General features: G+C 46.0%; 1 long non-coding RNA gene across 1 annotated transcript; it reads left to right on the top strand.

Moving 5' to 3' along the window:
- The first annotated feature begins 12,995 nt into the window (after positions 1-12,995).
- LOC141572362 (uncharacterized) lies at positions 12,996-32,312 on the top strand. Its single transcript, XR_012497720.1, has 3 exons — positions 12,996-13,037; positions 31,443-31,495; positions 32,191-32,312. It is a non-coding gene; the product is annotated as an uncharacterized LOC141572362 (long non-coding RNA).
- Positions 32,313-60,948: the final 28,636 nt, after the last annotated feature.

Below are 60,948 nucleotides of genomic sequence, written 5' to 3'. Positions count from 1 at the left end.
TGGACCATCTGAGTGGGGTCAGGCATTGAAGGTGCATTGTTCCCTCTCACAGTGGGTCTCCAGGCCATACCTTTCCCAACCTGGGCCCTGTAGATCAGGTCCGATGAGGGCAGGCCTGTAGAGTTAAGGAATGGTGGTGTGAACATCCACTGACCCTATAAGTCACCCTCCACCCCCAAAGGGGCCTGCCAGTAGGTGCAGGGAGCTGTGAGTAATTGGTATCCACCACATACCCGTGTTAAGATCACAATTCCATGACAGAGCCGCTCTCTAATGGAGCCTGTAGACTTGCCTTAGGCAACAATGGCTCAGACAAACCCCCAAGAGCCCTACAAATGTGGGATACCAGGCATGAACCATGCCTTGCGCACTGAGACCCATAAGGCGGCAGAATTTGATTTCGAAGGGGACTTAGACCTGGCACCTATCAGGCCCGTCATCAAATTACTCGGTAATTATTCCGCACAGTCCTGCAATCGGCCGGGGTTGCCTGCGAGCCGGCCAACAGACTGAGGGGGAAGGTGAGTGTCCCCGGAGGCCCCTCACCCCGCGCCAGTTCTGGGTAGAGAGGGCCTCTCTGAACCCGGTGGATAACGACCCCTTTGACCGCGTGCAAGGGCCTAGAGCAGCCTGCTGTCTTTATTGGCAGCCGGAGAGGCTGTTTGAGGAAATGGAAAAACTTGTGTCGGCGGCTTCAGTCTTGCAAAGGGGGTAGCCAAGCAGTTTGCAGCGCGTTCTGTTCCTCGCGCTGCCGCCACCGCCTCGGCTCCTCAGAGCTTGCTGGGGAGGGGAGAAAGGGAGGAGGTGACCGAGTTCACGTCCCCACCGCTGCCTCTCCTAGAGTGATGGATGGCTGTCTACTCAGGCGGGGGAGCGCCTGCAGGGAGCGGCGCTCAGCCTCCCACACCCGGCGCTGCGGCTTCGTCAAACTCCCTTTCCCTAAATGCTGGGAGACTGGGGACTCTGGGTCAGTTAACTTGGCCGGTTATTTTGCGTTAATGAGACCATCCTTTTCGGATTCATCCTGATCTGTGGCAATCTTGCACAAACGTCCATCTCCTCCTCTGGGCTCCACTGGCCCAACCTTTTACAGCAAACCCACGTGGGTCCTCCTTGCTCAGATGCCTGAGGCTCAGGAGGTGCCAGGACTCACCTGCGTTTTCTTTGGGTGGCCCTTTGCGCTTGGGTTAGGGAACAGCTTATTTTTAGGAAGACAGATCAGAGAGGTCGGGTATCGTCTGATCTCATCTTTAAAGGACAGTACATGAAAAAATTCCATTGATTGAGGGCCCTAGTTAATCAGTTAATTACAGGAATTAGATTCTATTTTGACTTTCTTCTCTCTCTACTCCAGAATGTCCTTAGTAAATCTTTTGTTGCTGGGAATTCTGAAATCAAACCGTGGGTCCTGAGGCATGGGGAGAGGAAGCTCCTCATATTGAAGTGGCTTTTAGTTTGCAGTTTGTCTTATGTCCTGGGATCCTTGGGTCTAGTTCATGATGGAAAACCAAATCCCAGCTTCGGCTTCAGGGCAGGACATGTGGTTGCTACTGCATCTGGGGGCCACAGTGCTTAAAAAACCTCTCCAACAATAACGATGATGAAAATAATAATGTGTGGCAGCTAACAGTTCTTGGCCACCTACTATGGGCCAAGTACTGTGCGCTTTATCTTCATTATCTCATTTAATCGTCAGACTGCACCTACATATAAAGTAGGTGCTATTGTTAGTCCCATTAATTGGGGGAGGAAATTGAAACTCAGAGAGGTCAATTAACTTGCTTAAGGTGACACAGCTGGAAAGAGACAAAGGCAGAACTCAGCCTGAGTCCTTCTGATTTCAAAGCCCTGGGCTTCCTCACTCTACTGTTACACAAACTTGCAGTTAACTTGCTGCAAAGCACACTTGTATGTTGGGAACTACCCTTCAAAATTATTTTATAGTTTTGCAATGAGTGGATGTTTGGTTTTGCTGCTTCTCTCTTTTTTCAAAATAGAGTGAAAAACAAACACAAAAAACCCAACTCTCATTTTCCAATGGGTCAGCCACATTAGAGGAAGAAGAAACTGCTGAATTTCATTGTTGGCTTGTATAAAAGAAAAGTTGCCTTAGAATTATTTGTCTTAAAAAAAATGACCCATTGATTTAACTAATATTTAATACACTTACTGTGAAGTCAGCTAGAGTGTCTTCCTTTTGCCACTTTTCCCAGTGTACTCCAGAGTCCAGCTAGGGCTGGACAAATCAGTCCCCCCTTGGTATCCCACCATATTTGCCTTTCACCTTCTGTGAGGATGGAGAGGGTCACCCAATGAGAAACCTCCACACAGGCTGCTCAGCTGAGTTGGCTGTGAGTTGGCCTAGAGCCATGGAGGGTGAGAAACTTTCAAATTTCAAAACTGCCCTGGGCCAATTTAATAAACTTCTGCCACCTCCATCCTCTTCACATTTTTGAATTCTTAAAAATTCACTCCCATCTAAGACGCATACAAGAGTGGAAGGATTTTGGAATGTTAATAATGCAGAATTTTACAGCATAGCAAGGTGAATTCTCAAGGGGTAACGGTTAACATCTGCTTTCTCTTTTCCCAAGATAACAATGGGGAAACCTGTGCTCTGCACACACACGCACCAAGCCAGGATTTGAGAGCTGAGTCTCTCTCTCTTTCAGCAAAGAGGTAAATTGTCCCCAGATCTGGCACTAGGAACAATAACCAGAAAACTTGGATGTAGCAAGAGTGACAGTGATAGAAAAGAAAAAAAAACAAAGCCAATCTCTCAGGGGGCACTTTCTGGGCTGTGAACAAGACCCTTTCTTCCAGGGGGTCTAGAAGATGGCAAGAAGCTCTCTGCATCCTCCCAGCGGGGCAATTCTTAGCAATCAGCATCAGAGCTACGGTCCTGACATGTCCCCTGGGAAGGAGCATGATGCTTTATATTAGAAGGAGGCAAACTGAGAGCTGAGTCTCTAGTTCTAGATACAGGCATGGGGTGGGGGTGTCTCATGGTTGTCCTCTATGAGGGTTTCTATGCTGCTGCCATCATATCTGCCCTCTATGGCAAAAGGTAGTGACTACAAGTGAGCTGTAGAAACAGAGGAACCTGGGTCACAGTCCATATCTGCCTGTGTGAACACGAATAAGTGAACTCTCTGAGCCTCAGTCTTCTCACTTGTAAAATGGAGATCATGATACTGGCCTCGTGGGGTGTGGGTTGTTTAGTAAAGAGTCGGGCTCAGTCCATGGTAACTATTTTAAAAAGCCACACAAAAATAGCTTTAGTCCACACTTGTTTTCTAAGACCCATTTCACAGCCCTTGAGTTGTTCATTTTAAGGAATTAAATATTCTGTGACTTGGAACCAGGTGACTGAATATAATTTTTGATCAGCCTTGCCTTATAGGTTCACTTGAATAGTTCTATGGAAACGCCAGATTCAAATCTAGGAGTAGTACAGACACTTTTTTTTTTTTTTTTTAAAGGGAATCTATTGGTTAGTTTTACTTGTAAAAAAATGACCCAGAAGTTATTTTTAAAAATGAAGGGTGCCAGCCTTGTGCTTACAGCTACCTGGGCATTTTTATCACGGGATTCTTTTTTTTTTTTTTCTGAAACAAATGCTTGTATATATTGCAGCAACATCTTGCAGAGAAATGTGAAGAAATGGCCAGGCCTTGTTGTACAGATGCCATTCTAGCCGAATATTGGAAGCCCTGAACTGGTGCGCCGGCTTCTCTCTTTCGCTTGCATAATGCAATTTAAATCCCTTGTTAATTTCCAGGTCGAGTTTCATTCATGAGGATAATCTTTAATTGATGTTAAATATAGGGATCAAGTTAAGTGCATTATTTCTTTTTTACAAAGTGCTAATTGTTCATGTTCTCATAAATTATTTTCTCTTCTCGTGTAGCAGGTTTTATGAAAGAACTTTTCAGCCAGTGCTTTTAACCTCATTGTATGAATATTATCCTGTAATCAGCAGGTCGTTCAGATCCTTCCTGCGCTGATTTCTATGTCACCCTTCAGAGCAGAAAGGAGAAGAAAAATGAGCTCGTTTTGAGTGTATGCATATATAGGTGGCTCACAGACATTAAAAAAATTATTTATACCCAAACATTTTAAACGTCAAGCACATCTTTTCAGTAGCTCTGTTCCTACTGAGACCCTTGAGGGATTCAGCCTAAATCTGCTATTTTAAAAAAGGGCCAAACGAGTCATTAGTTTAATTTCTTTAGTTTTAATTGTGATGGAATGTACGTGACACAAAATTTACCATCTTAACTATTTTTAAGTGTCCAGTTCAGTAGCATGAAGTACATTTACAGTGTTGTGCCACCAATCTCTGGAATATGCTTCATCTTGCAAAACTGAACCTCTTATCCATTAAACAACAACTCCCCATTCCTTGCTGACTCAGCCCCTGGAAACCACCATTCCACCTTCTGTTTCTATGAGCTTGACTGCTCTAGGTACCTCATATAAGTAGAATCATTATATATAAATCAATTATATATATAATTTTAATATAAGATCAGGTCTTATACTCTATAATATAATACTGGGTCTTATATTAATCTTTGCTCCAAAAGATGCATTAGAGCTGGTCTGGCTAGGTCTTATTTTCGAGGAAACACAGTATATACACACACATACACAGAGGGTGCCAAAAAATGTATACACAGTTTAAGAAAGGAAAGAACTGTATTAAAATTACGCTGACGGTAACCACTTTGAGCACCTCTTGTAATTGCAGAAGTCAAACGTGACTTGTATTCATCTTTTGTTGTTGGTATATTTTGAGTATTACAATTTTAATACAGCTTTTTCCTTTCTTAAAATGTGTATACATTTTTTGGCACCCTCTCTATTTTTTGTGTGTGACTGGCTTATTTCACTTAGCATAATGTCCTCAAGATTCATCCATCCATATGTTAGTATTTCCTTTTAAAGGCTGAATAATAGTCTATTTTATGTATGTACCACATTTTGTTTATCTGTTGATGGACACTTGGGTTGTTTCCACCTTTTGGCTGTTTTGAATAATGCAGCTATGAACATGGGTGTGCTTTTGATTGTTTCATTTATTCTGAAAATGTTTAACCATGTTCAGAAAGGACTCTGCGCTGAGGTTCTGTAAGGAGATGAGAAAGAGGCTATGTCTGCCCTCAAGGAACTTGTATAAAAAGAAAGACAAGACAATAGTAATTAATACCCAGTATTTATTGAGCTCTTATGTGCATCCTATTATTTAATCTTCACTATGACCCTCTGAGGGAGCTCCTGTGTTATGTCTATTTACACATGAGGAAAGTGAAGTTCAGAACTGTTAAGTCACTTGCCTGAGATCATTAGTCAGGAAAACTGGGGTTTGAACCTTGGTCTGTTTGACGCAAAGCCTGTGCCCTTGACCCAGACAATATTGTGCCTCTTGCAAGAGCACACAGCCCCATAAAAAGAAGGTAAGGGAGCTGTGTCCTTTGGGAGACCCACAGACATTGTGCTGGGAGAGTTTGAGGGGCTGACATGGCTTCCTCTTGGGATCAGAGAAGGCTTCTTGGAGGAAGTGATGTTTGGGCTGGAGCTGGGAGGACGAGGAGGATTTGGGTTGGCAGAGATGGGAGGGAAGAAGATTTTATGGGAAAGGCATCACGAGAGAAGATGATGAGGCAGGGGCTTCGGGTGGAGTACGAAGGGACTTCCCAGGCAGTTAGGCTACAGAGTTACCCATGGAGTCAAGCCACGTGGAGCTGGAAGGGCTGAGAGATGTGGACTCTCATGTCACAGACTAGGAAGCCAAGGTCCCAGGAGACAAACACAACTCAGGTCTCCAGGCCAGTGCTCATTCCACAACAAATTGGAAAAGACTGAGAGATCTGGTTGTGGGGGTGGTGGGAAGGCACTGGAGATGTTTGAGCAGAGGTATGGCGTGGTTTGGACCACGTGGACATTTTGTCCTTGTATTCCGAGCCCCAGAACCACTGGGCAGTCCTGGGCATGGCGCCAGGGGCAGTATAACACACACAAGGGCTGTTGTGACTCAGGGGTCCTATTGGTTTTGGCTGTGGGCCTGTGCTGAGTGGACAGGACAGACCACCCCTCTCCCGAGCTTCTGCTGGAAGCCGGTAATTGTCTCCCTGTACAGTTACTGAGTTCGCTTCTTCCACCTTGGGTACATTTCCAGACTTGAAAAACAAAACAAAAACGAAAACTGGAGACAGTATGTGCAAGGGTGTTTAGGAACACAGGCTCTGGAGTTAGACAGAGGTATAAGGGAAACTACCTCTCTGTGCAATAGTTTTCTCTGTGTAAAAAGAGAAATGCACTAGACTTTCTCCAAATTTAAATGAAAGACTGTATCAAAGAGAGGAGGGTATCTGACATTAGCAAGCTCAGCCTTAGGGCTACTGGGGGTATTTCCAAGAAGGATCAGCAACATGTTTTCTCCTAAGGAGCAGCCCAGTGGGGGCAGTTAGCTCCTGCCCTTGATCTAGAACAACAGAGAGACCAAAGAGGCCAATGTCAGGTGTTAAGTGTTAAGTGTCTGATTTTTGGATTTTGACAGCCCTGCTGAAGTCAGAAAAGCTTTCAGCTTGGGAAAGAAGTCAGACCTTTCTATTCTTTCATCCATTCCATAAATTATTATTTGTTAATGTCCTACTATGGCAGGCATTTGCCAAATGATGTCCGCACATGGAGGTAACTGAAGCGGTCCAGGCTGGGCTTGGCATTGTGTAACTCCCACCCAAGGCAGGGCCTTTCACAATGTATTAATGCTTTTTGGCATATGCTGTGGCAGGATCTATTTTTGACATATGAATGCAGTTTGCTTTTTTTTCCCTCTCTCTTCCCCAATCCCTATTTGCTCCAAGCCAATAGCCTGGCCCTCCGAATTCCTCTGCCTCAGGGATTCTTGTGCAGAGCAAAGCAGTTGATTGAAGAGAGGGCTCTTGTTCTGTAAAAGCCAGAGCTCCTTCAATAAGTGAAACTGGGTGTCTTAGAGTGGGGAGTGCCTTGGAAATCATTGAGAGAGAGAGAGAGAAGACAGAGCCTTCATGGACCTGGAATGGGAGAAGGTAGTGGGTCCCTCCAAGGGAACCTCAGGGACTCATTTCCAGAAGATATAGCATGACTTTAGAAGGCTGGCTTCCTGGCATGGAGGTAGCAGAGCTGTCTGGCCCAAGGGACTGTGAGGCTGGGCCTCCTGGGCATATCCTTGGGAACAAACAGGACAGATGATTGCTGGTGACCAGAGGGTCTCTCTGAGGCTTGGTGCTGCCCAAGACCCCAGGATCCCTGAGCAGCCCTGGGGCAAGGAAGAGCCCCAATAATAACTGATTAAATTTCCCATGCTTGTAGAGGGCTGGATCTTCAGAGCTGGACTTAACCTTATTTAAAGAAAATAAAAATGTTCCTTGGACATTTCAGTTTGAAGATTGCACTTCATACCTGCCACACTCCATTTTAGCCACACAGCCCTGGGGTGGGAAGTCAGGCAGGCACTGATGACCACTTGACAGGTGATTAAGCATGCTCAGAGGAGGGTGCAAGCTCACGCAGACAGGAAGAGCCAGGGTTCTTCCTACGGTGACTAGGCTGGTTCAGTGTGGGGGTTTGCTTGTGCCCAGAGATGTGTTCCAGGCAACCAGGGGGGTGTGCGTGGACCGTACAGCTGGGAGGACTAACAGATCAGGAGAGGCCAAAGCTGTGGCTAAAACACCCCTTGAGGAGTCATTCTTTCACCATTCAGTCACTCATTGAACACAGATGCAGAGCACTTACTAGCATGGGACAGTGCTGAGTTCTCAGCACTGGACATGATGACACAACCCCAAGAGGCTCACAGTTCACAATCCACCGTGAGAAACTCAAGGACAGAGAGCTGCTTCTGGGGAAGAGGGAGGAGGTGAAGTTCTCCTAAGTTGGAGGAGGTTGGGAGCAGGTAGTGGGAAGTGGGAGGGGTGGTCTCCAGAGACTGTGACATCTGAGCTGAATCTTGAAGGACAGGGCAGTATTAGCCAGGTGGGTGAAAGAATGATGGGAGTTCCAGGCAGAGGGAAAAACGTGGAAGAGAGGTTGGTGTGTTGAGAAAGACTAGGTTACGGGAGGCATTGTAGATTGGGACAAGATATGAGAGAGTGAGTCCGGATCAGTGCAAGTGTGTGTCAGTGAGAGGGATGACATGGCTGCCCACTGTATCTGGGAGAAAGCCTTCATTCCTTCCTGTGGCCCACTAGATGCTTCGTGGTCTGCCCCTTGTAATCTGCCCTCTGCCTATCACATGCCTCTGTTCCCCTCACACTCTATTCTCCAGCCCTTCTGACTTCCTCCAGTCTCCCCCATCATGACTTTTCTCTTGCTGTCAGATCTTTGATTCACACATGCTGTTCCCTTTGCCTGGAACTCACTTCCTCCTTGCCGCTCAACCTGCCTAACTTAAAATGATTTTTACTTGCACAAGTAATGCATGAATCCCTACTCTTTAAAAAAAGTTTTATTTAGATATAATACACATACCATAACATTCACTCTTTTAAGTGTACAATTCAGTGGTTTTTATACATTCACAAATTGTGCAACTATTACCACTATCTAATTCCAGAACATTTTTATCACCTCAGAAAGAAACTTTGTACCTGTTAGCAGTTACTCCCTGTTATCTGTTCTTGTCCCCATCTGAGCACCCGTTCCCCCACCCCATTCCCCAACTCCTGGTATTCACTAATCTTTCTGTCTATAAATTTGCCTATTCTGATCATTTCATACAAATGGAAGCATACAATACGTGGGCTTTTATGACTGGCTTCTTTCACTTAGCACAATGTTTTCAAGGTTCTTCCATGTTGTAGCATATGTCAGTACTTCATTTATTTTATGGCAGAATAATCCATTACATAGATATCCCACCTTTTATTTATCCATTCATCAGTTGATGGACATTTGGGTTTTTCTATATTTTGGCTATTGTGAATATGTTGCTATAAACATTCATATACAAGTTTTTGTGTGGACATATATTTTCAATTCTCTCAGGTATATACTTAGGAGTATAATTGCTGGGTCATATGATAATTCTATATTTAACTGTTTTCCAATGGCCGTACCATTTTGCATTCCCACCAGCAGTGTATGAAGGCTACAATTTCTCCACATCCTTTCTGTTTGGCCATTCTAGTGTGTGTGACGTGATAGCTCACTGTGGTTTTGATTTCCATTTTCCTGATGACTAATGATGTTGAGCATCTTTTCATGTGCTTGTTGCCCGTTTGCATATCTCTTTTAGAGAAATATCTATTCAAATTCTTTCCCCATTTAAAAAATTTAGGCATTTGCCCTTTTATTATTGAGTTGTAAGAGTTCTTTATATATTCTAGATCCATACCTTTTACTAGATATCTGATTTGCAAATATATTTTTCCTGTTTTGGGGATTTTTTCACTTTTCTTTTTAACACACAAGTTTAAAATTCTGATGTATTTAAACTTATCTGTGTGTGTGTGTACATGTGTGTACGCGCGCACACGCTTTTGGTGTCATATCTAAGAAACCATTGCCTAGCCCAATGCCACAAAGATTTACTCCTATGTTTTCTTCTAAGAGTTCTATTGTATTAGCTCTCACATTTAGGCCTATGATCCATTTTCAGTCAATTTTTTGTATATGATGATGTGGCTATCCAGTTGTACCAGCACCATTTGTTGGTAGAACTAGTCTTTCCCCACTGAATTATCTTGACATATTTGTCAAAAATCAATTGGCCTTAAATGTAAAGGTTTATTGCTGGCCTCTCAATTTTATTCCATTGATGTGTATGTCTATCCTTATGCCAGTGCCACACTGTCTTGATTATTGTAACTATGCAGTAAGTTTTGCCTCTGTTCCTCCCTTCCCCCATCCCAGGCAATTGCAGTTGCTCAGCGCATACCTACTAGGTGCATGAATGGTGGAAAGAGGAAGCCACTCCCTTTGACTGATGCTGGGACGGCAGGTGCATGCACACGTACACCTAAACCTCAGGGCTTCTTAGTTCCTTAAAAGGTGTCACCCCAAGCACAGGCTTTTTCTCCAGCTTCCTCATTTGAGTTCATTTATTCCTGAGATCCTTCCTGGGCTAGAAAACTTTAGTCGCATACAAAGTACACACCGCAGTCTACCATAGAGACAAATACGTCTGCTCACGGCTGCTATCCCCAGCAGTGCAGGAGTTTCCTAGCTGTCAAGACCTCTGCCACTTCACCCCTCTGAGCCCCATTTTCTTTGACAGTATTAATACCCACCTCTCAGGATTGTTAAAGAATAAATTAGATAATGTGTCAAGCACTAAGATAAGTGCTTTACAAGCATTTACTCCTAGGAGATAGGTACTCGGCTTCATTTATAAAGCCAGGGAAACTGAGGCACACATCGACGAGGTTGTAGACCAGGGCTTCACAGCATTCCGTGGTAGAGCCAGGACTTGAGCCTACGCCAGTCTGGCTTCAGAGCTTGTGCGCCATGGCCAGAGATGCAGGGACGGACGGCAGGGAATTCCCTGGGAGAAGACCCCACTCAGGGTCAATTCTGAGGCGAAGCCTGCCCCTTCTGCGTCCCCTGGCATGCGGTCCCAAAAGAGGTCTGGCTGGGCAGGGCGGGAGGCAGGGGTCTCCCAGAGGCAGCCCGCCCGGCTTCTAAAACCAAGGCGGCTGCGTTCTGCCTCGGTGGCCCCTCTGCTAAGTACAGCGGGGTGGGCTGTGCCGAGCATTCGGGCTGGAAAACAAGCAAGCACAAAAGAACAAATAGGAAGGACTCTAAAATGCTAATGCGGCGCCCGCGCGGCTGGCGGCGGCGCAGCCCGGGGCCGCGGTCACGGTGCTGTGCCTCATTATTGCTGCCGGGGCCGGCGGTCGGGAGCAGCGGGGCGCGGGGCCGCACGCCGCGCGGCTGATGGCGGCGCTGATGGTGCGGCGGCGCGGCGCGCAGGCTCAGCGGGCGCCCGGGCCTGCGGGGCTGCGCGCTCCGGGGCCCCGCGTCCCCGTGGCCGGAGCGAGAGGGCCGGTGTCCGTGCTGAGAGCCGGGAGTGGGCCTCGTGTCCCCACTGGCCGGGCCGCTGCGGAGGCCTGCACCTGATTCCTAATTCCCATTAATTGTCTAATTAAAAAGTATTTCTTTTAAAAAATCAAAAAAGTGATCAACTAGCCGTGAAAAGCTCAAACAATACAGCAGTGCATAAAGTAAGAAGCGAAAATGCCTCCCATTCTTCCTTCCCAAACCTCTCCAGAGATACTAACTACCGTTTACAGATAGGCATGTAGCCTTCCAGACGTTTTAATAGCATAGCCATTTGATTAAAAAAACACCAAACATCAAAGTCAAATCATAACACAGTTTTCTCCCCCCACCCCAGATGCAATCCTGTTATATACTCTCATCTCTCATTTGCTTTTTTTCATGTAAAAATGGGCCTGGAGATCTTGCCATGTTATCAGGCCTAGCCCTGTCTAATTCTTTCCGAAAGCCATATAATATTCTAGAGTACCAGGGTACAATAATTAATTTAACCTTTCTCCTGCTACTACTAATTAAATGCTTGCTATGCTAAGCCTTTAACTAAGCACCTTATCTGTATCGTGTCATTTAATCATCGTAACAGAGGTAAATGTAAGAAATCCCTTTTTAAGGAATGTAGAAACAGGCACAGAGAGGTGAAGAAACTTGACTGAAGTCACACAGCTAGTAAGTGGCAAACGAAGGATGCGAACCCAGGTGGACTTGACTGGGAAGTATTGCTCTTCTCTGAAAACTCAGTGCCCAGCCAAATGTATCATTCAGGTCATTTGGCTGGAGGCGCTTTCCCTACTCAGTTCCTTACCCCACAAAAGAGCTCTACATACAGCTGTGTTTCCCTGGAATTCTGCTGATTTCATCCTGATGATTCTAGCACAATGATTTTTATCTAGGGATTAAAAAATTGCAATTGTTTTATATTTACTTGTTAAAAAACAACTATTAGAGGATATAAAATGAAAAGCGATTTTTCCACTCCAGATTTCCAGTTTCCTCTTCAGAGGAAACCCCTGTTAGCAATTTCTTATGTATCTTTCTGTACATTTTCAATGCATATGCTTTTCTATATAAATGGTAGCATACTAGACAGGCTTCCGGGAATTTTCTGGGTATACTTACATGTTTTACATATAGACTTAAGATTTACTTGTCTTGTTCCAAGAAATATCCTATTTGTACTTTAATTGGGATTATATTTATAGCATAATTTAGGGAGAAGTGATATCTTTAGCGAGTCTTTTTAATCAAGATCCCAATCTGACTTTCATTTACTCTGGGGTAGAGGCAGTAAATGCTCACCAAGTATTTAATTTGTTCCCCTGAATTTTGCCGCTTCTTGCAGATGACAGGAGGCTACATAACTTGTTCCGGTCAGTGAAATATGAGCAAAAGTGACATGTGACACTTTGGGGCTGAGGCATTGACAAACCCAAGCGTGATTCTCTACTTTGTCTTCCCTTGTTTTGGTGATCATGGGAGCATGAGGCATTACAGGATCAAAGCAAGCTCGTTGCTGAGCTACACACGGAGGACAGCTGTCTTGAACATTTGCTGAGATATACACAACTGACTTCAGGTGAGAAAAATAAGCTGCTATTGTGTTAAGTCACTGAGATTTTGGTGCTGGTTTTTCCTGCAACATCATTTAGGCTCTACTGCCTGGTACACCCTCAGTTGAGTTTTAAAGTGTTCCTCTTGTAGATTCTGCACATTTCTTGTTAGGCTTATTTCAACAAGCCTAACAAATTTCTTTTTTGTTGCAATTATAAATAGGATTTGCTTTTCTTACTGTATACTTTCTAATGGCTTGTGATTTATATATAGAAAAGGTATCAATTTTTATAAGCATATTACATCTGTAGTCAGTCATCTTACTGAAATTCAGATTTTCTAATAGATTTTTCAGCTGATTATCTTGGGTTTACCTTTCCTTTTTTTTTTCTTACCTATTTGCTAGTATGGAAGCTGGATCACTTCCAGTTTGGGACTGAATAAAGGTATGAACATTTGCATACAAGTCTTTTTCGGGACATTTACTTTCATTTCTCTTGGTAATACATACAAATAGAATTTCTGGGTTGCAGGGTTGGTGTACATAAGTCATCACTTAACATTGACAACAAGTTCTTGGACTTTAAGGGAAACCACATATAACGAAACCAATTTTACATTAGGCTAATTGATTTATATCAAGAGTTTATAACAAGAGTTAGGCTTGTTTGTATCAAGTTCCTATGGCATTTCATCAATGTTATCATGAAACGATGATGAATGAAAATATCTTTTCGTTCATCATTGTTTTATGATAATATTGAGGACCTGCCATATACTTAATTTGATAAGAAAGTACCAAACCTTTTCTCAAAGTGTTTTGCATGTCCATCAACAATGTATGAGAGTTCTGGTTGCTGTACATTCTTGCCAAGACTCAGTGTTGTCTGGATTTTGTTTTGATGCTTAAGATGTGTAGACCATGTTAGTGTATGTCCATCTATTGTTATTTTATTAAGAATTTTTCTTTTTAAAATTTGGAGTGAATGTTGAAATTTGTAAATTCTTTTCCAGCATCTATAAGATGATCATATAGTCCCTATTTTTGATTTGTTGAATTAAGAAATAGTTTCTAAAATTGAACCAGCCTTGCATTCCTGGGATGAACTCCATTTAGTCCTGTATGTTAGTCCTCTAATATGTGGCAGGATTCTGTTTGTTAATAATCTATTTAGATCATTATTCAGTATTCATAAATAAGACATTTCATTTTGGGTTCTTCTTTTGTAAGGTTTTAATGTTATACTGGCTTTGAAAATGGATTTAGAAGCTTTTTAGTGTCCTCTGCTCTGACCCAGTGATTTTGGACTTGTGGTTTCTGTATGATGTTTACTCAGCTTGTTGGTTGGTTGATTTTGACCTCATAAAGGTCATGGACAGACCCATACTGCCTGTCGTTTTGTGAGACCATGCCTACAGTCACAATATACTGAGGCAGTGGTTAAGAGCACGGGCCCTGAAACCCAGTGGGGTCAAATTCCAGCTCTGCCACTTGCTATCAACAGAGGGCAACTGAGGCTCAGAGGGGTGACTGATTGGGTCAGAGTATAGAGAAAAGAAAGATTTTGGATCCTCATGTATAAAACAGGGACAATAATAGTATCTGCTTCTTGGGTAGTTAGGAGATACAGTGACAGGTTAAGATACTAAAATAAAGCCTGGTATTCCATAAGCATGTGGAACAGCAAAGCTGGTTCCAACCTCTCAGTTGAATTGAATTGAGCTGTTGCAGTTCTCTGCTAATCCACAAAAATTTGTGTCCTTTCCCTAGTGGCAACGTTTTTTGTTTTTTTTCCGATTGTTTGTTTTTTGCTTTTATTTTTTGACACAGTGTAAGGATGTAAGAAAAGCCAACCCAAGCTTCCTTGGAAGTTCAACTGGGTTGATGGTAGGAGCCATCTCCCAGATGGGTCCAGCCTGACCCACTCAGACCCCTGGAAATTGGGTACCAAGAGTGGTGTCTTCTCCATCATCCATTCCCTTCACCTGCTCCTATTTCCTTTAAAGAAGTGAAATTGACGAATGCTTTGGAGCAGGTTAGGTTCCTGGCTGTGGCTGCATTTTCTGTTTTTGTTTTTTTTCTCTCTCTTTTTTCTTCCCATTTTGAAAGATTCTCTCTAATTTAAATATTTTTAAAAGCTAGCTCTAAGGCTTCCTTCTTAATATCCTGTCTCTGAGGGTGGAAAGATTCCTGGCTTTCCCCAGTGTAATGGCAAGAAAGTAGGGGCAAGAAAGGGGGGACAGGGGCTGCTTCAGAAGGGTGTGAACCCCTTTCCATCCAGGTGTTTGAGCAAAAAGAGGATGGCCACTAGATATGGAGTCTGCAGTAGGGATTTCGACATTGGATGACAGGGGTGGGCATGGGGAGTGGGGTGGGGTACATTGGACTATGAATAACTATTGGGAAGAGCTATAAAGGTGAACAGACCTGAATACAAGTTCCTACCTCTGCAACTCCCTAGTAGTGTGATTTCTGGCAAGTAACTGCTTTTCAGAGCCTCAGTTTCCCCATCTGTGAAATGGACACAATAATACCTACCTAACAGGAGGAGGTTGTGAAGAGCAAATGGGATAATGGGAATCAAATGCTGTTTCCTTTCACCCAGAGATTCTGTGAAGCAGGGAGGACTCCTGATGCTCAGTAAGACGAGCATTGTCGTTTTTGGCATCTGCCCCTCTTTGCTGCTCACCCCCAACTTTCTGCAAAGCACAGGGTATGCTTGCATTTAGAGGTTTCACATGAGAGGGTTTAGACGGTGTGGAGGCTGTGGCTACAGGACCAGGCACAGATGTCACTATGAGTGGGTACTGTTGTGTATCTGAGTGGTTTCTGTTATATTTGGCCTCACTGGCTTCTTTCCCCAAAGTTTGAGAATTAGATATGTGGGCATCATTGGGATGTCCAGTTTGGCAAAATGACCTTCCTTGGACTAGAAATGCAGTTGCCTGTTCACTTTCTGTGGGCCTGAGGAGAGTTAGGTTTCAGTGTTCATTCCATTGTGCAACAAATGGATGCAGAAAACAACAAAGGATGCAGTTGAATACCAATGCAAACCATTACATTTTTGAGTTTTCAGCTAACAATTTATGATGTAGAAATTCTCAAGAGAGGAAAGATTTGGAGCTTAATATACAAGACTGCCTGTCTTGAGGTTTGATGGTTAAACATTACATTCTAGAACTACAAGATGCAATAATAAAAAATTTTGGGAAAATTTCCCTATAATGGCAGATGGAGATTAAAATGCATTTGGGGACATTTCCAACATACATGAACATAGTGGATGAATGCAAGTCCTAAATGAGCTAACCTGTGGGAGCCAAGCTCTGCCCTCACACCTCCAATTGAGGGGGGTGTTCAAAAGACCGAAGGGTCTTTAGCTAATTAGATTGTAAGGAGAGGGGTAAGAGTTAAATAGCTGCAGCAGCAGGTTGGTGAGATAAAGCGATTCTGGAACAAAGTAGATTGGGTTTGGAGTTTCAGATTATAAAAGATGCCAACACCAGCAAAGATCTAACCAGTGTGAGTATGGACAGACAATGATGCTCATTTTGCAGTGGGGGTAAACTGAGACTCGGAAACACAAAGATTTCTAGAGGCTACCCAAGGAGTCAGGTGTATTTGAGATAATAATGCACATGTCTTTGTCCCGGCCGTCCACACGGATCCTCTCCATCTGGGTCTAAACACCCTGCTGTTCAGGCTGGGCTGGCGTGAACACCACCAGGACTACAGATTCTCCTCTGTAGGTGCTAATTAGCAATGAGGAGAACAGAAACCAAATCCTAGCCAAGGCTGTATCCTGCGAGCCACATGTAGGGGAGATCTGGCTGCATCTCCCAACCCTTGCAATTGATCCTCCTGGGAGGCTGCAAGGGTGATGACTCTGGTGCTTTGTTCCCCCATTGCAGAAACAACTCAAAGTCATGGGTACTTGGTAGAGGAAATGTCTCTGGGGTGGTGGAATGCCCATTGCTACTCAGCTGTGGGATCCTCACTGAGCTGGAACCGGGACTGGGTGGTGGCATGCTTTGTACTGTCTGGTGAGGCCTCTGCTTCTCTCCTCTCCGCACTCCCCATACTAACCAAATCTTAATAAATTCTACTGGAGGTCACCAAATGCTCAGTGTGAATGGATTTCTAGGGGATACTGGTCAAGGGGTTGAGCTGGAGTGATATAGGGTGGAACGGAGACAGCAAGGGGGAGCAGAATCTAGACCAAAGGTGTGTGAGTCTGGGGACTCAACCTTCATCAGAGGAGGGCTTAAAAAGTCCTTCTGTAGGTCTCCCAGGCTGAGGTGACATCTGGGCGTCATTAGCAATACTGTCTACGAATGCGAGCCCTGAGAGGGTGTTCGATGGCTGGCCACGGGCTCAGTTCTTTCCCCATCTGGAGGTTTACATCCTGACAACAACACTCTAGCCTGACTCTGATATGAAATCCCTCATGCCTAGAGAGAGAATTGTTGTGGGCCAAGTAGCAACCCACTGAGTGATGAGCTCTGAAAGCAAGGAACGAGGCAGCCCAGGAAGGAGGACTTTGCTCTATGGGTCAAGGCCACTCAATTCACGATCTATGAAGATTTTGGAGGCTGCTTTCTGGAAGCCTGAAACACCCAAGGACCTCTTTGTTCCTGGCTGACCTAAGGCCAGCCCACTCCCTGCAGCGGCCCCTGGCTCCTCTTCATCACTTTGTATGTACCCTGGGCTCGGCCCGGAGGTCAGTTTCCCATCCCAGCATCCTCACCTGCCTTACATGCATATGTTTCAGCGCTAACAACAAAAGCACTAGAGAAAGGGGGACTCTTTTCTCTAGAGCATTTATTATTAGGGGCCCATGGTTACCCAGAGAAAAAACACACCGACTTCCAAATTCTGCTCTGGAAACCAAACCTAATTTAGGGAAGTACAATGTGCTGAAGAAAGATTGCCTCTTAATTTTAGATTCATGTGGAATGCAGGCAGGATGGCAGAATCCCTTAACATAACACAGGCTTTTTGGTGGTGTAACAGAATAATAAATCCTTGAGGAATTCCCCAAGCAAGGTAAAGTAGGATAATATACATTTCTTAATATTGCAGAAGTTTCCTTAATCTTATTGTTTAAACTTTTCAATAAACCATAATGTTTATTAGTAGTTTTTCATTTCCAACTGTCAGATAATTCCTTTTGCTAAGTTGGGGTAAACAGGGTCCCCCAGTGCCTCTGGTTTCAGTTTTGTGTGATATATATCTGACCAGACACTTGATGTAATAGAGAAGTATTGTGTTTTCCAGTGTTGAACTTAGAGGTTCAAATGTGTTAATGCAATTGAATTGATTGTAATATTTTATAAAAGTTTCTCCAACGGAAATATGGTTAGTGAATTGAGTTGTCAGAGGTTATGAGAGCACGTAGAGAGGCTGGCTTACAGTGCTGGAAGTTTCTGGCTAAGTATGAAGGGACGGGCAAGGAGGCTTGGTGTGAGGCGTTCATTCCGTTTTCTCAGAAGAGAGGCATCAGAAGGGAGGGCAGCCAGGTTTCCCCCAGGAAGATCTACAGGAGGGACAACATGCATTGGTATTTTGTAAAGGGAATGCATTTGTCCACAGCGAGCATGGCATGGCTGGTGCCACATAGGACCTCCTTCGCTGAACACCCCCAATTAGAGTCGATCGGGGAAGTTGAGGAGGCTACACCAACCTGGAGACTGCACTGGAGAATTCCAAACCCCTTTTGCAGGAAAGGGTGGGTGATGGCAATGTTAACCACCAGTGAGAGAGAACTTTTTTCTTTATCAAATGCCCTGTTATTCTTGCAGTTTCCCCGCAGAGGAAAATCCTATCTTAAATGATCAGCACAAATGATGAAGAAATTCATTTTACGCTCTCCCTTGACTCTTTTTTAATTGATTTTTTTCCCCTCCCGGAAATGGCAAATAATTTAACATTGTTACAAAATTCCTTTCGCTCAATAGCAGATGGGAAGAAAAACCCCACAATCACAGTAAGGAAAAGGGTAAAAATCCCATTCGGATAATGAGGTCTATAACAGAGCCATTAGTTCTGCTTGAAGCTCCTGCCAGCCCCAGATTAAGGTGATGGCCAGGCCTGTGTTTTCAGATTCCTTCCGCAGCACACTCTGCAAACCCTTTCACCACCTGCTGGGTAGTTCTGGCATTCTGGTCTCAGAATTAAAAGACAAAAAATTGGCCGGGGATGTTTTCTGCTTTCTGTGCAGGTGCCGGTGTGATGGAGAGGATGCTCAAGGCAGAAGCCTGTTGGTTTTCCCAGGCTGAATTCCAGTGCCCTGGCTTTCTGATACTTAGCAGTCTGAATGTACTTTTCAGAAAAGACTGGATTGAATGGAGCAATCAGTCGAGAAGGGTTCTGAACTCACCTTTCGCAATTTCTTCTTCGCGCTTTTTAAAATGATGCTCCAAGCTAGTTAGAACCCACGGGGACTGGAGGCATGGAGGTGAGCCTGCCTTCCATAGGGTTGCCTTTGAGCCTCGCATCTCTTTTCTGCCTTAGGATTTAGAGCCGCTCTGAGACCTGAGAACGCAATCTGTCCAATACGGTAGCAACCAGCCACGTGTGGCCATTTAAATTTCAAGTCAAGTTAAGTAAATAAAGCTAAAGTGAAAATTTAATTCCTCAGTTGCACTAGCCACATTTTAAGTTCTCAGTGGCCACATGTGGCTAACGGCTACTGAATTGGATAGTGTAGAACATTTCCAACATCATAGAAAATTCTACTGGGCAGTGTCTGTGTGAGGCTCTGGGCCTGGTTACCCAAGCTGGAGGCTTGACTATGCCGTCATGCACCGCTTAATGACAGGGAAACATTCTGAAAGATGCATCATTAGGTGATTTCGTTGTGCAATGGTGTGCAGTATATGGTATAACCTATTACACACCTACGTTGTGTGGTACGGCCTATTGCTCCTAGGCTACAAGCCCGAACAGCGTGTTACTGCACTGAATACTGTAGGGAGTGGTAACACAATGATAAGGATTTGTGTATCTAAATACAGAAAAGGTACAGTAAAAATATGACATAGAAGATTAAAAAACGGTCCACCTGTCTAGGGCCCTTACCATGAATGGAGCCTGCAGGACTAGAAGTTGCTCTGGGTGAGTCAGTGAGCGGTGAGTGAATGTGAAGGCCTGGGACATTACTGTATAATGCTGTAGACTTATAAACACTGTACACAATTTATAAAACAACACAAGATTAAATCAAGCACAAGAGAAAATGATGCAATCAAAAGATGTGGTAAACATGACATGTATGAGACTGCTGCCCTGCCAGCATAACACAGCGTTTTACAGCAAAATTATTTTTTAAAATTTTTTATTGGGAAATATTGGGAACAGTGTGTTTCTCCAGGGCCCATCAGCTCCAAGTTGTTGTCCTTCAATCTAGTTGTGGAGGGCGCACTCAGCTCCAAGTCCAGTCACCGTTTTCAATCTCACCATCCTATGGGGGAATTGAACCGGCAACCTTGTTGTTGAGAGCTCACTGCTCTAACCAACTGAGCCATCCGGCCGCTCCTCTGGAAGCTCAGCAGCAGCTCGTTGTCTTCAATCTAGTTGTGGACGGCTCAGCTCACTGGCCCATGTGGGAATTGAACTGGCAACCCTCTTGTTCAGAGCTCGCCCTCTAACCAACGGAGCTATCTGGGCGCCCCACAAATTTTTTTATAGATAGAAAGCGCACACTTTAAAATACTGATAAAAAGTATAGTATAGTAAATACATAAACCAGTAACATGGTTGTTTATTATCATTTTCAAGTATTATATACTGTATATAATTGTATGTGCTATCCTTTTATTCCACTGTCAGCGCAGTATGCTTGGTTACAACAGCATAACTAGAAACACGTGAGTAATGTGTTGTACTACGATGTTATGACGGCTATGACATCACTAGGTGGTAGGAATTTTTCAGTTCCAGTATAATCTTATGGGACCACCATGGTATATGTGCTCTGTCATTGACCAAAATGTCATTGTGGTACATGACTGTCCCTGAGACATACAACTGGAAAGCCCACAGAATTTGATGCTGTTTAGACAGTAAGGCTTACTGTTTAATGGCAGAGAGCAGAAAGGAGCCCATATATACAGCCTATGGAAGAAAGAACATATGAACTGGGCTCTCTTTGAATAAGGCTGCTGGCAGCCATAGGCTGGGGTGAAGTGGGGCCCTGCCCTGTAACTCTGCCTGGTGACCATGCTACGATGCTGTGATTCATTTTATCCCAGTTGGCCTTAAAGTTCCTAGCAGAGGAACTGGAATATGCCAAAACCCCAAAGGGGCAGGAGGAGAATAGCACATTCCAGGAATTGGAGGCCATCACTCATTCTAAGGAACTGGCAAGGTAAATGCTAGACACAGGCACTGGCTGTGATTAGACCCACCGTGTACTGAGGCTGAGCATGCTGTCAAGGTAGTAACATCAAGACCTCTTCCCACTCAAGATTTCAGAGGGTCTGTCCTATGTGTGACATTCAGCTGACGCCCCAGGTTTCTCACCTTCTTCCAGAGCTGGAGTCATGAGCCTTCCTTGGAGATGGTGTCAGTCAAGCTTCCTGCCTCCAGGAGAATGCTCATGGAAGGTGTGGCGGATTGTAATTTCCAAAGATGGCTGCACCAATATACATCCCACTCATGCTCTTCTTATAATGTGAGATTAACCTTCGTCTTCAACCTGGATGGATCTTGATAATTGCCTTGACCAAGAGAGCGTAGAGGAAATGAGACTGCGTGACTTTGGAGGTTAGGTCATAGAAGGTGATAGGCAGCTTCTCTTCCCCATTCCCTCCCCTGCCCCGGCCTTCCCTCTCCTTCCCTCCTCTTCCTCTCCATGCTCCTTGGGACTCCTGGGCTGCCATGTAAGCAACCTAATTACCTTGCATCTGACATGCTGGAGAGATCATGTGAAGCGGCTACTTGGAGAAAGAGAGAGATGCCTGAGGAGCCCCAGCTGGTCCAGCATCTAGCTGGGGCCCCAGAGATCATGGAGCACAGACAAGCCACCCCTGCTCTGCCCTGTTTGAATCCCTGACCCACAGAACCCAAGAGCATAATAAATGAATGTTTTATGCCACTTGGTCTTGGGATACTTTGTTACACAGCCATTATAACTGGAATAGTGGGTCTGGTGGGATCCTTGGAGGCAGGGAAAAGTACCAGCTTTTCATCTTGGTAACCTAGAGCATCCCTGGCAGGTGCTAGGAGCAGCAGGGTGCTTTTGCAAATGTAGTCAGACCATGTGAATTTAGAATTTGGAATGTGGTTTGGTTTCTAATCAGGGTTGGGCTGGAACTTCCCCGAGCATCTCCCATCAAGAAAGAGTTTGCAAAATCAAATAGGAATGGCAACTGAGTGAGGGGGAGTGCTTTAGTTATCTAAGAGGACAACTGCTTTTGGAGAGACTCAGCCGAGTGTGCATTACTATTTACACATAAACTATTGATATGCTTACCATAAGTCCTTGTCAACCGACCAAAGTGGGCCCCTAAGGACCTAGTTATGGGAATTACAACTAGGTTAGATTTAGAGCTTGGCTAACATCAATCTAGTCACTTGCACTTAAACAAATAATAATTGATGAGCATTTCCCAGTGGTTCTTAGAATCCAATTTTTACTTTTTGGGAGTAGACCAGCCCCTGCACTGGTCTGGTGTGAACTATCATTGCTATTATTTATTGAGAACTTCAAATGTGACAGGCAGGCACTGGGCTGGGTACTTTAACCTGAAATATTCTCGTTTAACTCTTGCAGCATGCCTTTGAGGAAGGTTCTAGAATTATCTTTGTTTTGAAGTGAGGAAATCATGGCTCAGAGAAGTAGAGCAACTTATCCAAGGTCTCCCCACAGTCTGACTTCAGAGTGCGGGTGGGTGACTACCACGCTGACTCAGCCTCTCCGAGGGGGCTTTGTCCATCCTCCCAAACGGTCTGGTGCTGGGCAGCTGGCACAGTACAAAGGAGCTCCTGAACTCTACATATGTGCTTGGGTGAGAGGTCTCCTTGTGGGTGCCAGTGCAGTAGCCTGTGTGACTTTGGACAAGTCATGTCCCAATTTGGGAACATTGGCCTTGAAGATCTAGAAGCTCTCTTCCCAGTCTTGTCAAAAGAGGCTCTGAATCCAGGGTAGCAAATATCCCCTTAGTTGCAGCTCCTGTTTGCAAAGCCTGCTACAGATGCCTTAATTAATTATTCAGGCTGACATCTTCAGCTCCAAAATCAGAGGGCTGAGAAAAGATCATAGGAATATAATCAATGTGCACTTGGCTGATAATCGCTGGTCCCAGGGTTGTGTGAAGGGAAGAAAACCCTCCAAATTGGTCTTCTCTTACACTTTGGCCCTAGTTCTGCCAGCGGCCAAGATAAAACCCTCCTTTCTCAATAATTAATGAGCAGGAGCGCCCCAGGCCTTGGCCCCCGGGAGGAGACCCCTCATGGTGGCTGCGCCTCCGGAAGCCTGCTTGCGAGCACACCCACGTGTACCAGCCAGTCAGGGAGCGAACACTGAGTCACTGCGACTGACCCAGCAAAGTGCTGAGAGTGTGACCAGAATGAAGGGTTGCTCTGTCTGTCTCCGAGGTGGCGTGGCAGATCAAATCACAGCGGATCAGGCGCCGAGATGTTGCCTTGCTCTGAGTGACAGAAGTTAATAATTAGTGACAATGATTGACAGATACACTCCATCTGCTGCTCCGACGCCTAGGAGCAGTTATTCCACAACTGTCTGCGGGCACAATGAACTCCCCCGGGAGCGCAGGCTGGCCCGTGATTGACAGCTGCCTCCAAGAGAGACAGGCCACTGACGGGAAAGTCGCTGTCAGCAGAAGCTCTCTGGTCCCCCCGTGTTCTTGAGGAGGCTCACTCGCTGTATACATTTATTCTGTTTCATTTATCATGTCAGCCGCGGTTTTAAATAGATTACTAGCTAACCTGTTTTTTAACTGGAGAGTTTTCTATGGGTAAATTAGAAATATCCGCCTATGTCGACTACTTCCCGGGACTCAGGTCTTCTAGTTTGTTCTCTGGGTAGACGGAGGAGAGGAGATAGGAGCTTACCTGGATTGTAGACTTATCGGATCTCTCCATTAAAATCAAAATGGAATCTTTAACCAGAAGCCCTGTAAAATGGTGCTGAGCATTACTTGGTAAACCTGGGCTCACAAGTCCAAACTAAAGCACGAAAGCACCCTCTTTTTTCCCTAAGAAATAAACATGTCTCTGAGAGTGCTTTTAGTTGACATAACTTGTAACAATTGCTCCTTATTTGCATTTTTAGACGATGAGAAGAATTCTTTGACAATTCAGAACCCTAGCTTTCTCAGGGTGAACAGTTTATTCCCTGGTGGTTTCATGGTTCAAATCTGGAACTAACTAGCTGGGTATTCTTAAGTGTAGGTTACAGTTCTATCTAGACCAAAGTCCCTGCCCTATTTCTTCCCTGAGTATTTTTATCCTAAATTAAAGCTCAGCTTCAAACCAGCCCACATGTAACTGGAGGACTCTGACAGTTTCTAGCCCTATTATAAATAGGAAAACAAAATTACTTATATTTTTTTACTAGAGGAATTGTCGTCACCCAATTGTTCCTACTTATAATTTGTTTGGCTTTCTGGAAAAAAATGCATTTTAATTTTGCTTCATTTAGGATCCCGCAGATAGGCTTTCTGGGCCATTACTGACTCCCCTCTCTTCTTTTGTCCCCCTGATGCTTCAGCATAATTTAAAGGACTGTCCATCGTGATTATGAATAAAAGCCTACTTAAATCCTGCTATTTAAAATACAGTGAACCCTGTTTATATTGATCTCATTCAGAATGTTTTCCCGCATATGATGTCCATCTTTTAAAGTATGGGTCATGTTTCCTCTTGAGACATTTTCTTATCTTATTCCCCTAAAATGATATAAACAGTTTCAGTATTCTTGATAATTAGGTATGCGGGTAAAGAAAAGACATCCTGTTCTTTTTCAAGTTTTTAAATGATCGGGATACCAGAAAATGAAGTCATGGGGAATACAAATGTTTGTTGCTTACCCAGGGATCTGTTTTCCTCCCTGTTTGTGTCTTTGGTGTCTCTCATATGTTTTCTAGAGAGACTTTGTAAAAGGTGCGTTGATGGAACAAGTTTATCTATTTAATTTTGGTTCATCAGTTAGAAGATCACCACCCTCTGTTTTCCTACTTTGAACCTGCCTCAGATAGAGCTACAATGGCCTTAAGTAGCCAGGCATTGTGCCAGTCCCAGGAATGTAGAGGCACCTTCAACAGCTCACTACCTATTGAAGGATTGGACCAGCAAACTAGAATTATATTATTTCATGAATAATGCTGTGATGGGGGAAGAGCAAGGGCTGAGGGTGCCTGGAAGAGAGGTGCTCACCTGGGTCTCCAGTGGTTAAGGAAGCATTAGGTTTCTAGGCAGAAACCTAAGGAAGGGGAAAGGGGTAAGAGTGAGGGTGTTTCAAGCCACAAGAATGGCCTGTGGGGAGGAGCTAAACAAAGATCATGGTGTTGCTGTGTGAGGAAGTGGAAGTCACATCACGCAGGCCTTATATGTCATATTGAGGAGTCTGGACTTTATGTTAAGGATTTGCACTTTAGGAAGATCACTCTGCAGTGAGAAGCAGAATGGCTTGGAGCGGGTGTGCGATGGGAGGCAGGGTGTGGTTAGGAGGCTGTTGCAGGAAGGACCTTGGCCAAGTTAGGGGAGCATCCGAGGGAAAGGAGAGGTGAAGATACATGGCAGAGGCCTCTGGGCAGTAGACTCAGTAGGCTTCGGTGGTGAGGATGGTGAAGGGCTGCACCCTGACTTGCGTCACTGGGTAGAAGGTGGGACTGTTCTTTAAGACGAGGGACTTAGGAGGAGGAGCATGTTGGGGTGGGAGAGAGATGATGAGTTAAATTTTGGACATACTGAGCTTGAAGTGTCTGCGGTCAAAGCCAGCTTTGTTGGGTATGTAACCTGGGAGGTTGCCCTGCGCCCAGAAGGGTCAGCACTTGGTTTAATGCTCTGCTGTCACTGTCTTAAAATTCTTAATAAATTTTGAACAAGGGACCCAAATTTTCACTCTGCACTGGTTCTGTGCCCAGTCCATCCAAGTGAAATAATCAGGTTAGCAGCTTGATATCTGGCTCTAGAAGTCAGGACGAGAGAAAAAGGTCTGGGATGTTTAGCAAAGAAAGAGGTATTTAAAACTGTGGGAGAAGATGGGCTCATGAGGGAGAACACGCAGAATGAGAAGAGTATCAAGGAGAGGACCTGAGAGACACAGAATTTTAGGGACAGGCTCTCAGGGGGGAGAACACTCAAATGCCAAGACCCTGTTACCTGTTCCGACATTTTGCCTTTGACATGAAGCACTGAATGTTTCCATTGTCTTAACTCTGAGGAGTGTCTGGCTCCATGTCAGGATATCAGCTAAATGGCAATTCCAGTCAGCAAATGAAAAAATAAATCTTAATCATCGTAGTTATTATTGTAGACATTTGCAGCATTCTCCAGATTTCAAAGCACCTTCATTTATTCATTGAATAGATATTTATTAAGTACCTACTATGTGCCAGGCACTGAGCTGGGTGCTAAGGATATATCAGTGAACAAACGACACAAAAACCCTACCCTCATAGAGCTTACATTCTAGTGAGAAGAGGTATAAACATAATAAATAATACGCATGAGAAATAAGTTATGTATTAAGTGATAACTGCCCTGGAAAAAATAAAATCTCACTTAGTTTTTCTTTTTCAAGAAAAAAATGACATTTTGCCTCATGTAACATGAAGTATCATGGATGGGCATTGGGACTCCAGTGTCATCTTCAGGTCTGGTTTCTTTCTCTGTTTCCTCTGTGCCAACTATGTTATCAGGTGGACCCTATCCTTAGGGGTAGTCAGAGATGGTGCGAGCAGACCCCAGGTGTAAATGCAGCAGAAGTGAGTGTCTAACCCCACTTTGTTGGCGAAAGCCCTGAGAGATTGACTTGGCATGGAATGGCCTGAATTTCTTTGCCCTCCTTTGAACCATTCCTTTGGCCTGTAATCTTTGCAGTGGTCCAGTGTGGAAGTTGTCTTTATTCTCATTTCACAGCTACATAGACTGAGGCTAAGAGAGGTGAGTGACCTTCCCAGGGTCTCACATTTAGCAAGTGGCAGACCTCCGTGCTGGGCCCAGGCTCTCTGACTCCAAAGCTTATGCCCTCTCTGCAAGAGATTCCAAGGCAGAGTATAAATAAATTTAAAGACATCATTTCTCTCCAAATCTACTCTAAGGCTTAAAGGTGACAAATTTAAAAAACTATGAAAGATTTAATTAGGGACATGATTAGGTAACCAGATGAATGTGTAAATGACAATTGCGTAGGAATTTAGCACAATCCTTAAATGATAGGGATTTAGAAATTTAAACACCTTCCAGTCCAATCCTTACCTCTAATAACTAAGGAAACTGACATCTATAGAAGGGAAGGAACTAGCCTGTTACCCAGCAAGTAGAAAAAGGGCAGGGCTGGGAGGGAGGCTAGGTCTCTGTTAACAAGGGCCAGCATGAATGGCTGGGTCAACGCTCTCTGTAGTGTGCCTGAGTATTCAGTAGCCACTTAGGTTGTCTGTGCTTGGCTAATGTCTACCAACTGGCTAAACACCCCCACTGATGTCTTACCTAATGAATATTCACAGCCTCTTAACTATTTTATCATTTGCTAATTTAACTCCCCACTAGTTTTTCTTGGTGATGATAACATCACACTCTTACTGAGGACTTAGGTGTTATGCTAAGAGCTTTACCTGTATCATCACATTTAATCCCTCCAGCAACCCCAAGAGATAGGTACTGTTTCTAACTTCTACACATGAGAAAGTCGAGTCTTAGAGGATGAAGTAACTTGACCTTGGATAGTGAGTGGTAGAGCCCAGATTTAAATCCAAGTTTGTCTGATTCTCCAGCCCAGGTTTTTAACAACTAGTAGAGCCCAAGTTTTTCTTTTTCCTTTTGAAAAAGAACATTAAAAAAACTAGTGATGGATACAAAGTACAGCTTGTCACTTCCCCAAACCCTACACATACTTTTTTTCTTTTTGGGGTGGAGTCAGTCCCTGCTGAAAAGAGAAGCTATCCGTTAAGTAGCCAAGTGTGCCTGGTGCCGAGTGAGACTGAGGCTCAGAGTCAATGACCTTGATAAGGTGCTTGACTGGTTGGGATTCTGAGGCTGAATGAAGCAGACAGCTCCAAAGCCCTGGGACCCGGCTCCTCACTGTCCTCTGGGCTGGGATATCCCTATTTGGAGGGAATTTATGCATCTCTGTCAGATGCACGCATGGTCTATGAGAGGTTTTCCCAGGTTTCACTGTCATCAAAAGTGCCAAGAGAATTACCAACTTGAAATAATCATAATAGCTACCACTTACTGAGTGCTTATGTGAGGGGACTGGCTAAGAGCTTTATGTAGTTGTCTGTCTTAATCCTCATAAGAGCTGGTAGGAAAACAGAGGTAGTAGGTCCTGTGAAGTTCGTGCAATTATAATCCCCAATTCACACAAGTTCCAGACTTGCTTAGAGGGTTGGATGACTTGCGGAGGGTTGTAGTTTCTAAGAGGTAGAGCTGGAATTTAAACTCAGTGAAGGCCGCCATCTTAGCCGTCAGGCTCTAAGACCTGCCACAGAACTCAGAGGCACTTTTGAGGTTGCCAAGAGACTAACTGAGGCCAGAGAGGGGCAAGGCGCTTGTTCAAGGTCCAGAAGCAGAACCAGGACAAGAAGCGAAGTGACTCGAATCCTTGGCTAGTACTCTTTCAACCTACTGTTGAGCTTTTGAGCAATGTATGCTGCAGGGATTCCTAAAACTGTCCTAGAGGAAAAATTAATGAAAGTTCTATTCCTAAAACACTTTCCCAACTCAATATGCAATTAGCCATTATTACTCAGAGAGCTTGGCTTCAACCCTGCCCACCGTCCTGCATTTTTCAGGCTGTCGATGACCTCATCTCCATCTTCATGAGTTCATCTTTGTTGAGGGACAGTAGTGTGCTCGGCCAGTGAACCTTCCACCCTTAGCTTATCATGCCACCCTCAATAGAAAGTCTCTTTGTGGCTCCAGAGACGAAGCCCAGAGTTCTGGTTATAAAACAGGTCACCACTTCTGCACTGCTTTGTCGCTATGAATGTGCAAACTGCTAAGAGGAACCAACATTTATTGGGGATTTACTATGTACCTGGTTCTGTATATAACTTGTCTTACTTCGTCTTTACAACTGCCCTTTGGAGGAAGTTCTGCTTTTATCCCCACTTTACAGATGAGGACAATAAAGCCCAGAGAGACGATGAGACTTGCCCCAAAACATGGTGAGGAAGCGGCAGTCAGGACTTGAGCCTCTGGTTCGGTTTGCGCGACTTATGATTCTGCGCTTTGCCTCATGACTCTAAACTACATTTATGGGAAAGTTATCCCAGATTGTGGCAGAAAACTTAAGGAGCCATCTTCGTGCCCATGGCTCACCTTGTTCATTGGACATGGGTCTAAGGCTTCCCGAATAAGGACAAGCTGATGTGCTTGAAAATTGTCTACCTGCAGGCCTGAAGATGATCTAACTGAATTGCCAAGCCCATGCCCCTATCCCTCAATTAAGTGACCTTTTGTCTTCTGCTTGAACATACAGTAGATAATTTTTAAGCTCTTTGTATGCTGGGTACTGAAGCAGTTACTGGGGATGGCGGGTGATGAGATTCCCGCCTTCCCTCAGCGCATAACCTTGCGTGGAAGACACAAAGGCACAAGTAATTATAGTATTGGGATGTGAGTGCAATGGAACAAGTACAGAGTACTCAGAGGCACACAGCAGGGACTTTGAACCCAGCCTGTGGGGTGCCATCAGGGAAGGCTTCCTGCAGGAGGTGAGGTGGAAGTTCATTCCTAAAGAAAGAAGAGGTGTGTGTTAGGCAAAGAAGGGGTGGAAGAATGTTATAGGCAAAAACCTGAGGTGAAAGAGAGAAGACGGGAGCTCCTTTCAACATAGACCATTCCATTTTTCCTGTAGCTTTGCGTACTCCTAACTCACCTATGGTCATGCACCTAGGAAGTAAAGCTATTTGGCTCAGAGATAATGCCCTTAACTTCCACTCCATGTTCCCTTTCTTTTTTCTGGACATTGTCATGTCTGGATGTGCTGGCTGGAATTGTTGCCTCTGTCTTGGCACCATGAGGTAGCCAGCCCCAGAGCAGTGCTGATTCACTGAGGATGCACAGTGCGGAGATGTGAGGAACCTGAGTCCTGGATGACATCGTGCCCCTGCCGAGTCAGCCAGCCCTGGAATTGGGCTGGCCTCGGCTGCTCTTAATTGAAATACTGTCGTGTTCGAGAGCCTAAGGTTGGATCCAAGTTCTGCCACTCACTGTCCATGTGAGTTTGGGTGAGGTCACTTTTCTGAGTCTTGGCTTTCTCACCTGTAAAATAGGGATAATAATCATCGATAATCACTGCACTTACCCAGTGAGTGAGGTGGTGAGGATGGCATGTGTGAATGCATGTCACGGGCTTACAGTCATGCCTGGCCTTAGGAAGTGCCAACAGATGGAAGCCATCAGTATTGCCAACACTCATTTCCATAGTCAGCTCACACTCCCAGCCTTTTCAAAGCTCCCAATTAACAAAAGAGAGACGGGCTAATCACAGTGCAGGTGGATCAGTGCTGTGACAAAGTCCAGAGCAGGGAGCAGTTCATTTTTGCAAGAGGGAGCAGGTGAAGGTCCACGGAGGCCGTATGTTTGAGAAAGGGTTCAAAACATGAGTAGAAGTTTGAGGGTAAAGAGATGGAGGGAAGGCATTCGTGGTGGTGGGAGCAGCCTGAGCGAAGGTGTTTTAAACGCTTTGTAAAGGGCAAGTAGCTGGTGTGGTTGGAATTTCAGGTGCAGAGTGTGTGTGTGTGTGTGTGTGTGTGTGTGTGTGTGTGTGTGTGTGTGTAAGGCAATGAGGCAGGAAATCTGGGGTGGGGCGAGGTGTGGAAGGCGTGGGTTCGAGACTGAGGGGCTTGCTGTACATCTTGAAGGAGTTTCATGGAACCATAGTGCTGAGGGACGCTGCTTAAGACAAGGCTCCATGGTGGTGAAGTCAGGTATGGAACTACTGCCCACTTTGCAGTCCTGGCAATAACCGACGTGCATTAGCATAAGAAGGGCTCTGACAAGTCACGTAGCAACAAAACCTGTTTAACTTGGTTTAACCCAGTGCTTTACAAACTTACTTAACCACAAGGAACACTTCATTCATCCAACATCCCTTACTGCAGGTCACACTTTGGGGGATGCTGTTCTAGTCATTGCGCAGCTGTCAAAATGTTTGAAGCATGGGGTGAGGGCCTAGTTCTGTGTTTTCCAGAGATTCCTTCTAGTTATGTAAACAACAAGGGCTCAAATTAAGTCACAAGAAAGCTGTTTCAAAGGTTTGACTCGCTCAGCTGAGGCTCTTTTATTTTAAATGGGTGACTTCTCTTGGCTGTGTCCCTCTGAAAGTCTTCTACCTTTCAAGTATCCACAGCAGAGAAACTTCCTGCCAAGTACTGTAGTTTTTCTTCTGACCTTTTTGCTGTGGCTCTTTAAAGCTGAAGGTTAGATAATTCAGGCTCAGCACTGGGATTGACATTTGAAAGGTACAATGGGACTTTTTAACCTTCGGGGTTAAAGGTTATAGTCATGGGAGCTGCAATTTGACTTGAAAACACTTTTGAAGTTTTTTTCTTTTTGTTCCCCTCCCCTCCCCTTTCCTCCCCTCCTTCTCCCTCCCATCCCTTCGTCCCCTCCCTTCCCCTCTTCTCCTCCCCTCTCCTTCTTTTCCTTACAAAAGGTCCAGTTGAAAATGATGCTTTCCAAATTGGCAAATCCTGCTGAAGGCAGAACGTAAGATATGCATGCCCCTTTGTAAGATTTCTCAATCACCTGGACATGGTAGGAGGCTGGGGCTTATGAAAAATATAGATTCTAGGGAATGAGCTTCTTGGGTGATTTGGATGCGCTGTAAAGTTTGAAAACTATAGGCCTGGGAGCGTTCCAATTTTACAACCCAGATTACAGATACTCTGTAGGTGGGAGCACGTCTTCCTTCTGCATCTCACGTCAGTACTGCCCATCCCTGCCTAACCCCCAACCCGAGTGCTCCCCCTAGGATTGGGGGTAGGCCTATCCCAGTCCACACAGACTTGTAGCTGGTGTCCTTGCTGCTGAGATGGTGAGGAATGGGGCCCAGGTGCAGGAGCAAGGACTTGGGGGTGATGGAGGTGGTGGTGAACATTCTCAGAGATTAATGCCACCGGTGCTGTCCGGCCTCCTAGCTGGTCACACTCTATGGGTATCTGACTCCCATAGGGCTCCTGCTATAGGAAAAGTTGCTCTGCTTGGTGTCTCAGGGGCTCTTCCTCCCTTTTGGCTGTGTCCCTCTCCCCTTCTTTTTTCTTTTCTTTTTTTAATCTATCACTGTAACATTGCCTGTGTTCTCCACACTATGACAGATCCGCTCCCGGGCTAAGTCACTGATGGCCACATTGGTAGTAACAAATCCTTATGACTATTCTTCTCACCCCCTTCTGCTCTTAAAGGAAATACCCCATCTCCTACCACACCAGGATCCCCACTTAGGAGGCCTTATCTTGCTCCTTATCCCTGAGAACCATCCAGCTCTGGGGAGAAGATGCTCCAGGCAGGGCTTATTACTGAAGAGGTGAGTAATATCTTCCCCACTGGGAGTTTTTGGTGCCCTAGAGGTTTTGGCTTCTGTCTTAGTGAAATCAGGTTCCATAACACAATTGTAGAGATTAGGGAGCTTAAACAACAGGAAGGCATTTCTCACAGTTCTGCAGGCTGGGAAGTCCAAGATCAAGGTGCCAGTGGGGTTAGTGTCTGCTGAGACCTTTCTCCTTGGATTGGAGATGGCTACCTTCTTGCTGTGTCTTCACATTGGTCTTTCCTGAGTACATTCACATGGAGAAAGAGAGAGGGAGGGAGGGAGGGAGGAAGAAAGAGAGAGAGAGAGAGAGAGAGAGAATGGGAAGAAGCAACTTCTCTAGTGTCTCTTTTTGTGAAGGCACTAATCTCATCACGAGGGCTTCGTCCTCATGACATCATTTAAATTGAATTACCTCCCAAAGAGCTCATCTCTAAATACCATTTTTGGGAGGTGGGGAAGGGTTTCAACATGAATTTTGTTGGGATATAATTTAGTCTATAGTAGCTCTAAGTCTTTGTTCCAAAGACAGCTCATCTGTAAGAGAACTCATCCTCTCCTTTCTCTATACTGTTAGCCTGGGGGGGTCTCATCCAGCCCCATGGCATTAAATATAAATATTAGTCAGTGTTCCTGATGATAAGCAACACAACGGAACTCTGGCTGCTGTAAGCAAAAAGTAAATCTTTTGAAAGTCCATTGTGGTGCTGCCAAACTAGGAGGGAGCTGGGAAACCAGGCCTGGAAAAGAGGTGGGGGCTCAGCAGCAGGAACTGCAGTGAAGGGCAGGCCTCAGGGAGAGTTTCATACTCACACATGCTGGCCACCAACATGGTTGTGACCTTTGAACTTGCCTTCCATCTTTGAGGTACTTGATGGAGCTTCAAAGCACCATGAATGAGGCTCTGATGGGCCCAACTTAAATCACCTGCCTCAGGAAGTGGGTGGAGAAGGTGCAAAGGCCTTCAATGACCTCTCCATCCCCTTCTCCAGCTCACTTGCCTGGTCAGAGCTGTTGTAGACAGGGAATTAGCCTCCTGCCACGCCTACGGGACAATTCTATTAAAAGGGAGACCTGGGAGCTTTTTGGGAAAGTGGGTGGTTGGATTTCAAGCCACGAAGCAATAAATATGCACCACACCAGTTGTCTGCAGAACACATGAGATTTATACCTTTAGCTCTGACTCTTCCCTAAGCCCGTCTTGTCCAATTGCCTACTTGACAATGCCACTAGAATGTCAAATAAGCACCTTGCACGTAACATATCCAAAATAAGACACTTGATTTTCTTCTTGCTCTTGCCCACGTCAGTAGTACCTCCCCTCCCCTGCCCCATCTAAGTAAACAGATCATGGATCATTCATCCAATTTCTCAGACTAGAAAAGTAGGAGTCAGTCCTGACTCCTTGCTTTCCCTATTCCCTACATCTGCGCATTGGCAGGTTCTGTAGGCTCTACCCAAAATACAGCCCTGTGTTTTCCATTTATCGTCATCTCCACTGTTACTGTCCACATCCAAACCACCACCATCTCGCACTGGACTACCTCAGCAGCCTTCGAGTTGGTCTTCTTTCTTCTCTTCTTGCTTCCCTATAATCCATTCTCTGCACAGTGGCTTTCTAAAGCATGAATCATATCATGACCGTCCCTAATTAGAAACTTAGGGTCATCTAAGAGTTTCCCTTTTCTCAGAAAATAAACTCCAAACTCTTTGCCATGGCTTCAAGGGCCTCTACCCGACCTGGCCCTTTTTCATTTCTCCAACTTCTTCTCCTGCCACCTCTCCCCACTGACCCCGATATCTGTTGACCTCCAACCAGGCTGGTCTTTCCACTCCTGTAACATCTGGCCTCTGCCTGGTTCAGGCCTTGAATCCTGCTATTATCTCTGTTGGAATGCTCTTCTCCCAGGTCTGGGCAGGGCTCCTTTTCATCGTGTAGATCTAGAATCAAATGTTGCCGCCTCCAAAAATCTTTCTCTGACCACCCAACCCAAGGCACTCGCCACCTGTACTGTTTATTGTTACTATTTTATTGCCCGATACAGCGCTTACCATTGTCTGACATTATCTCGTTTATTTATGTTTGTCTCCTTTATATTATAACATAAACTCACCAAGAGCAGGTTCTTATCTGTTCACTGTTGTGTTCCCCCTGCCTAGGATGGTAACTGGCACATGGTGGGCCCTCAATAGCTGTTGGCTGTTTGTGACTTATGATCACTAATGCTAAAGGTCTGGGGCCCTGCAGGGCCAGGGTTCCACTTAGAGCCAAGCCACCCTGTGTGTGAGGGCCAGAGGATATGGCAGCAGCCCAGAGGCCGGAGCCCCACCCTCTATCTCACCTGTAGCTGCACCTGGCTATTGTCCCCTCGGTCCTCCCAGGCCAGTGAACCATCCCGTGCTCTCCACATTTGTCCAAGCCCGAAGACCAGGTGTGAGTTTTAATTCTTTTGCCTTCCAAATTCCCCACATCCAATCAATCATCAAGCCTTAAAAATCAATTAAAAAAAGACAAATAACCCAACAGAAAATCAAACCAAAGCTGTAAATAGGCAGCTCACAGAAGAGAAAAACAAATGGCTAGAAACATATGAAAAGATACTCACCCTCACGAGAAAGAGGGAAATACATAGTAACATGAGCTTTATGTCCCTTTAAGACTTATAGAAATGTATAAATATAGATAAAATATCTCATGTAGGGGAAGGGGAAGGAAATGAGTAGTCTCATGCACTACACGTGGTAATGTGAATTGGTTGAACCTCTTTAGAGAGCCACTTAGCATCCATCAACAAGTAAAATGCACATACCTTGCAACGCACCCATGCCCCTATAGTGACCTGTCCCAGAGAAATACTCACATGAGTAATCAGAGAGCAAGGATGACCTTGCAACATGGTTTATAAAAGTGAAAACTTAGGAACAACCTAAGTGCTCACCAATAGGGGGAACAGTTAAATAAGCTGGGTTCTTCCTTCTTATGGTTCAGTGCAGTAAGCCGGGGGGGCAGTGTTTCAAAAGAGCAGGGTACCCCCTTAGTATTGACATGAAAATACCTCCGCGAAATGCAAGACACATTGTTAGCAATATCAGAAGTTGCAGAACAATATTGACAATATGATCTTGTTTGTGTAAAAACCACACAATGTTTATTTATAATAATAGCTAATGTTTATTAAATAATAATATCTAAGATTTACACAGTGCTTCCTCTGCACCAGGCACTTTTCTAAGTGATTGAGGAACACTGACTCATTTAATCCTCATAATAACTCAATGAGGTAGATATGGTTATGATCACCAGCCTTATTGATAGATGAGGAAATTGAGACACAGAGAAGTTTACAGTTCACCCAAGGCTGCACAGCTAATAGGAGCTGGGATTCGAAACCAGATTGATTGCATCTTTTAACTTCTGTACAAGGGTAATAGTTAAGGCACTTAACTTGGTACACTTTTATTAGTATTATCCTACTTTTACAGATAAGGAAATTCAGCTACCGAGAGGTAAAAAAATTCATCAGCATCCCCTTTTTGTAAGTAAAGGAGCCAGATTTGAACCCAGGTATCTTATGTCAGCACCTGTGCCCTTAACTATCTCTTTCTCAATATGTATAGAGATTGATGGCAAAGGTCTCACACCAAATAATTGAGAAGAACACAGGGTAAACAGAGATTGTCTCCTTTTTCTCCATCCCTCTCACTCCTGGTAGGAGCCTAGCCAGGCAGACAGCCGTTTGCCACCGCAGCCTGGCAGAGGTTAGGCTGTGGCTAAGACCAGAGGTTGGGGTCAGAGTGGACCTGGTTGGTCCTGGAAGGTGTCTTCTGGTGGCCACCCACAATGGAAAGGGTCTCATCTGTGTGACTGGAGCATTGGAGGACCAGCCCGGTTGTGCAGGTGGCAGCATGTTGCACAGAAATGCTGTGTGAGCCCAGGTAGCAGGTATCCTGGTCCCAGGTGCCGGGATCCTGAGCGGTCCTTGTGTTCTACACGTTCTCTGAGCTCAGCGGTCCCAGGGATGAATTGTGACTGCCTAGTGATGTTGCAGAGGGACCTCTAGGGAGACCAGTAAAAGCCACCATACCTCCTGCTCAGTAGAAGTCTGGGACAAGAGGCCACAGCTTCTGATCTTGCCTCAGGAGGATTTCTATAGGGCAGGAAGGATTTTTACATGGAAGTTTGTACAAATAAGTGACTCTCCAGGCACCTTGAAGGAGGCAGAGGAGTGAGTCACACGCAGCCCACCCCTACATATGGGCTGCTAAAAGTCTGGTGTCTGAGCCTAGGATGACCCAGCTGGTGACCCGTGGAAAGTGTGTGAAGGTAGCAGGTGGAGGCCAAGGTGCCTCGTGGCTTATAACCAGGGCTCTGCAGCCAGCCAGCCTGGGACTGAATCCTTCTGCTGCCGCTTCCTGGCAAGTATAATGCTGGGAAAGCTCCTTTACCCTCTGAGCCTGTTTCCTCACCTGTGACAAAGACAACCATAGTAACTTCTCATTGGGTCGATGTGTAGATTAAGAACTGAGATCATGGTAGGTGAGCAGGCAATTGATGAAGGCTAGTAATTATTTACTTATTTTAAAAAATCATTGTCTCTTTTCTAGTGGATTTCACAGTTTGCTTTCCCTTCTTGGTCCTGTGCAGTCTAGCTTTTGGCTCCTCCATGTCCCTAAAACCTGCTAATGGCCAAATCCAATGGCAACGCCTCTGTTTTCATCTTTACTTCTCACCTCTGCTGCCTCAGACACCACACCGGGAATGACTCGCCTCACCTTGAAAATCCCCACAGCACCTGCGACACTGCAGTCACGGGCTTTTCTTTCAGCCTTTCTGGCTGCTGCTTCTGGTTTCCTTCATGGGCTGTTCATCTCTCTTCAAGCTCCCATCCTCCCTCCATGGCTCTTCTCAGTCTTACTCTTCTAGCCCACCATTCACAGCAGGCTCTCCACCCTCTGGGGCCATTCCTGAAGGCACCATTGAACTCTAGACCTGAAGGCCATCTTGGGTGGCTTGCAGGACACATCTGATAGGGGGCCCCTGCTCTCTGCCCTCGGTGTTGATGAATGGAGGCAGCCCTGGGTGGCAGCTCAAGCTGGTCACCGCACAGCCTCCTGGACACCTTCCATCCCTCCAGCTCACACAACCCCATATAGTGCCAAGTTTTGTCAGTCTAACCCTGTGGTAGGTTGAATAACAGCCCCCAAAGATATTTGTGTCCTAATTCCTGGAACCTGTGACTATTACCGTATATGGCAAACAAGATTGTGCAGATGGGATTGATTTAAAGATCTTAAAACGGGGAGATTATACTGGATTATCTGAGTGAGCTCTAAATGTAATCACAAGCATCCTTATACAAGGGAGGCAGAGGGAGATTAGACTATGGAAAAGGAAGGAGATGTGATGACCAAAACAAGAGGTTGGAATGAGTGGGGGGAGGGGTCCTGACATGAGGAATGCAGGCAACCTCCAGAAGCCAGAAAAGGCAAGGAAAGGGAATCTCCCCTGGAGCCTCCAGAAGGAACCATTCCTGCCAACACCTTGCCTCTAGCCCACTGAAACTGACTTCAGGCATCCAGAACTCGGTGGGAACAAGACATTTGTGTTAATTTGTTACAGCTGTCATAGGAAACTAATACAACTCTTCTAGACGTTTCTTCAGTTCGTCCTCTTTCTCCCTGTCCTTGCTGCCTCGTATCATCTCTTGTCTGCATCTCTTCCTAAATCTTTCTGCATCCTCTAATGACTTTGACATCACATATCAATGGTAGCCCATCAACTTAGAACTGGCCCAAGCCCCCTGTCATTCAAGAGCCATTCTGACCAGTCTTCTGCCTGTGGCTCTGGCTTCATCTTCTGCCTCTTCCAGCCTCACCTTTGTGCTTCAAGGCAGCCATGTACTGACTGGTTTCCTCCCCACCAGATCTTTACAGCAAGGCTTCAGAAGGTCTGTGAAGCTCCTGAAACTGAGGGCAGAACTTGTGGTGCACGCATGTGCTGATGTGGGTTCCTGCAGACATGATCCACAGGTGGCCCTGCGCAGGCTCCTGTGCCCCTAAGAAGATTACACACTAGTGACAGCATCTAATTCCCTGACTCCATCACAATAGTTCACCCCAGCGCACGTTTACTCCGCGCGAAGGCCTATCCTCCATAATTCGCTCATTTCATTCATGTTTCTGCTCCGTGCCGTCTCCTCAGAGAAGACCCTGGGGGAGGCAGTACACAGAGGGAACTTCCCTCCCTCCTTCCCAGGAACACAGATGAGAACCCCAAGGGAAGGACCTGGGGACTAGAGTTCAAGGTATTTTCCCAAAGGACAACATTTTCCTCCCTAAGAGAAATCCTGGTGGCAGCCGTTAGATAATAATTTCCACTTCATTACCTAAGACACAAACCCGGAAGAAATAAATGTTATAATGCTGGTTTTAGAGCTATGCTTTAGAAGCGAAGAGAATTGGGTGATTAATTCCAACCTGGAGGATTATGGCAACTCCACAGAAGAAATGTCACTGGAGCCATTTCTCATTGAAGGATGGGGAGGACTTTGATAAGGGGAAAAGAAAGAAGGAAGTGGGAGAAAGAAAGGCACGGAGTCATGAGAGGGTGTGGTGTGGGGGACAGTGAGTTCTTCTGTGCTGATCGAACCTTTGGGCTTTTGGGGGGAGCTGTGGCCAAAGAGGTTAATTTGAGGACTCGTCCTGCAAGGTCCTGCTGACGTGCTAAGGGCAATGCACTCTGCTGTGCAGGCACTGGCTGGCCATCAAAGGCCTTTGAACAGGAGAATGATACCCAGCCCTGTGTCTTGTTTGTGTTTGCATTCTCAGCACTAAACAAAAGGCGTGGCACATAGTAGGTGCTCAAATGATGCTTTTGCACAAAGGAATAATGTATATTAGAAGGATGACTCTGGGAGAATGAGTTGAGTTGGGAAGAGGCTGAAAAAGTGGGGGAGCTGTGAGATACTTTTTCAACCGTTCAGATTGGAATGCCAGGGCTGATTCAGGATGGGGCGATGTGGTGGAAGGCAAGGAGCATTCAGTTATTTAAGAGGACGGACTGACGGACTGACAGGGCTTAAGGCTCATGAGATGGGGGAGGGGCAGGAGGAGAATGAGGGGAGATTTTGGGAAGACAGGTTTGTGAGCTATGAGGTTTGTGGATGGTGGCATCATTCACCAAGGGGGAACCCCAGGAAAAGGAGCAGGCTTGGCATGGAGGACAGAGGAGAGAGTAAGACTGTCAGGAGGCTGGTTTTCTGAGCTCTCTCAGGTGCCAGATTCAGGGCGTGGGGGTGGAGGAGTGGTAGTGAGGTGTGGTGTTGGGGGGAGGGCCATGTAAGTTTTATAAATGATCCAGGCTATGCCCCCTACTCCTGTCTTTCCCAGAGAGAAAAGTCTGAACAATGCTTTCCCCAAGGGCAGGAACCTCATTTGTTCTGTCTCAAAACAAACCTACACGGAAACCCAGCTCGAAGTAGCCATTTTTCATCCCTGTCCTCAGCCACCAGCTCCTCCCAGGAGCCCTCATGCTGTTATCTCTCAGCGTGGCGTGGCCATCAGTTTGGAGCGGGACAAGGCACTGTAGCTCATGGAGATTTCCCCGATACGCTATCAGCAATGGGCTTTCACTTAGTCACAGTGTTTCTAAATGTCCACGAGAGGACGGGGCTGTCCTGCTGGGATAATATTTGCAGGTTCTGAATGTGCTTCTAGAGCACAGGTAAACTATGGGGTGCCCCTAATTCCTTATTCTGGAGATACCCCAAGAGCCCTGGAGGAGCCGGTGCATAGGAAACTATTATGGCCATTTTGGGGCACAGACAAGATATCCTGGGCACCGAGGCTCAAACAGTTTCCCTGCAGTAAGCCTGGGTAGGAACTAACGATGTGTTTCTATGGCCATCCATCCATCCATCCATCCATCCATCCATCCACCCACCTCCCCTTTCATTTTACAAACAGTCATGACAGGCCCATGCTAGGCACTAAGAGTATAAACGTAAGCAAAATAGACTTGTGTATTTTGTTGCTCGGGCAAAAAAGTAAACCGTCATTTACAATAAATATTGAGTGCTGAAAGTTCAAGTGTGGAAAAGAGGCAGCTAGGTGAAAACAGTCAAGGGTAAAGTATGTTCCGGAAAGGGGATGTAGCAGGTATAAAAGGCCTTGGGAGGGGGGCCAGTATAGGGCACGATGAGTTCAGGAAGTCAGGTAGTCCATACGGCTGGACGGTAGTGTGCGTGTGCCTGTATGTTCATGTGTGTGCACGCCCATGCACACGTGACTCTGTGTGCACGCATGTGTACACGAACATATACATGCACATGCGCACACACGTGTACATCATACACATCCATGTGTGAGAGCACCGTGCTCTCCCAACAGAAGAGAGTGACGTTGCTAAATGGAAAATTTCCAGGCCAGTGGCTGATATCTCAGTCATGCATTTCTTTCTTTGCCCAAATGCAGACCGAGCTCCCGCTCGGCTCCAAGCATGGCTCCTGCGCATCAAGGTTAATTGTTTGTGTTGGACGTTTCCTCTAGAAGACTGGCATCTTATCAAGGGGCAGAAGTGGGGTCACGCTGCTCAATCTCTCCTGCCCAGCTCAGTGGGCCACCAGTGAAGGCTGGATAGTGGCCCCCACCTTTGTCCCGAGAATCAGAGGCCTGGAATCCACCCCAAAGCTATGCCCACTGCCCTGAGAGCCGTGAGTTTCTGTCCTTACTCAGCCTTTCCTGGAACCTCTCTCCTGGGAGCCCACTTTATGCCAGGCCTGGGGGAGGCTATTGCATTGCTTTCTTTGAAGAGATGGGGAAGAGACATGTAAACAATTATGTACGATATAGTATAACAAATACCAGTGAAGCAATGTGAAGGAGCAGTGCTGGGAGGCTCAAGGACATACCAACAACAATAGTTTCTAATATTTATTGAACACTTATTTGCAGTAAGTACAGGGTGAGGGTGGAGAACATAACAGTATATGAGTTATATTTACTGAGCGTTTACCAAGTACTGGGCACTGGGTTTAAGCTATTTGCATGCATCATCTTATCTGATCCTTAGACACAATCCCATGAGGTTATCTGTGGTGGGCAGAATAGTGGCCTCCCAAGATGTCTGCATTCTAACCCCCCAAACCTGTGAATATGTTACTTTACATGGCAAAAGGAACTTTACAGATGTGATTAAAGATCTTGAGATGGGGAGATTCTCCCGGATTGCCTGGGTGAGCCCAATGTAATCACAAGAGTCCTTGTAAGTGACAGAAGGAGGCAGGAAGGTGAGAGTCAGAGAGATTCCATGTGAGAAAGACAGAGCGGGCCATTGCTGGCTGAAAGGTGGGCATGCTCTACACTTCTCTTTATACTTGGGAGAGTAGAGCATATCTAGGGCTGGCAAATAGTTTCATAGTCAAGGAGGCTGTAGTGATTGTTTGGAATACTGTGTTGAGACAGACTTGGAAGCTGTGTTGGGAGGAAAGACGTGGTACTCCATTAGCAATTTCTGCCACGGAAGGGGGAAGGGAGAATGGGGCACACTAATCGGTTATTTCCCACCCCAACTCTGGTCCCCCATCTTACACAGATGAGGGAAACGAGACCCAAGTAAGGAAACTGACTTCTCATGCCTTCACCTGCCCTTCCCTTCCATCAGTAGCCTATCACTCACTCATCGTGGCCAAATACCCACCCCCATCAGGAATGCTGGTTTAGGAATGGGTACCTCTGCTCCACCAAGTTCTTTTAAGTCTTGGATTCTAGTACTCACTCGAGCTGGCTGAGGGCCATATAATCTCTGTCCCAAGAGTTTTCTAATTTCCTAACTGTCAGAGCTTCTTCAATTCAGGCCAGTCTGCTGTAAGGTAATGAGTTTCCATCAGCTCTGGGATCCTGCAGGGGTTGATGTTCTGCTCCCCCTCAACACTAAGCTGGGGCTTGGAAGAGGGGGTGCCCTGGTAATGCATGGTATTTGGGGCTGCTCCCTTCCAGGGCTCTGAGTGGAGCAGATTAAGTGAGGAGTGCAAGTCAAGTGTGGCGGGAAGATTACCAGTGGTAATCAAAGGGCTGGCGCGACTGCAGCCTACAAAACATGGAGGGTTGTCCTAAAAGATGAGGTTGTGACAGGCATTGGAAACGAGATCATGGAGGGTCTTGAATGCCACATCAAGGAATTTGAACCTTAACTCCTGTGACCAGGACCTGTGAAGTAACATTAATCAACAGCTCCATACCTTCAGGTCACTGCCAAATGGCTCATTTACCCGGCTAAATTGTACAATTCGAAAGTGGCAGATAGCTGGGGAATGTCCTGAAAAGCATGTGCCTTTTTTGATGGACACTTGAAATGATGCTCAGGTTTTAGAATGATTCACTTCAAGGACTCTTGGCTTTTTGTATGTTTCAACTCTCAATTGCAACACTACACTAATGTGGTTTTTTGCATTGAATTAAAATTAATCTAATACTTGACAACTCTGGCTGGATGCCTGCCAAATACGGAGACTGGAGATACTTCCTGTAAATTCTGCCACAGAGGATTCTTACGATTCAGGGAACATCTCATTTATCTCACTGCTATGCACTCCTGACCTTAATTCTCCAGAGATTCCTTCCGCAAGATCCTCTTGCATAAACGTGAGCATGTTCCAAGGCAGTTACTTTTCAAATCTGTATAATCTCTGGGGACCAGGATCATCTGAGGTGCAGGGAAAGGGTCATTTCGATGAACCAATTCTGCTCAAAGTCAGTCTTGGATTTTTTCCAGCAATAATCTCTTTCGTCATTAATGGCCTGCTGGGTGAATCTTATTATATCTCCTTAAAATAATTTAGATGCTAATATCTCCCAGTGACCATTATGTGGGGAACGCAGGGCTGGAGGTGGTGGTGAGGACTGAAAGCTGTCTTAATTCTATGCTCCTTTTCACAGCTGGAGACCTTCGTCCAATGCACTTGGAAAAGCTGTTTTAGCAGCCAGAATTTTCACGCCTTTGCCCTCAAAATGCCTTTGGTTGGTCTTCCGAAAGTTCTACTTTCTGAGATGAAGAGCCAGGATTCCAGGTGAGCAACCCAAGGGGATTCTGGGTGAATATTCCAAGAGAATTCTGGGTACATAATGGAAGGGCATTTGTAGTTTTGGTCAAATGGAAGTTTGAGGATGAGTTGGGTAGGCATGAAGAAAGAGGAAGAAAGAGGTTTGACTTCCAGTTCTAGGTTTGTTACGACTAGCTGAGTTCATTCATTCCTTTGTTCATTCATTCATTTATTCAGCAGCTATTGATGCCTGCTCTGTGTCTGGTCCTGTGCCGGTTCTGAGAAAACAGAGACAAACAAGTCATGATGCTGTCTTCAAGTACTTCCTTGTGTGTACCTTTCTCCTTCCCAGACCTCAGTTTCCTTATCTGTACGGGGAGGGGTTGGAGTACTAGAAGTTCTTGGAGGGCTCTTCCAGGGTCAGTGTTCTGGGACCACAAGAGCCTAGATACCTGGCGCCGTTTCTTTGATCTCAGGCACTAAACTTGGTCCACGCACTGCCTTGTGGGCCAGGGATGCTGGCTTGCGTCAGCGTCTTGCTCTTCACAAGCTCAGGGGCAGTTGTGACCTGGTGGTATATGGGCCAGTCAATGCATGGTTGTTCAGAATCGTGTGGGAAAGCCAAGGAGAGAACAAACAACTTTGCTTAGAGATGGTGACTGTGAAGCTGGAGGATCCCCAAGTGTCACAGGTGCCAACCTTCTAGAATCCCTAGAAAGTCCCAGCCTGATTCCAGCTGACCCTTAAACTCCTTTCGCTGGATAAAGTGTTGTGTGGCTCTTTTCTAATTCTTGGGAACTCGGTTTCGGATTCAACCCCAGAGAATAGGCTGAATCTGCACTGAGGGTCTTGATTTTGAGCGTCAGGGAATATGCCACCACCTACAATCAAAGTGATAATGCTGTTGACATTTTAACAGAAATATTTCTTGTTGGATGCTAGAGAGTTCGCCAATGTTGTTTTCTTAGAACAGGAGGAAGTGTGAGGTTTGTTGATTATGTAGCATATGGGTCCCACCAGCCGGAGCGGGGAGGGTCAAATGGCATCTCAGTGTTGTCCTAAGGATGCTATGTCCCTGACTCTGTGTCAGTCTATCTGTGGGGACTCCATCTCTAACTGATTCATCCCACTGGATCCTGGGAGTTCCTGCCTGTCTTGGTTTGTGAAGCAGATTCTGAGATGAGGTGTATTGGTGAAAATTCAATCAGAGAGGGGCAACTGCCACGAGGAAGAAACAAAACCACCATGTACATCTCCTAGAGGAGGTTTGCGGGAACCCTCGCTGGTATACTTTGCTGGTATACTTTGTCTCTGATTTTTCTTCTGGGAGAACACATATCTACATTTAAGGGAATTGTTACAAGGATTGGACCTTACACATCATGGGAGTCTCTGTAAGGCTGTGGTGATGGTGCCTGGTATTGGAAGCTGAAGTCCACAGGGCAGACAGCCCAGAAGGGAAGATGGATGGAAAGTGAGGGAGAGCAAGGATAAGGATAAGCTGGGATCCCATGAGAACTCTGATATTGGGGCCTATTCATGTTGCCTTAGATGGTATGGGGTGTCCTCCTTTGTCACAGAGCTAAACACATATGCCTGAGCTGGTGGTCAGAGAAGCCTAAGGAAAGTCCAGGGGAAGTGGAGCAGGTGTGGCCCTCATGCCAACAGGCTGTCAGCTGCTCAGCCACAATGTGTGTGAGCTACAAAACGGCTGTTGCTTCCCTCTGCCCTCCAAATCTCCCACAAGAATTTCTTTGTGGCCAACCTTAACCAGAATCATATAAGAAATGGAATTCTGGGAAATGGAGTTTAACCTAACAGGGCTGACCCATTACAAAGGCACCAAACAAGGAATCAAGTCCCAGTAGTTTATTTGGGAACCGATTTCAGGAAATATCAGTGGGGGATTGGCAAAGTGGAACAGGGAAGGCAAAGAGGCCAGTGAAGGGAGAGTGTCACCAGTTCCACTGAGGTCATCTGGAGCTTGATCCCCTGGGAACTCTGGAAGATAGTCTGAACATATCTCAGAGTTCTCTCACCCAAGGGCTGAGGAAGCTGGGGGTTTGTCTCTGTCATTGGTTGAGGGTTGCTTCCAAAGAGAAAGGTTTGGGCAGAAAGTTGCAGGTGTTCATGATATGTAGCCTGTGGGGGCAGAGAGGATGCTGGGACCAATGCTGAAAGGATTCTTTGTGCACTGGGGCCTCACATGTTCTTAGCTATCACATGTGCCACCATTTTCTTGAGCTCTTACTTTGGCTATAGTGGTGGCAGCTCCTTCCGTTTCCATGGTCTTTTACTTCATATCCACTGCTGCTGCTTTACTTTGTGGTCCTCAAAGTGGGCTGATCTAGGTTCTGTCAGGCCTCTCAGAGAATTTAGGGGAAAAGTTTATTATGTATTAATTTGTCTTTGGCTCTCTCCTGGACTCAGCTGAGTGTGGGAGCTGGGCCAGGAGATGTCTGCTGGATGAAACAGTGTTGTTTTCAGAACTAAACCTCTTTTCTGACCATGACCGACTGCCTGTGGGCTCAGGGTGAGCTCTGCTAGGCAGATCCAGGCTCCCCTCCACTCAGGCCCAGCAGGACCACAACTCAGCCTGGCTTTGGGGCCTCAGAGCCTCCTGAGAATGTCAGCAAAGCAGAGCTAGAAGGGACCTGCCAGCCAACCTGCCCAAACACCCTCACTTCACAGATAGAGAAGTGGAGGCCCAGAAGGAGCTGGATTTTTCTGGGGTCACACAATCATTTTGGGGTCCCAGATTGTTAGAATCCAAGGCCAGTTGACTTCCCACTATGCTGTGCTGTGTGCCAGGACAAAGTGTCTGGTGGGTGTTCCATCAATATGCACCTCATCACAAGTGGTTTTGGAAATCTCTTGTGTCTGACTTTGAACCTGTTTCAAATCCTTGTGCTACAGCCAGACCTTTCTTTCCCCCTCACAGGCAGGTTCATAGATATGCCCTTAGGGACAGTCCCTCCAAATGGGAAGAGCATGGACTTTAGACTTGGATGCCCTGACTTCATATTCCACCTTGTCCACTATGTAACTTTGGGAAAACTACTTCACCTTCTGTGCCCTATTTCCTTACCTGAAAAAAGAGAATAATGAAACATACCTGTCAGGATTCTTGTGTGGATTAAATGTGCTAATGCACACGGAACACTCAGCACAGTCTCTCGGACATTGTAACTGTTCAGTAAGTAGTGATGATGACGGTGCCATTGCTGTTGTTGATGTCAAGGGCATTTGCCTCCACTGTAGGGGCACCTGATCACACTGCCTGTGTAAGTCTGTCTAACTCAGAGCTTCATTTTTAGGAAGCCCATTGTCACTGTACAGCTAAGCCCCCCTGCCAACCCTGCAGTATTAATAATAAAATTGATACTTTGATCTCTACCTGTCTTATTCTGTTGTATTCTCAGTTAGTTCAGAGCCTAACTGAGGAAAACAGGAACATTTATTGAGTCCACTCAAACCGCAATAATGGGTTTGTCCGTACAAAAATGTACTCGTACAGACATTTTTTTTTAAATTCAGAGAATAAAGAAAAAAAAGAATTACCCATAGTTGTGTCACCCAGAAATAACCTCCTTAAGCTTTTTCTATGTGGGTATATGTTTTTTATATTGTATTATGTTGTGTGTTTTCTATGTACTTTTCACTGAAAGATGGAATGAATTCCTTTTCATATTTTTTTGCCACGTGACTTTTAATGGCTGAATGTTATTCACTTGTATGAATACCCTATGATTTCCTATAGGTGATGTGCTAGATACTTTGTTTGCCCTCAGATCCACTTTTCACCCTCTGTACCCTTTCTCGACTTCCACGGGCCCATCGGCAGACTCCTGTGCCCTTGAGCACTGTGGGTTCCCAGTGTGGCAGAGAGCAGAGCAGAATGTGTGTGCCCTGCCAGGGGGCAGACACTGAAGAGAAGAGAGATACAGAGAGGGCCACACAAGGTAGTTTCCCTCCTAAAGTCCCCGCTAGGGTGAGGCGGGTCTGGCAACACACTAGGAGTGTTTAGACAAACTTTCTCCTTTAGAATCAAAGACAGTGGGGAAGAGAAAAAAGTGCTATGTAAAAAAAGGCAAAATACTGTCACACACTTACCTTTAATCCTCACAGCTAACATGTGAGGTGGGTAATGTTATAGATTCCTCCTTTACAGGTAAAGTAAACCAATTTTAAAGATAAAGCTCAGACAAGCTAAATAATCTGCCTGAAGTCACACAGCTAGTGGGTCATAACTCCCGGACCAGAAGCCATGGCTCCAGGACTCCCAAGTTCCCTCTCTCTGCATGGATTAGGAAGGTTTTAAATATTTGAAGTAAGGTTGCCAGAGCGTGGTGGGCCAGGCTTTTGGCAATTCTGTCAGGCGGCCCATGAACCCCAGGTGAGAGGGCAAAGTAATGGTAGTGAACAGAAATTCAACTCTTCCTCAGAATCTGTGGGGGTTCTCATAGGAACCTCATTGGAGCCACTGCCCTCGTTGCGAGCCCCAAACTTACCTCTCCCAGTTTCCCCACATGCCCCTGTGCTCTGACATCCTCTGTGCCTTTGTACATGCTGTCTCCTCTTCCCAGAATTCTTTCTCTACCTATCATCCCTTGTGGAAATTTTCTGTCCTTGAAGAAACAATTGAAATGCTCTCCTCTACCACAAAGCCTATCATGACCCCTACAACTGATGTGCTCTCTCCCTCCTCTGAACAGCTTTCATTTCTATGTGGAACTGGACCATGAACCCCCAAGGAAGCTTCCAGCAGAGTTCTTCCCCCTGACTTCAAAAGAAGCTTGTCCTTAGAGGGTGTACAGCTGTTTGTCAAATCACATAGAAGCAAGGGATTTTGCCTTTTGACATTGCCCCATACATTCCAAGATACAGAGGTTCCGGTTCTGCCCTGAGTCTGCAGCACCTTCCCCACCACACACACGAAGAGCCTCTAGCTGCAGGCCTGGCTCTGTGTATACACTGTGTACAGTCTTCATGATGTTTTTCTGCTGACCCTCATAATTGTCTCTCCTCTGCCTCATCTCTCCATCCCTCCAAGTATCAGTCAGCTGTTGCTGTGTAACAAAGCACACCAAAACCTCATGGCCTAAAATGGCAATTTCCATATCATGATTCTGTGGGTTGACTGGGTTCACCTGAGTGGTTCTGTTCCCCGTACTGAAACAGGGGTCACTCACATGGCTGCATCACAGTGCCCAAGATATCTGGTGGTCTAGCTTGAGCTTCTTTACATGGCAGTTAACTTCCAGAGGGAAAAGTAGAAACTGCCAACTCTCTTAAAGCCTGCATTTCACGGTCAAAGCAAATCACAGGTCCACCCAGAGTCAAGGGGACTGAGCTGTGGCTCCCCTGAGCACACCTCTCAGGTATGGAGGGAGGAAGGTACCGCCCTTTCTTGGGACCAAACATTTTAAGAGTGAAATCTTCATTTTCTCTCACTGTCTCACAGTCTTGGAGGTCGCACTCATCTCTAACCTCCCTGTCTTACGCCTTACGCACTTGTCAAGTGAGGATTTGACTTTCCTTCCCATGTTCAGGTTCTGAGTGTGGATTAAATGCAAATACCCTGGCCTGGCCTCAGGCTCTTCACAAGCACCTTTGACCTCCTGCCTCCTGTTCCCCTTCCCCTGGTACAACACTATTTTAGCTCCACGGAACCCCCAAAGTGCCCTCCTACCTGCAGCTGATGCTCAGGTTCTTCTCACTGCCTGGCTTGTTCTTCCTCCAGCTTTACCTCATGAACCCCTATACACTGTCAAGTCCCAACTCCAATACCGTCTCCTCTCAGAAGCCTTCTTTGACTCAGTCGGGTAGCATGCAGCGGTCCCTCTCTGCTCTCATAGCCAGGGCTTTAGGGAGTGACTGTGGAGCAATTTTCTTTGGTTCATCTGTCTTCACCTCCACTAGGCTGGGAACTTCCTGAGAGCAAAAATAGTGACCATTCATGCCTGTGTGCCCTGGGTGAAGGGGGTAGGTCCACAATGTGGGTTAGTTAGTACTAGTGGTGTAACCAAACAGCCTTTGGGTGTAAATGAGGCTCCCTTACTGTGTAGACCTGGCTCTCCTGTGCCCAACAGCCCCTTTCTGCAGAACCGGGAGAGCTCAGTCCCTGTTATTTCCTATGCCAAGGGGTCGCAGCAGATATCAGGGGTGTCACTCACTGCATTCCCATGAAGTCCTCTAGATTTCTTTAATCACAGTGCTGTGGCAGCCACTATTTCTGTCCCTACATTGCACAGTGTGGCTCTAGCTGGGGCACTGCCTCCCCCATCTGGCTGGACCACCACAGCACCTGGGTCTCTGCTGCAGGGGGCGGAGGCTGCTCTGAGCTGTGCTCTCCCTCCTCTTCTTTGTAGAACATTGTCACTACCCCCTTAGGACCGTGTCTGTCACTCTGCTGCAAAGCATGTGGGAATTCTCTCTTTTGTCATGTTTTGCTTTTTGAGAGGGGCCCCGAAGCAGGAGTGCTTGGGCCCCAAGGTGCTACAACTCTTTGGGTTTTATGTCTCCCAACCTCTCTCCTCCAGTTGGCTAGGTGGGGCAGGCAGGAGAAGCAGCCACACAGAAGTACCATGCCTCCCTGGTCCTCAGGCCCTTGATGAATCAGACTCTTCCCAGGGTGGAGTCTCTCCCAGGACCCCACAGGCCCTGCTTGGGATTTGACTTCTGTGGATTCCAGACTCCTGGGCATGTCTGCGTACCGCCTGCATGTAGCTATGCCCCAGGTGGTGACATTTTTTGAGTTCTTTTTCCAGAAGTCTCCTTAGCTGCAATGATCAAAGTGTGTGTGTGTGTGTGTGTGTGTGTGTGTGTGTGTGAGTGTAGGACCCCTGGATCACACATCCAGGCTCTGTTTAGAGTTTACTGGAACGTGCTGTTATTGTTCAGTGAATGGGCACGTTGGTCCCTGCCCTGGCTTCTCAGGGATGCTGAGTGAGCAGCTAGTATAAGAGCCTGAGGACTAGGAGGGGGTGAATAGATTCTGGACCCAATTCCAACGTGTGTGCGTATGTAAGTTCCCCAGTAAGTTCCCCACACCAAAAACCAATTTCCAGATACCAGCAGGATGTCAGAGAATTGAGCTCAATTCTGACACTATCTACTGGGAGATAGAATCAGATTCCAAGGTAAAGGGCTCAGTCCCAAAAGCCTGCCCTCCACTTCAGACACCCGTCTCAAGCCCAGGTTGTTACCTATGATTCTGACTGGCCACAGACTGGAGGTTCTAATGACACCCTTCACATCAGGATGCCAACTGCAAGCCCAGGTTGTTATGTGTACTTCTGATCAACTGGGCATAAAGCAGAGGTGCCCAGACTCTCTCTTTGGGCTCAATTAATTTGCCAGAGCTGCTCACAGGACTCAAGAAAACCTATTTACTCACTAGATTACCTGTTTATTACGAAGGATATTAAAGGATAAAAATCAACAGCCAGATGAAAAGATACAAAGGGTGAGGTCCTGAATAAAGGGAGCTTCTGTCCTCATGGAGCTTGGGGCTTGGCAAGCATTCTAGTTCTCCAATGTGGAACCTTTCCCAAAAGGGCTGACAAGCGGTGCTTTTTGGGTTTTACAGAGGCTTTATTACATAGTCATGATGGACAAGTCACTGGCCATTGGCGATTGGCAACTGAGTCAACCTCCAGCTGTCAAGGGGTGGGATCAAAGGTTTCAACTTTCTAATCACGTGGTTAGCTCCCTTGGCAACCAGCACCCAACCTTAGGTGCTTTCCAAAAGTCACCTCATTAACATAACAAAAGACACCTTGATAATGCTTAGTACTTAGGAAATTTCAAGGGTTTTAGGAGATGTGAACCAGAAATAGGATGAAGACCAAAAATATATATTTCTTATTATAAATCACAGACTCATGGGGTGGGGTGGGGTGGTGATGAAGGGGATGTTACCGGTTCTGACACCTTTAAAACAGGCTCTGTTTACCTTCCTTCTGGCACTTACCATATGGATAAACTTAAGCCAATTGAATAACCTCTTTGAGCCTTGGTTTCCACTTGTGTAAAACAAATGAGAAAAAAGTATGGCCTGTGCAGTCTCTGTGCATGGTGTGTCTGCTTACTTTGTGGGGCTGTGGCAGGGAGAAAATGGGATACTGTAGGGCAGAGGTTTCCTGGTGAAATACAAGCCTTGCATGGAAAGGTCTGGCTTTGGGGCAAAATCAGGAATGTGGAGCCAGGAAGAGAGAGGATGACATTGGGGCAAGAGGGCGAAGGAGAGTCACAGGAGGACAACTTGGATTTCTTAGGGACCTGTCCTTCAGCAGCCCCCCCCACTGATCCTGAGTCCCAACCGAGGGAAGCAGAAGCAGAAATGGCAGATGTGGTTTCTCTAGGGGAGGGTGGGAGAGCAAGGAAGTCCCCGGCTGTTCCATGGCACCTCCATCTCTGTCCTGGTTCCACCTGTGTCTCCTGAGGCAGCTTGAGAAGGGCTCTGCCTGCTCCTACCTCCACGCCCCTCCCATTCCCTGGTCCTCAGCTGACCCTCCAGCTATGCAAGCAGAGGGAAATGCGTTCTTGGCCATGAGTGAGGAAAGCAGTGCAGATTATTTTGGGGAGTTTGGTCTAACTCTGCTTATTGATCAAAAACAATTTTTCCTAATTTAGTCAGATGATTTCCTCAAGAACATTCGTGTTTCTACAAATGAATACATTTGCATAATCTATTCCATTGTGACATCCCCCGCCCCCCCACACCTGCCCCATCCTGCCCCATCAGCACCCATCGCTCTCCGCCTCCAGGAAGCCACACAGCTTCCGGGCTAATTTGATCAAGATGAGTAAAAGCAAAACCATCTGGTTTCCTTCCACAGCTGATTCCAGAGTTGCTGTTGTAAAAGACCTGTCTTCCAGGTGGGCCGGTGATATGAGGGGGGTGTTTCTCTTTGCTGAGATAAAAGGGCCCGGCCTGCTACGGAATGCCTCCGCATCAAGCTTCCAATGGAGCCCATCAAAGGCCTCCCTGCCAGTGCTGGCCTCCTCCAGCTGGGGGAAAATGGGCTCATTAGAAGCAGGAAGAATACATTGTTTACATTAGGCAGTGCTGATTTACAAGCCTGGAGCTGCCATTTTTCCCTCACCTTGAGCTCGGCTCAGGAGAGCCGTCCACTTGCCCAGAATGGCTCCTTTGATGGTGAGCAGCCTCCTGAAAAGGAGCACGGTGACTGCTCCGCTCCTTCCCCGCTCTCCTTCCTTCACTAATTAGGTTGTTACCAATCGAGCAATATCTGGGGCTTAGGTAGAGACTAGCAGGGGGACTGTCGCAAAGGCCTCTGCATAATTGTGTTGATTAAGAGGTACAAGGCTGCAAATGTTGTCTTCCTTCAAGAGCAAGTCCCTGCGCTTGTGGGAGCCTTGATTTTCTGGGCCAATTTGTTTGTGTTGGCCTAATTGCTCAGATAGGGCATTTTTCACAGAAGTTGCAGCCTGGATGATTTGGTGTAGTTCTCAGCACAACCTCCACGACTCCCAGATGGGCTGTGGGAGGCAGCCCTAGGTCGGATTGTTTGTTTGTCTGTTTGTTTGTCGCAGGGTGGCGGCAGTGGAGCCCTGTCCTTGAGTCGGTGTGTCAGTGTGGGACAACTTTGATGCCCAGCTGGGGTTTAACTAGAGAGGCAAATGGGGTGGATTTTCCTCAAGGCAGGATAAACAAAACGATTCCCAGGTTCTGGGTTTTGGGATTCCCCTCTAAAAACCAAGGCTCTTTGGGGCCCGGGAGAAAATACAAAGAAAATAAGAACTCTGGCTCAAAAACTGTTTGAAGATTTTTAAAATTTCATGTGGTTTAAGCATTTGGTGTTCATTGGATACCTCCTGTGTTTCCCTGAAAATAAGACCTAGCTGGACAATCAGCTCTAATGCATCTTTTGGAGCAAAAATTAATATAAGACCTGATCTTATTTTACTATCATATAAGACGAGGTCATATAATATAATATAATACAATACAATACAATACAATACAATACAATACAATACAATATAATACTGGGTCTTATATTAATTGTTGTTCCAAAAGATGCATCAGAGCTGATTGTCTGGCTAGGTTTTATTTTCGGGGAAACATGGTATATGCCTTCTTACATTTCCCAGTCTCCCTTGCAGTTGGGCTGGGGCTATGTGACTAGTTCTGGCCAATAGACTTTGAGTGGAAGTGACATATGTCACTACTGGTCTAAGGCAGTCAAAAGCTGGTGGGCCTCTTCCATCTTTCTTTTTGCTTCTGTCACAGAAATCTTGGAGCCAAATATTTCACAGAGGTGGGCAGCCTGACTGTTTGTAAGAAATAACTTTTATTGTGTTCTGTCTCTGAGATTTTATGGTTTAGGTCTTCTGCAACCTAGCATAGTCTGTCCTGCCTAATATATGGCCCCACTGAATGCTACCAACACTAGGGAAATGGCCATCTCATATTCGCCCTGAGAGGCATTCTGGGCGTAGCTAATGTAAGAAAGAGAAAACCCCTGCCCGATGTTGCCATTGTACCTTCCACCTTTACTTTGGACTTGTCTGTCCTGGTTCAACACTACCCATGGCTTCCTCCTGAGCAATTGGGAGAGTCTGCCTGTTTGGTAGGATTGGGGTATTTTGATTGGCAAACCTAGGCTGGGGAGGCAGGACCATATGATTGACAGTCCCAACTGGTGGAGATGGGACAGTTTGGGAAAAGAAGATTCTAAGCATCTGAAAATGTCTACTGCAAATGCTGTCCCATGGACCATATTGAACCAGAGGGCTAGAAATAGCTCAGATACTTCAAGAAGCCCTTACTGCCAAGGCCCCAGGAAAGCTGTCTGGCCAGGTACAAAGAAGGTGCATATGGTGGGGTTGGGGGAACAAGTCATGACCTAATTGACTTACCCTATCTGCTTGTGGCTAGAGGTGGGAGGAATGTTTACTGAGAAAGCGTTTCACTTGCTTTGAAGCTTGAATGGTTTGGAACTGATGGAGCAGGAATGGAATTGAAGGCATGTTTGCAGCGGCTGTGGATGCTTGGATTGGGCCCATGTATTTGGGAGGGATGAATGAGCTGTCCTGCCCAGCTTCACCACAGAAGATGGACTTCAAGACCTCTCATCTCTGCAGGGCTTCTTCATTCTCTGCTTTCTCCACAGCCTAACACTTCTGTTCACATGTCTCTTTGCATAAGGCCCATTATGGTTCTTTCAAATTCGTGGGAGCATCAGCCTTGAATCTCCTGACTTCTGAGCTGCACTCCCCAGAGCTAACTGCCACAGGCTCTGGGTCCTCAGCCAAAATGCTCAGGTGGAGATAATCTGATCAGGCCAGCTTGGTCAGGTGTCTATCCATGGCCAATCAGCTATGGATGTGGTGGAAGACACGTGACATGTCAGGTTGCCCCTTCTAGGGCTGTGAGTATGGCCAATTGTTGAAAAAGAAGTCAGGACAGGAGCCAGTTATTGTCATCACTTACGTAAACCAAAGTGTAGGTCTTTGGACTCCAAATCCTGGGTTCTGAAAAATGGAGTAAAAAAGAGGCAAGACCTGGGATCCAAAACATGGAGTGTGAAGGGAGCTTCTGGATCCAGCCATGCCCCATGTCAGTACACACAGCAGCTTTTCCTGGTGCATTGAAACATTTGGGGATCTCAAAAGGGCCCTTACTGGACTCAATTCAGGATCGTTCTTGAAGTAATGCTCCTGCTTCCCCAGGATATTTTTGAGCAGACAGAGTTTAACTCTTTTCTCAACTTAGCATGGTGTTGGACAATAGTTAGTGTCTCAAGTCTTAGCATAATCCTCCAGAGATTAGAGACTGCTATCATTGGCCACATATCCATTGCTTACCCTGCAGGTGCTTGATGTGGATGAGAGAGCCCTGGGCTGGTGAGCTTGGACCCTACTTCACTGTGTGGCCTTGACAAGCCCAAGTCCCTCTTGGATCCTCATTTTTCTCCTGTACAGAGACGGGTCAAATGGCATAATCTCTTGGGTGCCTGGGGTCTCTGATAATGGGAGTTCAGTGAGTAACGGGTTCAGTGAGTAAGTTTGCCCACTTTGAAGTCAGGTAACCCTGGGATTGAATCTCACATCCTATTTATTAGCTGTGTGATATTGGGAAAGTTATTTGACTTCTCTGAGTTGTAATTTCCTTTTCCGTAAAATGAGGATAATAGTGGTGCCTACTTCAGAGGGTCTTTTTTTTCCTTTTTCTTTTTCAACAAGGATTAACTGAGCTGATGCACAAAAGCACGTAAGCTGTAGCTGGTGCATTTACAAATTTAGCTTAACAAACTTAGCTATTTAAAAAAATCTGCTGTTTAAAAGATATTTTTCCCAGGAATTTCTTCCACAGACTTGGGATTGTGTTTTAACAATGATGCCCTTTGGAGGGTGAGATTTGGATTTGCAGGGGGGCTGGAGAGAAAGGGAGAATGCCAGTGTAGAAATCCACTGTGTCCTAACTCAGGTTGGCTCAGGGACGATGCATGGAGATGGGACTTGGGCAAAGGCACGGCTAGCGAGGAGGCAACTGGGCCCAGGCCAAGTGGTTAGGATGACCCAAAGCTTTGAGTCCAAGTATGGCTGTTTGGTAGGACACTGGCACCTGTGCTCCTGGGAGGGCCAATGGGTTGGGTGCCAGGAAGCAGGTGATGGGGGTCCCTGGGACTCCTATAGGTGGCTGTTGGCCCTTGAAGCTCTGTCTGGATGTGACTGTGCTGTGGCCCATGGGCAAGACTGCTTCCTGTGGGCAAGAGACAAACAGGAAGGATTTAAGCAGGGGCCAGACTGAGGCCACTGGGATGTAACCACAATGCTGGGACCAGGGAACTCGGAGATGCTAGGCCAGGCAAAAGTCGGGTCTCTGAGGCCTGAAAGGGCCAGCCTGGGGTGGAGTGGGGTAGGAAGTGGTCTGGGCTCCATGGGTCCCAGGACTTGCTCCTGAAACTCTGAGCAGCAGTGGAGCCCAGTGATCATGGTTGAGAAACTGTGACCAGGCCTGGGGGCTCTGGCTTTATTCCAGCGCCTAGAGGAGGCTGGGGCTACCTGATACTCACCCCAGCCCCAGCCAGGATTGCCAAAGGGACCAGAGGTAGGCGGGGGATGATGTGGAAATGAGAGCCTCAGTGGATGCAGCTGTGAAGCAAAAGAAATGAACAGGAGATTGGCAGCTGCAGAATAATTGAAAGTGGTGATCCCATCAAAGACACAGGGCTTGTGTTGGGATATCAGAGGTCAGAGCGACCATTAAAAAGTTACACCAGGACAAGTGTCACTAGGGGAAGACACAGTTTGGCTACTCTCAAACCATCCGATGGTCTCAGCATCAACACTAATTTTCATCCCTTGAATGTTTACTGTGGGCCATTAGTGTGCCAAGAAAACACTTTGTGAGGTTATACTTAATCCTGATGTTGTCCTTGAGACACAGGGATTATTATCCTCTTTTTTGGTGTGTTTGAGAGATAGGCTCAGAGAGGTAAAGTCACTTACTTTACTCAAGATTACATAGCTCGTAGCGGGTGGAGCCAGGATTGGAACCTAAGTCTTTCTGGCTCCAAAGCCCAAGCGCTTGACAGCGTTGCTCTCTGTGCTGCCTCTGGCCTTGCTCACAGCCTTCCTTTCCTTTCTGTTTCCTGATTTTCTGAAGGCCTTTTGCAGCCCAGGGTCTTGACATATGCCATTCCTTAAGCTTGCAACACTCGGTTCCTCTCCATCCTGTAGATTCTAACCTAATGCCATTTCTGAGGAAGCCGTATCCCTAATCTGATCATGGTCCCCTGGATGTGACATCTCAGGACGTCCTATTTTCCTTGCAGCAGTTATCACCTATCTTTATTTGTATTCATTTGTGTCAAGTCAGCTTCCCCTGCAGACTATGAAGTCCAGGAGGGCAGGGACAGGGGGCTTTGGTCACAATTATATCCCCAGTGCCGGGGGATATACCAGGAGGCTCCACACATATTTGCTCCCTCATCTCTGGTACCACATCTTGTCCTTGCTGGCTCTGGGAGCCTCTTTATGGCCTTAGCATCTTAGTTCCTTGCCTACGTCTTGGGCTCTGGGGGTGGGTCCCACGCTGAGAGGGGGTCAGACACCAGCCTTGTGTCTCTAGGACTTTGTCTCTGCCAGAGGAGGGGAGGGCAGACACTGAATTGTTCTAACAGCTGACATTTCCTCTAGACTCCCTCACTGGGGACCTGGAACAGAGAGGCCTGGGACAGAGCCACACCGTTAGGCAGTTACCCATCTCTTTTGGCTGACACACACCTACTGTGTGACTTGGAGAAAAGATGCCTTGCCCGGCTGAGAGAGAAATCGTGTGCTGACATTTTGCACCACAAAGGTCTCTGCCTGGCTCAGGCAGGAGACACTAATGTTATTAAATCGGTTTTCAAACTGGACAACATTCTTGATATTTTGGCCAAGACGCCTGAGCATGAGAAGCTTCTCGCTTCCTGTTGTGCATCTCCAAACAGTAACTCTATAGCGTTATGACTTGACTTAAAAGCCCCGGGCAGTTGCTCATAATTTTAATAACCATCCAGAATTAGATCACTTCACATTCACCTTATTTCTTCCCTCATTCATCTTCTCGTCAGGTCATTAGGAACTCCCCCATTCTTCCCCTAATCTCAGCATTCTATTATTTATATATTATACACATTTCTCTATTGAGTCCCTGGACAATGGTGAAACGGACACACAGGATGGGCTTTCTTCTTGCTGACCGTTTGGGAAACAATCTTTTCTTCAGCCATGAATCCATTTTAATCCACGGAAATTTCTAAAACGCCCAACTGAAAAATGCCAACGGGCTTCTTCCTGGTATCCCAGTGAGCTTGGGACAGGTCAAGGGGTGAGCCAGGGGCCACAGTTTGGCAGGAGGGTGGGGAAGCAGAATGTTACTCAAATCCTCTGTGGCCCGAAGCAGGGCTCCTGGATGTCATCATGTTGATGTAGCCATATTGTGGCATGAGACATTTTAATGTTCTTGTGTCAGCTTGGTTTGACAGGATTGAAAACCACCATTTAAAGATGACATTTATCTTGATTGTTTGTTTATTTTTTCTGATGACCAAAGAAATACTCATTTAAAACAAATTCAAGCCTTACTAAAATACATGATGTGGAAAATGAATGTCCTTTCTAATCCTACCACTTCTAGAGATGACAGTACTATTGGGTTGTACCCTAGATTCCTGTGCCTATACCACATAAGAAAGAATATGTAATTATATACAATTATTTTGTTATTAAAAACATGTACCACAGACATCCTGGAACCACACTCCATTTCTGATTACTTAATTTCACTAAACTCTTGGGGGTGAGGACTGGGGTTGGGGTTAAGAATTAGACAAGGATGTTGATCGTCCACTATTCTGGTCATTAAAAAGATGAAATATTAATGGCTTGTGTTTTAGTCCATATCAAAATGGCTTCCTGTCCAGAGGCCAAGTCACAAAGGCCTCATCTCCTGTTGGTTCCTGTGTCTCCCATGGACTCCAGCCTCTCTCCATGCACTTTTCCCCTCATAGCCTCATGTGGCTTCCAATCTCAACGTCTCCCAATCTCAATTGTCACTTCTTCCAGAGAGGTCTGGGTCCTCCACCCTGGACTCCCGCCTGCTTCTGAAGTCCAGAAAAAGGCAAAGTAGAAAGAGCACGGTGCCTTGGAGACTTAGCACAGCTCTAAATATTCAGGAGTTCCAACTGTCTTCTTTGAGATTTCATCCTCTGCTATGGTCTGAATGTTTGTGTCTGCGCCTCCCCTAACTCATATGTGGAAATCCTAACCTCGGATGTGATGATATTAGGAGGTGGGGCCTTTGGGAGGTCACTAGGTCATTGGAGCTTGTCCCTCATGATGGGATGAGTGTCTTATAAAATTATCGGAGAGAGCTCCTGCTCCCCTTCATCATGTGAGGACACAGCGAGAAGGTGCTGGCTGTGAACCAGAGAGATAGCCTCTCGTCAGAACGTGGCTGTGCTGGTGCCTTGATCTTGGACTTCTAGCCTCCAGACCTGTGGAAAAATAAGTTTCTGTGGTTTATAAGCCCCCTAGTCTGTGGTATTTTGTTATGGAAGCCTGAATGAACTAAGACAGTCCTCCAAACAGTACAATAAACACTGTTGTTTCCAATGAACTTCAAAGTCACATTTTTAAACAGTCTTCCTAATATGCAAGGCTAAGATAAATGATATTTGGTCTTGGCTGCAAGGACCTGATTTTTCACTTCTAAGTTCTAGCCCTTGCATCGAGGTATTAATTTAATACATTGAATGGCAGAACACATGAGGCCACTGTGCCTAGTATTTTCTCCAGGAGCAAAAAGTATTAACATCAAAAACAACAAAATAAGACAAATGATGTGCAGATCAGTAAGTTTATGAAGTACAGTATCTAATGATGGTGATAGCTGATCCTCTTCCAATAACTCATTGCTCAAATGAGACACATTCATTGTCAGTATTTCACAGAATCAGACCATGAACAGGTAGTTCTGAGGAGCAGAAAGAACGCATCTCCACCTCTACCATCAGTTGGACAAGTCAGTTATTCTCTCTGAGCCTCAGTTTCCTTGTTGGTAAGATGGGGAGTAAGTGCTGCTCTGCCACCTTCTCAGGGTTCTTATGAGAGTCAAATGAAGTAATAAAGGTCAAGGGGGTGTACAGCAGATATTTGTCTTCGAGATTGCCTAGTATCCGAACACTTCTATTTGGAAGGTAGGTGGGAGGGAAATCTCTGCCTCCTGTACAGGGAAGGAAAGGGGTCAGGTACCCACGTGCAAGGGCATGTGATCCATGCTCGGCCAATCAGATGCTGTGGCACAGTGCAGTGCTTTTGGTGTGAGTGATGCCCAGAGGTAGGGGACAGATGAGAATGCATCCCGGAGGCCATGGGGCAGCAGGTAGAGGCGGTGGTTCCAGGAGTGGGGACAGTATGTTCTACCCAGGTTCCTCCTGGTTTCCTGTGTTTCTACCGGTTTTTGAGCCGCCTCTCCCCACTGGCGCTGAGCTACCACATGGCCTTCCTTTGTTCCTTAAGTCCCCTACAGTTGTCTTTGGTCATTTTCAATGAAGAGTCCTGACCCGTAGAGTCCTCTGTGAACTGTGCACCTGTGATGGATTTCTTTCTGTGGAGTGAGGCCCAGGGGTTCCTCCCAGAAGGACTGAAAACTACAGAGGCATGGGCCCCACCCATGAGATTCGGAGGCAGCCAATCATGGGGAGTTTTGGTTTAGGTGGTTCTTCAAGCTGGAAGGAGCTCAGACATCACACAGTCTTGGTCCTGCCGCATAATCTGTCGAGGGAACAAAGACAATGTCTTCTTTTAGAAAAAGTGCACAGCTGTGTCCATTTTCTCCCTCAATTGCTGGTCCCAGAATTCCTCCCAGCTAGTTAACCTGATATATGAAAATGTCTTTATGCACAGGGTTAGTCATTACAGCACTGTGTATAATTTAACAATGTAGAGACAGGCCTGATGGCCCAAAACGAGGCTGATGGTTAAGTAAGCCATGGTTCGGCTACTTGAAGGAATATCATTCAACTGCTAAAAGTGATCTTTGGACACAGGTTTTCAGTACTATGAGGAAA

The sequence above is a fragment of the Rhinolophus sinicus genome, linkage group LG06 (assembly GCF_036562045.2).
Source record: "Rhinolophus sinicus isolate RSC01 linkage group LG06, ASM3656204v1, whole genome shotgun sequence".
Taxonomy (NCBI): domain Eukaryota; kingdom Metazoa; phylum Chordata; class Mammalia; order Chiroptera; family Rhinolophidae; genus Rhinolophus; species Rhinolophus sinicus.
The sequence above is the reverse complement of the archived record's forward strand: the minus strand, read 5'-3'. Positions and strand labels throughout refer to the sequence as shown.